The sequence below is a fragment of the Salvelinus fontinalis genome, chromosome 5, assembly GCF_029448725.1.
Source record: "Salvelinus fontinalis isolate EN_2023a chromosome 5, ASM2944872v1, whole genome shotgun sequence".
NCBI lineage: Eukaryota > Metazoa > Chordata > Actinopteri > Salmoniformes > Salmonidae > Salvelinus > Salvelinus fontinalis.
The window spans coordinates 62,276,999-62,349,087 of NC_074669.1; the positions used below are offsets into that span (position 1 = coordinate 62,276,999).

Consider the following 72,089-nt stretch of genomic DNA (forward strand, 5'->3'; position numbering starts at 1 on the left):
GAAGGGAACAAGTGCACACTTTAGGAGAAAGGAGAGATAATTGGGACAATGGTTCTCTTTAGTCTTCAGTCCTGCGTCTGTGACACCAGATTATCACCTAGTGGCCATAAGAGGAACTGTCCTGTCAGTGTGTTTTTACTGCTGGCTCAAAACAACACATGACCTGCATACATGATATGATTCATGTGTGAGTACTAAAAGCATATGAATATAGTATATTATAGTATATTTATTATATTTGTGGGTCTGATAAGTAAACACTCTTAATGTTTGCTGTTTTATCACTCAGAAGAACATTGGACACTATGTAACCAAACACATGTGAAACCTCATGATAAACCTGTCTTCCCATCACATCATGAAAGGTCATGTTGATGTTCATTTAACCTCTGTTTCTCTCTTCCTCTGACTCCTCCCTTTCTCCTCTGTCTCTCTCTTCCTCTGACTCCTCCCTTTCTCCTCTGTTTCTCTCTTCCTCTGACTCCTCCCTTTCTCCTCTGTCTCTCCGTTCCTCTGACTCTCTCTTCCTCTGACTCCTCCCTTTCTCCTCTGTCTCTCTCTTCCTCTGACTCCTCCCTTTCTCCTCTGTCTCTCTCTTCCTCTGACTCCTCCCTTTCTCCTCTGTCTCTCTCTTCCTCTGACTCCTCCCTTTCTCCTCTGTCTCTCTCTTCCTCTGACTCCTCCCTTTCTCCTCTGTCTCTCTCTTCCTCTGACTCCTCCCTTTCTCCTCTGTCTCTCTCTTCCTCTGACTCCTCCCTTTCTCCTCTGTCTCTCTCTTCCTCTGACTCCTCCCTTTCTCCTCTGTCTCTCTCTTCCTCTGACTCCTCCTTTTCTCCTCTGTCTCTCTCTTCCTCTGACTCCTCCCTTTCTCCTCTGTCTCTCTCTTCCTCTGACTCCTCCCTTTCTCCTCTGTCTCTCTCTTCCTCTGACTCCTCCCTTTCTCCTCTGTCTCTCTCTTCCTCTGACTCCTCCCTTTCTCCTCGGTCTCTCTCTTCCTCTGACTCCTCCCTTTCTCCTCTGACTCCTCCCTTTCTCCTCTGTCTCTCTCTTCCTCTGACTCCTCCCTTTCTCTCTAACTCTCTGTCTCTTTCTCTCTCTTTCTCCTCTGTCTCTCTCTTTCTCCTCAGATCTCCAGGCTCAAAGCGTCAGTCCACCAGGTAGGTAGAGTATAAATCTACAGTGATTATAGCAGTTCAATATTAGTCAACTTTATTATCCCACATGAAGAAAGTCATGTGTCCATACAAACCATTCTAAACCCCAATAACAAGTAGTGTTTTATGGAACTACTAATACTTGTCAACCACAAAGCATTACTGCTGTTAGAATAACAGAATCACTGTCATCATCTGTCCTCACCACTGTGTTTTCCTCTCTGCTGTTTACAGCTGAATACTCAGTCAGACTGGTGAATGGAACCACTTCCTGTTCTGGGACATTAGAAGTCTTCTACAGAGGAGAGTGGTCAGGTCTATGTACTGATTGGTGGAGTATGAAAGAGATTAAGGTTGTGTGTAGAGAGCTGGACTGTGGGAATGTTGTAGCTGAATCTAGAGGACATCTGTTTGAAGATGGAAGAAGAGGATTCACACTAAGTTGTGATGGAGATGAGTCTTCTGTTAGACAGTGTGGCAAAATCATCAGTGAAGGAAATCCTGATGTCTGTGATGATGGATATTATCATCATGTGACCTGTTCAGGTAAGAGACTAGTCATATTGAGAGATTTATTTATACATTATACAATATTACCATGTATCATGTTTTATGTGTTTTTATTTCATTTAAATAGAGGGAGAGATGTCAGATGTATTTAAACATTATATTTGTGTTTGTCATATTGGTTTATGGGAGATGTTCATGGGCAGATCATTGTAGTTCAGATGGTACTGAAGTGAAGCTGCCTGATGGATGTCCAGCTGTTTATTTTCTATAAAGTGAAGTGAACTTATTCCTGTCTCCTGCCTGCATTATTCCCAACCCGATCCTGAGTGACTAAGAACCCATTTCTACCTCTTACAGTATCAAACATAGCAAACTACAATCTTTTATCCAACATATTTGTGTTTAGTCCTTGACAGTGTCATCAACAAAACTGATTGAATGTTCAACCAACTCTTTTTCTCCAGAGTCTGTGCGGCTTGTGGATGGAGCTGGTCTCTGCTCTGGGAGAGTGGAGGTGAAGTCCAATCAGTCCTGGGCCTCAGTGTGTGAAGCTGACTTTGACCGGCAGGATGCAGAGGTAGTCTGTGGGGAGCTTGGCTGTGGGGCTCCTGCAGCTCTACAGGGGGGGCTCTATGGAGGAGGTGAGGGTCAGACCTGGGATAAAGAGTTCCAGTATAAAGGCAATGAGTCCCTTCTCCTGGACTGTGACACCTCAGACAGAAAACACAACACCTGCCTACCTGGTAATGCTGTTGGACTCACCTGCTCAGGTAAGAAACAGTTTGTCACTCAATCAACATTGTTTCTCACCTGGAGTGAAGAATATGAGAGACAATATAGGTGTGTTTTAGTGAGAAAATAGTAAGATTACTGTCTCTCTCTTTTCTTTTCTCAGAGCCTGATGATGTGAGGCTGGTGGGAGGAGGCAGTCGCTGTGCTGGTGGAGTGGAGTGGTACGACCAGGGAGAGTGGAGGACTGTGGGAACTGACTGGAACCAGGAGGATGTAGCTGCAGTAGTGTGTAGACAGCTGGGTTGTGGCTCCACTGTTTCAGTACTTCCTGGAAACACCACTAGAGAGTTTTTAGTTCACTGTTCTGGGTCTGAGCGCGCACTGAGGGAGTGTAGAAGAATCTATTTTCTCCGTCCTGGACTCACAGTGATCTGCTCAGGTAATAACAAGATACACTATATGGCCAAAAGTATGTGGACATTAGTGGATTTGACTGTTTCAGCCACACCCATTGCTGACAGGTGTATAAAATTGAGCACACGCTGGTACAATCTTCATAGATTGGCAGTGGAATGAAGAGCTCAGTGACTTTTACCTTTTTTTGTCTTAGGGCAACAACGACTCAGCCGCAAATTGGCACAGACTCACAGAACGGATCCTCGAGCATAAAAATAGTCCTTTCAAAACTCACTGCTGAGTTCCACATACTTTTGTCCATGTATTATATCTCCTTCCTGGACTCACAGTGATCTGCTCAGGAAATATCAACATATTATAATTATATTCAACTGATTTCCTTCATTCATACAACTTCCTCTGCACCTCTCATGATGACTGTTTAACTTGTCAGTCTGCTTTACAAAATATATCACTCAGTCAAGTAGGAATCAAATACAACTTAAATATCCCAGAATGCATTTGTATTTGAGTGTTATCTCAGTGAACGTCTCTACTCACTACCACTGTCACATGTCATGTTATTGTCATATCTAAATGAGGAAAGTAGTTGAGGAGCTACGTTTTCTTTTTCTCTCCTCTTGTTCCAGATGTCCTGCTTAAGCCTGATATCAACATATGTTGTCTCAGTGACTGTAGGCCCACTACTCATGTTGCCCTGTGAGGGAGGGTGGCTAGCACTGTTACATGCTGATGTTATTGTCATATCTATAGGAAACTAGTTGAAGAGGTTTTTCTTCTTCTCTTTTATTGTTACAGATCTCCTGGTCCAGCCTGATATCTCCCTGACTGACTCAATGGGAGGGGTCTTCAGGGGCCACCAGGGGCCCGAGATGTTCAGGGGCTACAGCTTCACCATCACCTGCTCCACTCAGCCACAGTACCCAGGAGGCTCCTTCCTCCTCACGTTCACCGGCTCCAACAGAACCCAGACCCAGCCAGCTGTCAATCACTCTGCTGCCTTCCTCTTCCCTGCTGCAGATGACTCCCACCAAGGGAACTACAGCTGTGTTTATGACAATTATGTTTTCTCTCATAACTTCTCCTCTGAGAGTGAGCTCCTCTCCCTCACCATCACAGGTAACTGAACATGAACCAGACTCATAACTTTGTCATTGACAGATTTCCCACAGATCTATGTGATGATGATCAGTCCCCTCGTCAAAGGTGTTTCTGTTTGCAGCCTCTCCTCTGCCAGCCTTCATCATCAGACACGTTGTAGTGCTGCTGCTCCTACTGACAACCATCACCACCTCCTACCTGTACTACAAGGTAAAGACATTTACTCAGACGTTACAAGTCATTTAAACTAGAGGGAGAGGGTGAGGAGGAGAGGGAGGGAGAGAGAATGGAGATACTGGAGAGTAAATGTCTGACTGTTGGTGCTGTGTCTCCCTAGCCCACCAGGAGGCAGAAGAGAGTGAACAGGGTGAGCAGCATGGATCTTGATGTCAATGCCATGGAGATGGTCTCTCTGAGCTCCAGAGCTGAAGCTGGACCGGGAGAGGAGAGAGCAGCCCAGGGGACGGAGTAGGAGTAGAATGAAGCTGACCCTACATGCTGATCTTAGGTCAGTTTTGTGTTTTAAATCGATGGTCAGCAGTGGACTGGTGTTTAAAATGTGGTGACAAACCTGAAGTGGTTCTAATTTTAATAACAAGTTCAGAATTAGTTTATCTGTCTAGAACCTTGGAAGAAATCTAAAAGGAGTGACTGCAACCACCATTATTCCTTTTAGTTTGGTTTTTACCACCAGGGTAACATGGGGTTTTGGGTAACATGGGGTTCTGGTAACATGGGGTTCTGGTAACATGGGGTTTTGGGTAACATGGGGTTCTGGGTAACATGGGGTTTGGGTAACATGGGGTTTGGGGTAACATGGGGTTTTGGGTAACATGGGGTTTTGGGTAACATGGGGTTTTGGGTAACATGGGGTTCTGGGTAGCGTGGGGTTCTGGGTAAGTGTCTCTTAGATTCTTTATCTTATTTAGTGTCTCTTAGATTCTTTATCTTATTTAGTGTCTCTTAGATTCTTTATCTTTTTTAGTGTCTCTTAGATTCTTTATCTTATTTAGTGTCTCTTAGATTCTTTATCTTATTTAGTGTCTCTTAGATTCTTTATCTTATTTAGTGTCTCTTAGATTCTTTATCTTTTTTAGTGTCTCTTAGATTCTTTATCTTATTTAGTGTCTCTTAGATTCTTTATCTTATTTAGTGTCTCTTAGATTCTTTATCTTATTTAGTGTCTCTTAGATTCATTATCTTATTTAGTGTCTCTTAGATTCTTTATCTTATTTAGTGTCTCTTAGATTCTTTATCTTATTTAGTGTCTCTTAGATTCTTTATCTTATTTAGTGTCTCTTAGATTCTTTATCTTATTTAGTGTCTCTTAGATTCATTATCTTATTTAGTGTCTCTTAGATTCTTTATCTTATTTAGTGTCTCTTAGATTCTTTATCTTATTTAGTGTCTCTTAGATTCTTTATCTTATTTAGTGTCTCTTAGATTCTTTATCTTATTTAGTGTCTCTTAGATTCTTTATCTTATTTAGTGTCTCTTAGATTCATTATCTTATTTAGTGTCTCTTAGATTCTTTATCTTATTTAGTGTCTCTTAGATTCTTTATCTTATTTAGTGTCTCTTAGATTCATTATCTTATTTAGTGTCTCTTAGATTCTTTATCTTATTTAGTGTCTCTTAGATTCTTTATCTTATTTAGTGTCTCTTAGATTCTTTATCTTATTTAGTGTCTCTTAGATTCATTATCTTATTTAGTGTCTCTTAGATTCTTTATCTTGTAGTGTTTCCATTATTAGTCCAGGTATTATTATAATCATGTTCATTTTTTGTGTTTTGAAAAAGTAAATAAGAGGTAATTTTGGTTTGTTGTTGTTGTTTACCTCTCATGATGTTATTGATTATAAATGTTATGATATTGATTACGATGTAGATTATTGTTATGATGTTGTTAGTAGTATAGAGATAATTATGTTATTGATTATAATTGTTATGAGATTTATTATTATGTAGATTTTTGTTAAGTTGCTCTCTAAACTGCCATGTAATCAACTTTATGCTTTTAATAAAATCACTGTCTGTCAGTCTTGTGTGATTCCCCTCTTTGGACAGACTACAACATACAGTATGAATTAACTGAGATCAGTCTGTGTGATTCCCCTCTTGGACAGACTACAACATACAGTATGAATTAACTGAGATCAGTCTGTGTGATTCCCCTCTTGGACAGACTACAACATACAGTAAGAATTAACTGGTCATACATTTGGCAGGACGTTAGGAAGTGCATCTCCGTTTCCACCTCATTTTGTGGGCTGTGTGCACATAGCCTGTCTTCTCTTGATAGCCTGGTATCACCTGTATATAGTCCTGCTATTGTTATTTTACTGCTGCTCTTTAATTACTTGTTACTTTCATTTCTTATTCTTATCCATATCTTTTTAAACTGCATTGTTGGTTAGGGGCTCATAACTAATACAATTTGATTTGATTTGAGGTCTGCCTACGGCGGTCATTCTCAATAGCAAGACTATGCTCACTGAGTCTGTGTCAAAGCTTTCCTTAAGTTTGGGTCAGTCACAGTGGTCAGGTATTCTGCCACTGTGTACTCTCTGTTTAGGGCCAAATAACATTCTAGTTTGCTCTTTTTTTTGTTAATTCTTTCCAATGTGTCAAGTAATTATCTTTTTGTTTTCTCATGATTTGGTTGGGTCTAATATGTTTGCTGTCCTGGGGCTTTGTGGGGTCTGTTTGTTTTTGTGAACAGAGCCCTAGGTCCAGCTTGCTTAGGGGACTCTTCTGTCTGTCTGTCTGTCTCTCTCTCTCTCTCTCTCTCTCTCTCTCTATGTGTCTCTCTCTCTCTTTCTGTTTGTCTCTCTCTCTCTCTCTCACACACAGATGAGGGGCTAATAATAACACATGCTAATTCAAACAGTGAGAAAATACAAACAAACAGAAAGGGAGAAGATAAGACATCAATGTAGTTATTTATCCTCCACATAGACTATGATGTATTGTTGTCATGGTGTGTAGTTATTTATCCTCCACATAGACTATGATGTATTGTTGTCCTGGTGTGTAGTTATTTATCCTCCACATAGACAATGATGTATTGTTGTCCCGGTGTGTAGTTATTTATCCTCCACATAGACTATGATGTATTGTTGTCATGGTGTGTAGTTATTTATCCTCCACATAGACTATGATGTATTGTTGTCCTGGTGTGTAGTTATTTATCCTCCACATAGACAATGATGTATTGTTGTCCCGGTGTGTAGTTATTTATCCTCCACATAGACTATGATGTATTGTTGTCCTGGTGTGTAGTTATTTATCCTCCACATAGACTATGATGTATTGTTGTCCTGGTGTGTAGTTATTTATCCTCCACATAGACTATGATGTATTGTTGTCCTGGTGTGTAGTTATTTATCCTCCATAGACTATGATGTATTGTTGTCCTGGTGTGTAGTTATTTATCCTCCACAAAGACTATGATGTATTGTTGTCCTGGTGTGTAGTTATTTATCCTCCATAGACTATGATGTATTGTTGTCCTGGTGTGTAGTTATTTATCCTCCATAGACTATGATGTATTGTTGTCCTGGTGTGTAGTTATTTATCCTCCATAGACTATGATGTATTGTTGTCCTGGTGTGTAGTTATTTATCCTCCACATAGACTATGATGTATTGTTGTCCTGGTGTGTAGTTATTTATCCTCCATAGACTATGATGTATTGTTGTCCTGGTGTGTAGTTATTTATCCTCCACATAGACTATGATGTATTGTTGTCCTGGTGTGTAGTTATTTATCCTCCACATAGACTATGATGTATTGTTGTCCTGGTGTGTAGTTATTTATCCTCCACATAGACTATGATGTATTGTTGTCCTGGTGTGTAGTTATTTATCCTCCACATAGACTATGATGTATTGTTGTCCTGGTGTGTAGTTATTTATCCTCCATAGACTATGATGTATTGTTGTCCTGGTGTGTAGTTATTTATCCTCCACATAGACTATGATGTATTGTTGTCCTGGTGTGTAGTTATTTATCCTCCATAGACTATGATGTATTGTTGTCCTGGTGTTTAGTTATTTATCCTCTATAGACTATGATGTATTGTTGCCCTGGTGTGTGTAGTTATTTATCCTCCATAGACTATGATGTATTGTTGTCCTGGTGTGTAGTTATTTATCCTCCATAGACTATGATGTATTGTTGTCCTGGTGTGTAGTTATTTATCCTCTACATAGACTATGATGTATTGTTGTCCTGGTGTGTAGTTATTTATCCTCCATAGACTATGATGTATTGTTGTCCTGGTGTGTAGTTATTTATCCTCCATAGACTATGATGTATTGTTGTCCTGGTGTGTATTTATTTATCCTCCACATAGACTATGATGTATTGTTGTCCTGGTGTGTAGTTATTTATCCTCCATAGACTATGATGTATTGTTGTCCTGGTGTGTAGTTATTTATCCTCCACATAGACTATGATGTATTGTTGTCCTGGTGTGTAGTTATTTATCCTCCCTAGACTATGATGTATTGTTGTCCTGGTGTGTAGTTATTTATCCTCTATAGACTATGGTGTATTGTTGTCCTGGTGTGTAGTTATTTATCCTCCATAGACTATGATGTATTGTTGTCCTGGTGTGTAGTTATTTATCCTCCATAGACTATGATGTATTGTTGTCGTGTGTGTGTGTGTGTGTGTGTGTGTGTGTGTGTGTGTGTGTGTGTGTGTGTGTGTGTGTGTGTGTGTGTGTGTGTGTGTGTGTGTGTGTGTGTGTGTGTGTGTGTGTGTGTGTGTGTGTGTGTATGGTGATTGATGGTGATAGGTGGGTGTGCTGTGTGTGTAAATGCAAAGCCAACTACTCCATGTCTGATCAGGGTCCAGCAGTCACCCACCAACCCTGGAGAGATACAGTCACCCACCAACCCTGGAGAGATACAGTCACCCACCAACCCTGGAGAGATACAGTCACCCACCAACCCTGGAGAGATAGTCACCCACCAACCCTGGAGAGATACAGTCACCCACCAACCCTGGAGAGATACAGTCACCTACCAACCCTGGAGAGATACAGTCACCCACCAACCCTGGAGAGATACAGTCACCTACCAACCCTGGAGAGATACAGTCACCCACCAACCCTGGAGAGATACAGTCACCCACCAACCCTGGAGAGATACAGTCACCCACCAACCCTGGAGAGATACAGTCACCCACCAACCCTGGAGAGATACAGTCACCCACCAACCCTGGAGAGATAGTCACCCACCAACCCTGGAGAGATACAGTCACCCACCAACACTGGAGAGGTACAGTCACCCACCAACCCTGTAGAGATACAGTCACCCACCAACCCTGGAGAGATACAGTCACCCACCAACCCTGGAGAGATACAGTCACCCACCAACACTGGAGAGATAGTCACCCACCAACCCTGGAGAGATACAGTCACCCACCAACCCTGGAGAGATACAGTCACCCACCAACCCTGGAGAGATACAGTCACCCACCAACCCTGGAGAGATACAGTCACCCACCAACCCTGAAGAGATACAGTCACCCACCAACCCTGGAGAGATACAGTCACCCACCAACCCTGAAGAGATACAGGCTTTGCAGGATTTTGTTCCAGACCACCAGTGAAACGCCTGAAGTAAAATTGTCTAATCATTAAATGTTTGATGATATATTGACTGATTGGTATTTGTTGAAGTGGTGCTGGGCTGGGGAAACGTCTGCATACCTGGGCTGGGGAAACGTCTGCATACCTGGGCTGGGGAAACGTCTGCATACCTGGGCTGGGGAAACGTCTGCATACCTGGGCTGGGGAAACGTCTGCATACCTGGGCTGGGGAAACGTCTGCATACCTGGGCTGAATAATGGCCTGCTTAATATTGCATTATTTATACCAGCATTTCTTTTGAAAGTTTCCAAACGAAATACTGGTATGTTGAAAGCTGTTGTGTAGGTCAGTGGTGTAGTGGTGCCTGGAGAAGTGGGAACACAGTACTCTAATTTAGTAAAACATTTTCCAAACGGCCCAGAGAAGGAAAGGCACCCTGTGTGAAAAGCATGAGAAACAGTGATATACACTCTGAATGACCTAAAATGATGAATCCCATATTGGTCTTTCACAGTCAGGCCAACCCAAGCTGTACTGTTCAGTAGGATAATAGTAGACCAATCCAAGCTGTACTGTTCAGTAGGATAATAATAGACCAACCCAAGCTGTACTGGTCAGTAGGAAAATAGTTGACCAACCCAAGCTGTACTGTTCAGTAGGATAATAGTAGACCAACCCAAGCTGTACTGTTCAGTAGGATAATAGTTGACCAACCCAAGCTGTACTGTTCAGTAGGATAATAGTTGACCAACCCAAGCTGTACTGTTCAGTAGGATAATAGTAGACCAACCCAAGCTGTACTGTTCAGTAGGATACAAGTAGAACTATTATTGAAATAGAGAAACTGAGTAAGAAATTTACAGGTTTCAGAATTTCTCTCATTTTTTTCAGGTTTTCGTTCTCAAATACTATTTTATTAAACCTAAAAACAGTACAATTGTATGTTCTAAGTCCATAACAATGTTTAAACCACATCAGGAGACCACGTTTGAGGTTTGGGAAAAATCTAAGAAATTTAGATTTTTGAGAGTAGTTCCCCTTTAATTCAAGTGTGCAGGCATCTAGCACTATTGTTGGATTAGCAGTGTTTCTGTAGTACAGGCACCTAGCACTATTGTTGGATTAGCAGTGTTTCTGTAGTACAGGCACCTAGCACTATTGTTGGATTAGCAGTGTTTCTGTAGTACAGGCACCTAGCACTATTGTTGGATTAGCAGTGTTTCTATAGTACAGGCACCTAGCACTATTGTTGGATTAGCAGTGTTTCTGTAGTACAGACACCTAGCACTATTGTTGGATTAGCAGTGTTTCTGTAGTACAGGCACCAAGCACTATTGTTGGATTAGCAGTGTTTCTGTAGTACAGGCACCTAGCACTATTGTTGGATTAGCAGTGTTTCTGTAGTACAGGCACCTAGCACTATTGTTGGATTAGCAGTGTTTCTATAGTACAGACACCTAGCACTATTGTTGGATTAGCAGTGTTTATATAGTACAGGCACCTAGCACTATTGTTGAACTGGCAGTGTTTCTGTAGTACAGAAATCTTATGTTGATTTGACTCTGATGATAAAGAAATAGAAAATATTCCTGTAAAGGACTGTGTTAAATATTTAGGAATACATCTGTCAAAAAACCACAGTCAGACAACATATGAATTTCTCTCCTAAAATTAAGAAAACCAAAAATATATTTAATAATTGTCTACAAAGAGATCTTTCTATACTTGGGAGAGTACTTCTGTCCATGGCAGAGGGACTGTCTGGTTTTGTGTACCCCTCATCTCTGTTTGTAAATCCTGCTACTTGTAAAGAGATCAACAAGACCTTTCTTGACTTCATCTGGAAAAATAAGTCTCACAAACTGAAGAAGTCAGTCCTCTGTAATAAAAGAGCTGAAGAAGGTCTGGAAGTGTTGGACTTTGTGACATAAAAACACTTAAGATCAACTGGTTGACAAGATGTTTGATCAACACTGATTCAATATGGTATTTCATTCCAAATAATGTGTTTCATAAGGTGGGAGGTCTTCAATTTTTACTGAAATGTCATTATATTCCTGAAAGATTACCCGCTAAATTGGCTAGGTTTCACCAACAAGCTTTAAGGCCTGGAAAATATGTTTCCTACACAATTTTTCCCCACATAAAGCTCTTTTGTGGAATAATTCAGACATAACTGTAAGGAATAAGTCATTGTTCTACCCCAACTGGCATGAGAGGAATATTGACTTTGTTCTTGATGTTTTTGACAACAGAAGTAATATTCTCACATATGAACAATTTATAACATTGAAAGAGTTTCCAATTCCTTTCAGTGTTTATTTCTGTGATCAAAGCCGTTCCCAGTGGTCTAACTACACTCATGAAAACTCATCTTTGCTTTGGTAATGATCACAAAGTTTATCCAGAACTCAGATTGGAAGACGTGGGCTTACTTGAGAAATCTTGTTGTAATACATATATAAGACAAATTCTTCATTCACAAAACCAACTTCCACCGAGAGGAAAATGTTTCTGGAACATGCTTATTATTCCATTGTCTGGAAAAATGCCTGGTTAAGGCCTTACAAATATTGTATACCAAACAAAGTTAAGGAAGTGCAGTTTAAAATGTTACATAAGATACTGTATATCCATGTAATTCTATGATATCCAAATTTGTGGCTGTTGATGATATCTGCGTTTTCTGTGAAAAAAAGGTGAGAATCTGTCCCACTTGTTCTTTAATGTAAACTTGTGTCAGAATTTTGGGAAAACCTTGAAAAATACTTATTTACCATTATGAACACGACCAATGTTTTTGACATGAAAGATATAATATGTTACTATTGCAATGATAACAAGACCATTGAAATGATTGTTCATTTTTTTTTTTATTCTTGTTGCCAAATACTTTATACACAAACAAAAATTCCAAAATTCTATACCAAAATTACACATTTTTCTGATTGAATGTAACTATTTTATTAAAACATTAATCCTAGTGAATAACAACAACAATAACATCTTCCTGAATCATTATAGATTTTTTCAGAGTGATTACAACTACACTAGAATAGTTAATTATTTATATGTTTTGTCTGTTTTAGTATTTTCTTGTTAATACCTGTGTTCTGTTCTGTATGATGTAACAATGTAAATTGTAGATCTGCATTTTGAATAAAAAAATATATAAATCAAATCAAATCTAAAAAGAGGCACTTCTGCTGCGTCTCTTTCTGCTGACTGGAGTGGGCAACGCAGTTGAGGAACCAAAAGTTTATTTTCATTTATTTCATAAAAGTGTAATATTATATTAAGTCGTTCAAAGAGAAGCATGTGTTGATTGATTCGTGTTTAATGAGTGATAATTTAAAACAAACTTTAGACCCACTACATATTTACATTGAACCATAGTTCTGACATGGATCATTTTGACCCCAGAGCCATATCTTTTATCAGAGCCAAAATGTAGTTATTCCATTTTTCATGACTTTGTCAATCAACTTGTTCTTAATACATCTAAATCATGGTTTAGTGTTTCTGTATCAATATGGACTTTTAACAAATTCAAATCCTTTGTATTCCTACTACAATGTTAAAATATTCTACATTGTGACATTTCATTGATATCATGAAACAACTACTTCATGTATGTATTTTCTGATGTTTGATCAGAGATCTTTTATCAGAGTATCTCTTGTGACATTGATCACAGCTATGAGATTTCTCTCCTGTGTGTGTTCTCTGGTGTATAGTCAGATAGCTAGATGTAGTAAAACTCTTCCCACATTGACCACAGCTATAAGATTTCTCTCCTGTGTGTGTTCTCTGGTGTACAATCAGATGGCTAGATGTAACAAATCTCTTCCCACATTGATCACAGCTATAAGGTTTCACTCCTGTGTGTGCTCTCAGATGTACTATCAGCCAGCTTGAGTGATTAAACCTCTTCCCACATTGAGTACAATTAAAAGGTTTCTCTACTATGTGTATTTTCTTTTGTGATTTTAAATCTGTTGAACTAACAAAACTCTTTCCACAGTCTGAGCAGTGGTAAGGTTTCTCTCAGGTGTGTACTCTCAGATGTACTATCAGGCAGCTTGAGTGAGTAAAATTTTTCCCACATTGATCACAGCTATAAGGTTTCTCTCCAGTGTGTGCTCTCAGATGTACTATCAGGCAGCTTGAGTGAGTAAAATTTTTCCCACATTGATCACAGCTATAAGGTTTCTCTCCAGTGTGTGCTCTCAGATGTACTATCAGGCAGCTTGAGTGAGTAAAAATTTTCCCACATTGATCACAGCTATAAGGTTTCTCTCCAGTGTGAATTCTCATGTGTACTTTTAGTGATTCTGATCTTAAGTAACTCTTCCCACAATCAAAACAGTGGTGAGATTTCTCTCCTGTGGGTACTCGCTGGTGTATTTTAAGTTCTGATGAAGATTTGCAACCTTTCCCACAGTCAGAGCAGTGAGATTTCTTCCCTGTGGGTCTCCTCTGGTGTTTCTTGAGGTGATATGGTCGGGAGAGAGTCTTCTCTGCCTCGTTAGCATCATGATGTTGTTGAGGCTCCCCAGAGGATACACGATAGTCACGTCTCTCTCCTGTGTGAACAACAGGTCAGACAGATGGTTAAAGGCCCACAACAGCAGAAATCCACTGTAAAAGGTGATGCCAACAGCATAGCCATGATGTTGTACAACAATTGACGTCTGTAATGAATGTTAAAATTACTTGACAATTGTCTTAAGACAGTCAAGTGAGCAACAATAGTCATATTTAGTCTTGTTTTCACATTAGTAGTAACATCGATGATTTTAGGCTAGAAAAAAGTAAAAGTTGTTGAAATCCTAAGCAGTGTGCCAGATGACTTTTGGTCTCCAATATAGGCCCCTTTCTGTGTTTTCTAAAATTGCGACAAGGGCGATGCACATGCAATTTGGTTGCAGAAACACCTCCCTGATAATGCAGAAACCACTAGTTATGGATGTTGTATATCTGCCTGGAGCAAAAAAGGTGAGCAAAGATTTTAGTTTTTCCACAATGTATTCTGAATATGACAACACACTATCAGTGCAAGATCAGGAGTGCTTCTCAAGGAAACTCACATTAAGCTCTGTGTCTATTCACTAATTCACCACCGTGGGGGAAAACTCAGGGGAGTTCTCATAGGCTGACAGCAAATATAGCCTCCATTTCCAGGTTGCTTATGAGTGCATTTCACACTACTTTGGATTATAATTGTAAGGTTCATTTGAATGTCCTGATTAATATAATGTTTATGTTTTTGTCGAAAATGTACTACTTTGTATTTAAAAACCACTTCAACCAGTAAAATGTTCTTTGGCTATTATTCTAAAATGGATGACTTTTTTTTTTAAATGATCTATCTTCAGACAATACCCCATAATGACATCACAATACCCCATAATGACATCACACCAAAATAGTACCCCATAACAGTGAATAAAGTTTAGAAATGCTTGCTTACCAGGGAACTTTTGGCTAAACCAACTATATCATACTACGACCAATAAGCATACTACAAACTCAATGTACGTCACAAATAGTACAGTTAGTATGAGTATTCCAACACAGCTCAGGTCTCTGGGCTGCCATTTTGTTTCTGTTTAAAACCTAGGTTGCCCCTTTAAAAAAGCCACACAACAAACAACCAATCTGCAGTTGAAACAATAACAAAGCTGTCATTATTTTTTTACTCCAATGTTTAGAAACAAATGTCAGATTTCCCCTTTAACACCCCACACATCACTCCCACAACTGCCTCTGTTTTTAACACAGTAACGGTACCTAAAGTTGAAGTCGAAAGTTTACATACTCCTTAGCCAAATACATTTAATCTCATCACAATTCCTGACATTTAATCCTAGTAAAAATTCCCTGTTTTAGGTCAGTTAGGATCACCACTTTATTTTAAGAATGTGAAATGTCAAAATAATGGTAGAGAGAATGATTTATTTCAGCTTTTATGTCATCAAATTCCCAGTGGGTCAGAAGTTTACATACACTCAATTAGTATTTGGTAGCATTGCCTTTAAATTGTTTAACTTGGGGCAAACGTTTCGGGTAGCCTTCCACAAGCTTCCCACAATAAGTTGGGTGCATTTTGGCCCATTCCTCCTGACAGAGCTGGTGTAACTGTGTCAGGTTTGTAGGCCTCCTTGCTCGCACACGCTTTTTCAGTTCTGCCCACACATTTTCTATACGATTGAGGTCAGGGCTTTGTGATGGCCACTCCAATACCTTGACTTTGTTGTCCTTAAGCCATTTTGCCACAACTTTGGAAGTATGCTTGGGGTCATTGTCCATTTGGAAGACCCATTTGGACCAAGCTTTAACTTCCTGACTGATGTCTTGAGATTTTGCTTCAATATATCCACATAATTTCCCCTCCTCATGATGCCATCTAATTTGTGAAGTGCACTAGTCTCTCCTGCAGCAAAACACCCCCACAAACATGATGCTGCCACCGCCATGCTTCACGGTTGGGATGGTGAGCTTTGGCTTGCAAGCCTCCCCTTTTTCTTCCAAACATAACGATGGTCATTATGGCCAAACAGTTCTATATTTGTTTCATCAGACCAGAGGACTTTTCTCCAAAAAGTACAATTCACTGATGTGGCCATCAACCTCCTCCTTCACATCTGACTCCTGATGATCAACCTCCTCCTTCACATCTGACTCCTGATGATCAACCTCCTCCTCCTTCACATCTGACTCCTGATGATCAACCTCCTCCTTCACATCTGACTCCTGATGATCAACCTCCTCCTTCACATCTGACTCCTGATGATCAACCTCCTCCTTCACATCTGACTCCTGATGATCAACCTCCTCCTTCACATCTGACTCCTGATGATCAATCTCCTCCTTCACATCTGACTCCTGATGATCAACCTCCTCCTTCACATCTGACTCCTGATGATCAACCTCCTCCTTCACATCTGACTCCTGATGATCAACCTCCTCCTTCACATCTGACTCCTGATGATCAACCTCCTCCTTCACATCTGACTCCTGATGATCAACCTCCTCCTTCACATCTGACTCCTGATGATCAACCACCTCCTTCACATCTGACTCCTGGTGATCAACCTCCTCCTTCACGTCTGACTCCTGATGATCAACCTCCTCCTTCACATCTGACTCCTAATGATCAACCTCCTCCTTCACATCTGACTCCTGGTGATCAACCTCCTCCTTCACATCTGACTCCTGATGATCAACCTCCTCCTTCACATCTGACTCCTGATGATCAACCTCCTCCTTCACATCTGACTCCAGTGATCAATCCAGAGAGTCTTCTTTTTGGGGGGGAATCCCGATGGACGTCATCGAATAGGCCGTCATCACGACCACCACCCACAAGTTAATTGTCATTCGGGTTATCAATAGGAAGAGCATCAGCAATATGTCCTGTCTGGTAACTTGTCTCGTTCAATGGATTTACATTAGCAGGTGCACAGGGAGAAACACCATTAAAAAAACTCAGTCGATCTCAAACTGTGGAAAAACTTTTGGAAGTCTTTATCAAAGTCTGTGGCCTGTGATGTTGGGACAAATGATAGTCCCTTATTATACAAGCGACAAAGTTCACAAATTCTACAGCACAACGGCAGAGTCATGGAGACTTTTGACTGGTACTATTATTTTCTCATGCAATTACAGTAGGTTGTACCCAATTGGTTTTCTCTCTAGGTCGTGTCAGTAGGTTACAGTAGGTTGTACCCAATTGGTTGTTTCTCTAGGTCATGTCAGTAGGTTACAGTAGGTTGTACCCAATTGGTTTTCTCTCTAGGTCATGTCAGTAGGTTACAGTAGGTTGTACCCAATTGGTTTTCTCTCTAGGTCATGTCAGTAGGTTACAGTAGGTTGTACCCAATTGGTTTTCTCTCTAGGTCGTGTCAGTAGGTTACAGTAGGTTGTACCCAATTGGTTTTCTCTCTAGGTCATGCCAGTTGGTTACAGTAGGTTGCACCCAATTGGTTCTCTTTCTAGTGGAAACAATTATCAACCCAATGTGGAAAGTGTTGAATTTGGTCAACAACAAAATGAATGGCTTATTTGCTACGTGAGGTTTACTTGATCTAACAGAAGTGTCGTAATTCTTAAATTGTTGTGGACACGTGACATACCGACAACTTTGATAAAAAACACTATAGAAGTTGTCTCCAGATCGCTATGCATATTCATGCTAGTAGCTTAGTAACTCTCTCCATTGAATACAGGCGGTTGACGACAACAACCCTCATAGAATATAAACAATAGATTACAATAATAATAAGATCCACCAATCCAAAGAAAGGATAGGCGGGAGCTAGACAACCCACAGTGCTGCTTTGTGGACAACGACTCCGCTTGTTAGGGCAGAGACTTATTGTCAGTATATCCATTATCGTTGGTGTAGCCAACCAAACTCTCGCAAGGCACTATTGGGGGGCACTGTGTGTAGTAAATCATAACTACATTAAAATCACTACATGCCGTGGCCCCCAGATAGACCTTTCTCAAATATATATGTGAAGTCACTTTTTGGAAACGGAACGGAGAAAACAAGGGGAAGCTTGCTCTCTACGTCGTCTGATTCTAGACATATCAGTCATCATCCCAGGACCCTCCCTTGATGAGGTATTGACGAGCCAACTCCGAATATCCAAAGTGGAAAACCCAATTTAAGGCGGTACTTACTGATGTAAATCAGATCTCCTACCTCCACCTCTTCATCTTTCAATGTGACAGAAATCTCCCCTTCCTTCTTCACGTCAAAACCGGCATCCTCTTTCTCATCCTCCTCTTTCACTGTAACGTCTTCCTCTTTCACTGTAACAGCCTCGCCCTCAATTTATTTTAACTGTGACATCCTCCTCTTCCTTCTCCTCTTTCACTACAATGTTCAGCCCCAGAGCTTCTTTCTCCGTCCAGCAGATCTCTTCTTTAGCAGGAGGGGAGAAGCTTAGTGAGCTCATGTTCGGGGATGTTAGCTAGCTATCATTAGCGACTAAGCTAGTGCTAATTTATCCAGCCAGCTACTATATCTGACTAATAAAAAATAACGTCATATTAAATTAAATAGATTAACAAGTAGATACGATAGAAGTGTGTCTAAAGCACAGCAGCTAATATACACCGAAAGCGTAAAAACAGCTAGAATCTTTCGGCTACGTTGGCTAGCAAGCTACCGAGGTGGTTGACTTGTTGTTTTTGAAGAACCGTCCACTACATTATACGTCACGATAGCGGCATCGCCTGAACGACACAAATCGCCGTCTGCTGACTGGAGTGGGAAACGCAGTTGAGGAAAATATTATTTTAAATGGATTTCATTAAATAATACTATTATATTGAGACATACAAAGACAGGAATGTGTTGATTGATTAGTGCGAATACATTTTATTTTACTACAGCACATTTAAGGCAGTTTCATTAAGTCAAACTAAATCTAAATAAGTAGCCAGCTACTGTCAGTCTATACTGCTGTTAGACATTGAGTTTGATTCAGACCCTGTCAGTGTGCCAGGTGGACATTGGGTTTGATTCAGACCCTGTCAGTGTGCCAGGTGGACATTGGGTTTGATTCAGACCCTGTCAGTGTGCCAGGTGGTCATTGGGTTTGATTCAGACCCTGTCAGTGTGCCAGGTGGACATTGGGTTTGATTCAGACCCTGTCAGTGTGCCAGGTAGACATTGGGTTTGATTCAGACCCTGTCAGTGTGCCAGGTGGACATTGGGTTTGATTCAGACCCTGCCAGTGTGCCAGGTGGACATTGTGTTTGATTCAGACCCTGTCAGTGTGCCAGGTAGACATTGGGTTTGATTCAGACCCTGCCAGCATGGCCAGAAATGTATTCCAAGGTCAGTAACTTATAACCACTGAATCACCGCAGACCTTTCATGACTAAAAACACCTAAGTATTAGATTTACTGCATCAGCAAATCTAATTTTGTCACTGCACAAGACACCATTCACAATGATGGCTGAGGTACGTGTAAAACATGAAAAATTATTTCCTCATTTTAAAAAATGTCCCGCTCCTTTAAAACGTATTTGTAATGCCAAGGCTTTAGCTCAGTGGGCTGTTCCATTGTTGAGGAAAGCAGGGGGAGTGTTGTGAGTAACAGAACTGCCTGAGATGTAGGGGAAGGGAAGCTGTTCCATCGTTGAGGAAAGCAGGGGGAGTGTTGTGAGTAACAGAACTGCCTGAGATGTAGGGGAAGGGAAGCTGTTCCATTGTTGAGGAAAGCAGGGGGGTGTTGTGAGTAACAGAACTGCCTGAGATGTAGGGGAAGGGAAGCTGTTCCATTGTTGAGGAAAGCAGGGGGAGTGTTCTGGAAGCTGCTCACTGATTGGCTGTAGGTACAAGGGTCCCTCCAAAAATCTATCACTAATAGGCCAAGCCTCCACAGACCCTGTCTTGTACTGACAAACAAATCATTTGACGTTCAAATACGTCATTTTAAATCCAGCTGGGCCTTTTAACACAGACAGTTGTTCCTGCTGTAGATGTTATGCCTTTGTACAGATCTAGGATCAGTTCATTTTATATGTTCTCTAACACAGACAGTTGTTCCTGCTGAAAATGTTATGCCTTTGCACAGATCTAGGACCAGTTCACCTCCACAATGCATATACAGTACCGGTCAATTGTTTGGACACACCTACAAATTCAATGTTTTTTCTTTATTTTAACTATTGTCTACATTGTACAGATCTAGGATCAGTTTTAACTATTGTCTACATTGTAGAATAATAGTGGAGACATTGAAACTATGAAATAACACATATGGAATCATGTAGTAACCAAACAAGTGGCAGTAGAATGGCTTTACTGAAGATCTCAGTAACTTTCAACGTGGCACCGTCAGAGGATGGCACCTTTCCAACAAGTCAGTTTGTCAAGTTTCTGACCTGCTAGAGCTTCCCCGGTCAACTGTAAGGGCTGTTACTGAGAAGTGGAAACATCTAGGACCAAAAACGAGTCAGCCAAGAAGTAGTGGGCCACACAAGTTCACAGAACGGGACCGTCGAGTGCTGAAGCGTGTAACGTGTAAAAATCATCTGTACTTGGTTGCAACACTCACTAACAAGTTCCAAACTGCTTCTGGAAGCAACATCAGCACAAGAAACTGTTTGTCAGGAGCTTCATGAAATGGGTTTCCAGGGCCGAGCAGCTGCATACAAGCCTAAGATCACCATGTGCAATGCCAAGTGTAGGCTTAAGTGGTGTAAAGCTAGCTGCCATTGGACTCTGGAGCAGTGGAAACGTATTCTCTGGAGTGATGAATCATGCTTCACCTTCTAGCAATCCGACGGACTAATCTGGGTTTGGCGGATGCCAGGAGAACGCTACTTGCCCCAATGCATTGTGCCAACTGTAAAGTTTGGTGGAGGAGGAATAATGGTCTGGGGTTGTTTTTCATGGTTCGGGCCCCTTTGTTTCAGTTAAGGGAAATCTTAACCCTACAGCATTCAATGACATTCTAGAAGATTCTGTGCTTCCAACTTTGTGGCAAAAGTTTGGGGAAGGTCCTTTCCTGTTTCAGCATGACAATGCCCCGTGCGATAAAGCGAGTTCTATACATCAATGGTTAGTCGAGATTGGTGTGGAAGAACTTCACAAAGCCCTGACCTCAACAACGTCGAACGCCTTTGGGATGAAGTGGAACGCCGACTGTGAACCAGGCCTGATCGCCCAACATCAGTGCCCGACCTCACTAATGCTCTTGTGGCTGAATGGAAGCAAGTCACTGCAGCAATGTTCCAACATCTAGTGGAAAGCCTTCCCAGAAGAGTGGAGGCTGTTATAGCAGCAATGTTCCAACATCTAGTGGAAAGCCTTCCCAGAAGAGTGGAGGCTGTTATAGCAGCAATGTTCCAACATCTAGTGGAAAGCCTTCCCAGAAGAGTGGAGGCTGTTTAGCAGCAATGTTCCAACATCTAGTGGAAAGCCTTCCCAGAAGAGTGGAGGCTGTTATAGCAGCAATGTTCCAACATCTAGTGGAAAACATTCCCAGAAGAGTGGAGGCTGTTATAGCAGCAATGTTTCAACATCTAGTGGAAAACCTTCCCAGAAGAGTGGAGGCTGTTATAGCAGCAACGGGGGACCAACTCCATGCAAATGCCCATGATTTTGGAATGAGATGTTTGACGAGCAGGTGTCCACATACTTTTGTTGATTTAGTGTATATACTGCAGACAGACAGACAGACAGACAGACAGACAGACAGACAGACAGACAGACAGACAGACAGACAGACAGACAGACAGACAGAACTACTAGACACCCCTCCACTCTCTCCCTGAGTCCAGGCCCCAGACAGACAGACAGAACTACTAGTCACCCCTCCACTCTCTCCCTGAGTCCAGGCCCCAGACAGACAGACAGACAGAACTACTAGTCACCCCTCCACTCTCTCCCTGAGTCCAGGCCCCAGACAGACAGAACAGCAACACCGTCAGAACTATAGCAGTCTTCATTCTGAAATGACTCTGGTCTTCTTCAGAAGTAGTGCAGTAGTCTACAGGGTTCAGAACTCACCTTTTTAAACACTTCTTATCACTCATATCATGAGGTTTCACATGTGTTTGGTTACATAGTGTCCAATGTTCGTCTGAGTGATAAAACAGCAAACATTAAGAGTGTTTACTTATCAGACCCACATATATAATAAATATACTATAATATACTATATTCACATGCTTTTAGTACTCACACATGAATCATATCCTGTATGCAGGTCATGTGTTGTTTTGAGCCAGCAGTAAAAACACACTGAGAGGACAGTTCCTCTTATGGCCACTAGGTGATAATCTGGTGTCAGACGCAGGACTGTAGACTAGAAAGAAGCATTGCCCCAATTATCTCTCCTTCCTCCTAAAGTGTGCACTTGTTCACTTCCCTTCACTGAAATGACTGGTACACTAAATATGGTGGAAACGCCCACTTGATAACAGAAGGTAGAGTCCTCTGAGTGGAACGGTGGGAGACAAACAGTACCTCCTCTCCCATTCTCCCCTCTACTCTTCTCTCTCTCCTCCTCTCCCCTCTCCTCTACTCTCCCGCTCTCCCTCCCCTCCTCTCCTCTGATCTTCTCCCACCTCTCCTCTTCTCTTCTCTCCCTCTCCTATTCTCCCTTCTCTCTTCTTCTCCCCCTGTCCTCTTCTCCCGCTCTCTTCCCCCCTCCCCTCTCCTATTCTCCCCTCTTCTCTTCACCCCCTCGCCTCTCCTATTCTACTCCTTCTACTCTCCTCCTCTCCCCCTCTCCTTTTCTCTTCTCCCCCCTCTCTTCCCCTCTCCCCTTCTCCTCTTCTCTTCTCCCCCCTCTCCTCTCCTCTTCTCTACCCCTATGCTCTCCTCTTCACTCCCCTCCACTCTTCTCTTCTCCTCTTCTTCCATCTCTCCTCTTCTCCCCCCTCTCCTCTCCTCTTCTCTCCCCTCTCCTCTCCTCTTCTCTCCCCTCTCCTCTTCTCCCCCCTCTCCTCTCCTCTTCTCTCCCCTCTCCTCTCCTCTTCTCTCCCCTCTCCTCTTCTCCTCCCTCTCCTCTTCTCCCACTTTCCCCTTCTTCTACCTCCCCTTACTTTATATAATATAAATTAAAGGATGGGAGGGAGAGAGAGGTGGGAGGGGAAGGGAAATAGGGTAGAGAGGGAGGAGGGTAGAGAGAGAATATATTTTTATCACTGACTTCTCACCGGTGATGTCTTCATAACCAGTAACCTGTTCCTCTCTTGTCCCAGCCCAGCCTGACCCTGACATATAGCATCAGGCCTGTTGAGCTGACTTGGGTAACAGACCTCTAGCTTCTACACCACATCCCCCCTTCTCCTGCTCTAACATGAGACCTCATCAGTACTCATTTTGGGTGCTGGTACTGTTTATATTGAGGTGCTGGAACATTAAGCCAATATTCTATAAGAGGTGAACTCACGCAGTAGAAAGTTAGAGGTGATATTACAGGACACACTATGTGAAACGTTGCTGCTCTGTCAGCAGTTTCCTGCTGAGTTTTTCTAATGTCAGTGTTTCCTGTAGGTAGGTGTGTTTAACTGATCTTATCTAATCTTATCTGCTTAAAGGTTTGTCACGTCATAGAAGTCAGGAAGTAATGAGAAGTCATCTAGCCGAGCAGTATTTCTCAGGAGGGGGAGGGAGAGGTGAGAGAGAGAGAGAGAAAGATAGAGAGTGATAGATAGAGAGAGAGGGAGAGAGGGAGAGAGAAAGAGAGGACTTACTGACAGACTGGGTTGTGAGAAGGAGACAAAGGAGGAGGATGAGAGATGGGAGAGAGAAACTCAGCAAAAAAATAAATGCCCCTTTTTCACGACCCTGTCTTTCAAAGATAATTCGTAAAAACCGAAATAACTACACAGATCTTCATTGTAAATGGTTTAAACACTGTTTCCATGCTTGTTCAATGAACCATAAACAATTAATGAACATGCACCTATGTAACGGTCTTTAAGACACTAACAGCTTACAGATGGTAGGCAATTAAGGTCACAGTTATGAAAACTTAGGACACTAAAGAGGCCTTTCAACTGACTGTGAAAAACACCAAAAGAAAGATGCCCAGGGTCCCTGCTCATCTTCCTGAACGTCCCTTAGGCATTCTGCAAGGAGGCATGAGGACTGCAGATGTGGCCATGGCAATAAATTGCAATGTCCGTACTGTGAGACGCCTAAGACAGCGCTGCAGGGAGACAGGACGGACAGCTGATCGTCCTCGCAGTGGCAGACCACGTGTAACAACACCTGCACAGGATCGGTACATCCCAACATCACACCTGCGGGACAAGTACAGGATGGCAACAACAACTGCCCGAGTTACACCAGGAACGCACAATCCCTCCATCAGTGCTCAGACTGTCCGCAATAGGCTGAGAGAGGCTGGACTGAGGGCTTGTAGGCCTGTTGTAACGCAGGTCCTCACCAGACATCATTGGCAACAACGTCGCCTTTGGGCACAAACCCACCGTCGCTGGACCAGACAGGACTGGCAACAACGTCGCCTACAGACACAAACCCACCGTCGCTGAACCAGACAGGACCGGCAACAATGTCGCCTATAGGCACAAACCCACCGTTGCTGAACCAGACAGGACTGGCAACAACGTCGCCTATAGGCACAAACCCACCGTCGCTGAACCAGACAGGACTGGCAACAACGTCGCCTATAGGCACAAACCCACCGTCGCTGGACCAGACAGGACTGGCAACAACGTCGCCTACAGACACAAACCCACCGTCGCTGGACCAGACAGGACTGGCAACAACGTCGCCTATAGGCACAAACTCACCGTCGCTGTACCAGACAGGACTGGCAACATCGTCGCCTATAGGCACAAACCCACCGTCGCTGAACCAGACAGGACCGGCAACAACGTCGCCTATAGGCACAAACCCACCGTCGCTGAACCAGACAGGACTGGCAACAACGTCGCCTACAGGCACAAACCCACCGTCGCTGGACCAGACAGGACTGGCAACAACGTCGCCTACAGGCACAAACCCACCGTCGCTGGACCAGACAGGACCGGCAACAACGTCGCCTATAGGCACAAACCCACCGTCGCTGGACCAGACAGGACCGGCAACAACGTCGCCTATAGGCACAAACCCACCGTTGCTGAACCAGACAGGACTGGCAACAACGTCGCCTATAGGCACAAACCCACCGTCGCTGGACCAGACAGGACTGGCAACAACGTCGCCTACAGACACAAACCCACCGTCGCTGGACCAGACAGGACTGGCAACAACGTCGCCTATAGGCACAAACCCACCGTCGCTGGACCAGACATCACCGGCAACAACGTCGCCTACAGACACAAACCCACCGTCGCTGGACCAGACAGGACTGGCAACAAGGTCGCCTATAGGCACAAACCCACCGTCGCTGGACCAGACAGGACTGGCAACAACGTCGCCTATAGGCACAAACCCACCGTCGCTGGACCAGACAGGACCGGCAACAACGTCGCCTATAGGCACAAACCCACCGTTGCTGAACCAGACAGGACTGGCAACAACGTCGCCTACAGACACAAACCCACCGTCGCTGGACCAGACAGGACTGGCAACAACGTCGCCTATAGGCACAAACCCACCGTCGCTGGACCAGACAGGACCGGCAACAACGTCGCCTATAGGCACAAACCCACCGTCGCTGGACCAGACAGGACCGGCAACAACGTCGCCTATAGGCACAAACCCACCGTCGCTGGACCAGACAGGACTGGCAACAACGTCGCCTACAGACACAAACCCACCGTCGCTGGACCAGACAGGACTGGCAACAACGTCGCCTATAGGCACAAACCCACCGTCGCTGGACCAGACATCACCGGCAACAACGTCGCCTACAGACACAAACCCACCGTCGCTGGAGCAGACAGGACTGGCAACAACGTCGCCTATAGGCACAAACCCACCGTCGCTGGACCAGACATCACCGGCAACAACGTCGCCTACAGACACAAACCCACCGTCGCTGGACCAGACAGGACTGGCAACAAGGTCGCCTATAGGCACAAACCCACCGTCGCTGGACCAGACAGGACTGGCAACAACGTCGCCTATAGGCACAAACCCACCGTTGCTGAACCAGACAGGACTGGCAACAACGTCGCCTATAGGCACAAACCCACCGTCGCTGAACCAGACAGGACCGGCAACAACGTCGCCTACAGACACAAACCCACCGTCGCTGGACCAGACAGGACTGGCAACAACGTCGCCTACAGGCACAAACCCACCGTTGCTGAACCAGACAGGAATTGGCAACAACGTCGCCTATAGGCACAAACCCACCGTCGCTGGACCAGACAGGACTGGCAACAACGTCGCCTACAGGCACAAACCCACCGTCGCTGGACCAGACAGGACTGGCAACAACGTCGCCTATAGGCACAAACCCACCGTCGCTGTACCAGACAGGACTGGCAACAACGTCGCCTACAGGCACAAACCCACCGTCGCTGAACCAGACAGGACCGGCAACAACGTCGCCTATAGGCACAAACCCACCGTCGCTGTACCAGACAGGACTGGCAACAACGTCGCCTACAGGCACAAACCCACCGTCGCTGAACCAGACAGGACCGGCAACAACGTCGCCTATAGGCACAAACCCACCGTCGCTGAACCAGACATCACCGGCAACAACGTCGCCTACAGGCACAAACCCACCGTCGCTGAACCAGACAGGACCGGCAACAACGACGCCTATAGGTACAAACCCACCGTCGCTGAACCAGACATCACCGGCAACAACGTCGCCTATAGGCACAAACCCACCGTCGCTGGACCAGACAGGACCGGCAACAACGTCGCCTACAGGCACAAACCCACCGTCGCTGAACCAGACAGGACCGGCAACAACGTCGCCTATAGGCACAAACCCACCGTCGCTGAACCAGACAGGACTGGCAACAACGTCGCCTACAGACACAAACCCACCGTCGCTGGAGCAGACAGGACTGGCAACAACGTCGCCTATAGGCACAAACCCACCGTCGCTGAACCAGACATCACCGGCAACAACGTCGCCTATAGGCACAAACCCACCGTCGCTGGACCAGACAGGACTGGCAACAACGTCGCCTATAGGCACAAACCCACCGTCGCTGAACCAGACATCACCGGCAACAACGTCGCCTATAGGCACAAACCCACCGTCGCTGAACCAGACAGGACCGGCAACAACGTCGCCTACAGGCACAAACCCACCGTCGCTGAACCAGACAGGACTGGCAACAACGTCGCCTATAGGCACAAACCCACCGTCTCTGAACCAGACAGGACCGGCAACAACGTCGCCTATAGGCACAAACCCACCGTCGCTGAACCAGACAGGACTGGCAACAACATCGCCTATAGGCACAAACCCACCGTCGCTGAACCAGACAGGACTGGCAACAACATCGCCTATAGGCACAAACCCACCGTCGCTGGAGCAGACAGGACTGGCAACAACGTCGCCTATAGGCACAAACCCACCGTCGCTGAACCAGACAGGACTGGCAACAACATCGCCTATAGGCACAAACCCACCGTCGCTGGAGCAGACAGGACTGGCAACAACGTTGCCTATAGGCACAAACCCACCGTCGCTGAACCAGACAGGACTGGCAACAACGTCGCCTACAGACACAAACCCACCGTCGCTGAACCAGACATCACCGGCAACAACGTCGCCTATAGGCACAAACCCACCGTCGCTGAACCAGACAGGACTGGCAACAACGTCGCCTACAGGCACAAACCCACCGTCGCTGAACCAGACATCACCGGCAACAACGTCGCCTACAGGCACAAACCCACCGTCGCTGAACCAGACATCACCGGCAACAACGTCGCCTATAGGCACAAACCCACCATCGCTGAACCAGACATCACCGGCAACAACGTCGCCTACAGACACAAACCCACCGTCGCTGGACCAGACAGGACTGGCAACAACGTCGCCTATAGGCACAAACCCACCGTCGCTGGACCAGACAGGACTGGCAACAACGTCGCCTATAGGCACAAACCCACCGTCGCTGAACCAGACAGGACTGGCAACAACGTCGCCTACAGGCACAAACCCACCGTCGCTGAACCAGACATCACCGGCAACAACGTCGCCTACAGGCACAAACCCACCGTCGCTGGACCAGACAGGACTGGCAACAACGTCGCCTATAGGCACAAACCCACCGTCGCTGGACCAGACAGGACTGGCAACAACGTCGCCTACAGACACAAACCCACCGTCGCTGGACCAGACAGGACTGGCAACAACGTCGCCTACAGACACAAACCCACCGTCGCTGGACCAGACAGGACTGGCAACAACGTCGCCTATAGGCACAAACCCACCGTCGCTGAACCAGACAGGACTGGCAACAACATCGCCTATAGGCACAAACCCACCGTCGCTGAACCAGACAGGACTGGCAACAACATCGCCTATAGGCACAAACCCACCGTCGCTGAACCAGACAGGACTGGCAACAACGTCGCCTACAGACACAAACCCACCGTCGCTGAACCAGACAGGACTGGCAACAACGTCGCCTATAGGCATAAACCCACCGTCGCTGGACCAGACAGGACTGGCAACAACGTCGCCTACAGGCACAAACCCACCGTCGCTGAACCAGACAGGACTGGCAACAACGTCGCCTATAGGCACAAACCCACCGTTGCTGAACCAGACAGGACTGGCAACAACGTCGCCTATAGGCACAAACCCACCGTCGCTGAACCAGACAGGACCGGCAACAACGTCGCCTATAGGCACAAACCCACCGTCGCTGGACCAGACAGGACTGGCAACAACGTCGCCTACAGACACAAACCCACCGTCGCTGGACCAGACAGGACTGGCAAAAGTCCTCGTTTTGTCTCACATTTCTTTTTTTGCTGAGTTTAGTTCTTACTGAGAGACTTGGTCGGTAGAAGGAGACGGGAGGAGGGAGAGAGAGATGAGAAAGAGAGATAGGACTTATTGACAGACTGGGTTGGTAGAAGGAGACAGGGGGGGAGGGAGAGAGAGATGAGAGAGAGAGATAGGACTTATTGACAGACTGGGTTGGTAGAAGGAGACAGCGGAGGAGGGAGAGAGATGAGAGAGAGAGAGATATGACTCACTGACAGACTGGGTTGGTAGAAGGAGACGGGGGAGGAGGGAGAGAGAGACTGACATTAAAATCAGCTGAATATATTTTTATCACTGACTTCTCACCAGTGATGTCATCATAACCAGTAACCTGTTCCTCTCTTGTCCCAGCCCAGCCTGACCCTGACGTATAGTATCAGGCCTGTTGACTTGACTTGGGTAACAGACCTCTAGCTTCTACACCACATCCCCCCTTCTCCTGCTCTAACATGAGACCTCATCAGTACTCATTTTGGGTGCTGGTACTGTTTATATTGAGGTGCTGGAACATTAAGCCAATATTGTATAAGGGGTGAACTCAAGCAGTAGAAAGTTAGAGCTGATATTATAGGACACACTATGTGAACTTTGCTGCTCTGTCATCAGTTTCCTGCTGAGTTTTTCTAATGTCAGTGTTTCCTGTAGGTAGGTGGGTTTAACTGATCTTATCTGCTTAAAAGTTTGTCACATCATAGAAGTCAGGAAGTAATGAGAGAGAAGTCATATAGCCTAGCAGTATGTTCCACTCTTCAGTCCTCTCTTCATGACAGTAGACTTGTTTCGCTCAGTGGAACCCCAGTTAGAGACAGATATGATACCTGCAGTGGTACTGACCATCCTGTTGTGGAGCACAGGTAGGAGGCTGTTATGTTGATAGACACTTGTGACAGTTACTGAGATATGTTTTGATATTGTAAGATATATTACCATTTGCAGGGCTAGTAAAATAACATGCAACTGGAAGCAGACAGTAAAAATGTGTCTCAAAGCAGGACAATGATGTGATCACCTGTAAATGTACTTTACTGTAGCCTAACTGTCCATCTGGGGACAGGCACTAATGTCAGTTAAGTTGTGATGGTGTCATGCATCTGACTGTTGTATATTCAGTGTGTCAATGATTGATTGTATCTGTCTCTATGTAAATGAATGAGAGTATATATTATATTGGTGTTATGTTAGAGTAGGAGAAGGGAGGGGTGTAGATGATAGAGGTCTATGAGCTGAGTCAAGATCAACAGGTCAAACACTATATGTCACGAAGAGAAAGAGAAGATGTGTGAGAAAGAGAGAGAGAGAGATGAGCAAAGTGAGAGGGAGGAGAGAGGAGGGGTGGGGAGAGCAGAGGAGAGAGTAGTGGAGGGAAGGGGACAGAGGAGGGGAGGGGACAGAGGAGGGTAGGGGAAAGAGGGGGGTAGGGGAGAGAAAAGGGGAGTGGAGAGAGGAGGGGAGGGTGGAGTGGTGGAGGGGAGAGAGAGATTTGTAGAGGAGAGAGAAAGAGAGGTGGAGGGGAGAGAGGAGGGGAGGGGATTATTGTGGAGGAGAGAAAGTGTCAAGGAAGGACTCCACTAGGGCCGTCAGCCAGCTGGTTCCACTAGGGCCCTCTCAGCCAGCTGGCTCCACTAGGGCCCTCTCAGTCAGCTGGTGTTTGTAGGAGAGTGTGAATGTGTGTACAAAAAGTAGAACTACAAATGTCAAGGGAAATGAACTAAAGTGATAAATCTAGTCCTAGGTTTTATTTACTGTGGTGTTTGTTCTCCACTGGTTACCCTGTTCTCATCACAACAGGTCACACATTCTGCTGACATGATTGCACACTGTGGGATTTCACCTAACAGAAGGAGCTTGTCAATATTATATTTGTTTTCAAATCATTTTGGGGTCCTTGTAATCTGAGGGAAATATGTGTCTCTTATATCGTTGTACATTTGGCAGGAGGTTAGGAAGTAGAGCTCAGTTTCCACCTCATTTCGTGGGCACTGGGAACATAGCCTGTCTTCTCTCTGCCTGTGGCGACCTCTCTCAATAGCAAGGCTATGCTCACTGAGTCTGTACATTGTCCATATTAAAAAATTGGTTGGTTAGTGTACACCACAGTTTACATCCATATAGGGCAACTTGTTCAATTGCAAATTTTAATATTTTGTGTGAGGTTCTAATTGGTATGTCAATTTTTTGATTATTTTTTGATAGCTCAAACGGTGCTCACTGTGGCAGACAGTCTGATTGGACTAAATAGTTGTTGGTATCTTTTAGTTGTCACCGTATTAGACTAAACAGAGGTGATTTGATGATGTTGAAGTTGAAATGGTGCTGGAATAGTGGAGGCAGCTCCTGTTGTCTTTGTGACTTGCTGTAACTCTGTGGTTCTAAATCAATAGTTGGTTACTAGTCAGAAAATGTCAGAAACATGACCTTGCTTGACCATGCTGTAGGTCATGTAACTGTTTGTTACATGTAATATGTTTTGTGGACTTCACCGGACAGATGTTGCTCTCTGGTTTTGTGATGAAACAAAAATAGGGTTGAATTTATCCTGCCACTGTGTCTTCTTACAATCTCAGTTTTAGACATATATCACAGTGTCAAGGCATATAAACTAACAGAGCAAACAACACAATTATCACAACACATAGGTTGTAATATGGCTTTTATCTGGATTGGCTTCCCCAGTGATTTTACCCAGAACCCACTGCTGCTTGCAGGGCCGCCTGGACGCCAGATCTCCACCAGTCTAGTACATAACTCAACTCTCTCCCTGACCCCCACCAGTCTAGTACATAACTCAACTCTCTCCCCGACCCCCACCAGTCAAGTACATAACTCGACTCTCTCCCTGACCCCCACCAGTCTAGTATATAACTCAACTCTCTCCCCGACCCCCACCAGTCTAGTACATAACTCAACTATCTCACCGACCCCCACCAGTCTAGTACATAACTCAACTCTCTCCCCGACCCCCACCAGTCTAGTACATAACTCAACTCTCTCCCCGACCCCCACCAGTCTAGTACATAACTCAACTCTCTCCCTGACCCCCACCAGTCTAGTACATAACTCAACTCTCTCCCCGACCCCCACCAGTCTAGTACATAACTCAACTCTCTCCCTGACCCCCACCAGTCTAGTATATAACTCAACTCAACTCTCTCCCCGACCCCCACCAGTCTAGTATATAACTCAACTCAACTCTCTCCCCGACCCCCACCAGTCTAGTACATAACTCAACTCTCTCCCCGACCCCCACCAGTCTAGTACATAACTCAACTCTCTCCCCGACCCCCACCAGTGTAGTATATAACTCAACTCTCTCCCCGACCCCCACCAGTCTAGTACATAACTTGTTAGCTGATGAAACAATATACAACATAGTCTTGTTACCATGTGATGCACATTCAGATGTCATAAATCAGCACTGCAGAGCTCTCCCTGTCCTATGCCATGCCTTGATTGTATTACTGTTGATGATGTCTGGAAATGTGCATGTACACCCTGTCCCATCTACTGTTGCTAGCCCCAATTCTGACTTGTGCTCTGATATCTGCTTCACTGATTTCTGCTCTCGTAAAACCCTGTTTTTCTGCATGTTAACACTCAAAGCTTATTACCTGAAATGGATCAATTGAAAATGTGGTTTCACAGCTCCAATCCAGATGTGTTGGTCATTAATTAGACATGGTTAAGGAAGAGTATTTTGAATACTGATGTTAACCTTTCTGGTTATAACATTTTTTCGGTAAGACAAATCTTCCAAAGTTGGTGGAGTGGCAATCTTTATCAAGGATCACCTTCAGTGCTCGGTTGTCTCTACCAAGTCTGTCCCCAAACAAATTGATTTGCTGGTTTTAAACATGACACTTTCAAATAGCTCTTTGTTGACTGTTGCTGGGTGCTATCGTAGTCCATCAGCACCGGCCTGTACCCTACCATACATAAAGGGAACATTTGGACATTTGCCGTATGGTTAGAGAGAAACACCATAGTGCAAATGTACGGTCCTTTGCTAGACGTCCGCGAACGTTTGTAAAATTTGCGGATGGCGGCGGGCTGTGCACGGGGGCCAGATCTTTCAGGAAGGCATCGAACGAAGTCTCTCGGACATTCGGTTTCCGTTTAATAAAATGTTCAAATGTTGGTCATTTTTCCGCTGTCTCGGTAATACCCACTAGAGGGCGAATGGAATCATATTGCAAATGTACAAAATATCACCAATCACGACGTGGCCTTTTCTCGTAAACGGAAAAGATTTCGAAGACGAAACTTGGTGAGCATAGGTTTGGCATAATGGGCAGTTGGCCCCGAACAAGATGGTATCAAGGCCTCAACGCTTTTTGAGTTATGGCCATTTTTCTGGGATTAAAGGTCAAAAAACGAAAATAGATCGCTAATTTGACCACGTCACGTCAAAGTACATAAGCCTACGCTGTCAGGAAAAAAAGAACCAGCAATTTATCTATCGTAAATTAAGAGAAATTGTACATTGTACAATTCATGTTGTTCACAAAAAGGAGTTTTTTCCCCAAAAAAGTTACAGATCCAGTTGCAGCGTGTTCAGACGAACATTTTTTAAGTGGGTTTTGAAGTTCTGCGAGAATTCTGTGATTGTCTGTGATTTTCTGAAATAACACACACTCATTTAACCCTCTGTAAATAAGTCAGTTTTCACAACTTCATATGTGTGATTAGGCAACTCTCCTGAACTGTAAATCAGTCATTTCTCCAAACAGATGTCAAAGAAAAGCTCTCTCTCACACACACACACACACACACACACACACACACACACACACACACACACACACACACACACACACACACACACACACACACACACACACACACACACACACACACACACACACACACAGCAAGGATGGAGTGACAAAGTGCGGTGCTTAAAGACACACAGAGCCTGCAATGGCATTACCATTATCTCTAGGCCGTGCCGAGTTCAACGAGACGCCCCGCTTGACCGTAGCTCGCTCGGTCTGAGCGCAGCGACAGTGACAAGAGAAGGCCCAAAATGAAGCCTGGACCTAAATTTCAAGTCTTTTGCTTTTGGGAGACAAAGAGAGAGAGAGCACTGTTAAGGTTAGAATCACAATTTGACCTCAGGAATGTTCCTGAGGTCCTCCCGATCTGTGCAAGCCTAACCTTGACCGTGTGGCATTAACCCTTAACAGTGAAACCCGTTTTTTTTATCTCACAGTTTACAATGACATCTCTCCCCATAGGAATACATTGCCTGCTCCTCTAAATTCAACCTGAAGCAAATGTGGGTTTTGAATGCTTTATGAACCTGTCTTCAATGACAATCCATCAGGCCACTATGAGGTCTACCTGTGTTGATTCTAAGCTTCCTGGAGCAACCGGAAGTGGTTAAAATCACCCTAAAGTGATTTGCCATACCCAACCTGCAGTTTGTGATATATAGTGCATTCAACCCTGTGTAAATCAGTCAGTTCTTAACGTAAATAATTAAAACTCAGGATTCTGTAAAAGCCTACGATAATGAGGATATATTTTTACTTTTAGCTTCCTGTGCCAACCGGAAGTGCCATAATTGGGGTCAAAGGGGCTGTTTCGAAGGGTTAAAAAAGTCAGATCTTTCCAAAACTTCATATGTGTTTAGGCAACGCTCATGAACTGTAAATCAGTCATTAATCCCATCAGATTTCCAAGAAAAACTCACACACCCACACAGCAAGGATGGAGTGACACACTGTGGGGCTTAGAGACAGACAGTGCCTGCAATAGTTACTTTTGTTCAAACTATTAAAGAACCATTAGACCTAGAGCTCTGAAACTTTAGAAACCTGTTATAGAGCTCAGGTCGATAGTGCACGGTGACTTATGTGGCTCTAGGAGGTTCTCAGACCGATAAACAGCCTCGTACATTTGCAATAACTTCAATTCATTTGGACCATTACGAAAATGATGACATTTAGCAAAGTCCCAGAGTCGCAAGACTAGGTGCATTGAAACGGACCCCAACGTTTCTGTCCAATAGCTCATTCAAGAACCCCATAGCAAGGCATGGAAAAAAAGAAAAAAAGATGTTCAAATGTTCATAGATGACCAGCAGGGTCAAATAATAATAACCACAGTGGTTGTCGAGGGTGCAACAGGTCAACACCTCAGGAGTAAATGTCAGTTGGCTTTTCATAGCCGATCATTCAGATTATCTCTACCGCTCCTGCTGTCTCTAGAGAGTTGAAAACAGCAGGTCTGGGACAGGAAGCACGTCCGGTGAACAGGTCAGGGTTCCATAGCCGCAGGCAGAACAGTTGAAATTGGAGCAGCAGCACGGCCAAAAGGGGACAACATTTGAAGGGGTGTCCACATACTTTTGTATATATAGTGTATGTACACGTGTGTTGTTGCACCATACCAACGATAAGCCTGTCTTCCCATCACATCATGAAAGGTCATGTTGATGTTCATTTAACCTCTGTCTCTCTCTTCCCCTGACTCCTCCCTTTCTCATTTGTTTCTCTCTGTCTCTCTGTCTCTTTCTCTCTCTTTATCCTCTCTCTCTTTCTCCTCAGATCTCCAGGCTCAAAGCGTCAGTCCACCAGGTAGGTAGAGTATAAATCTACAGTGATTATAGCAGTTCAATATTAGTCAACTTTATTATCCCACATGGAGAAATTCATGTGTCCATACAAACCATTCTAAAACCCAATAACAAGTAGTGTTTTATGGAACTACTAATATTTGTCAACCACAAAGCATTACTGCTGTTAGAATAACAGAATCACTGTCATCATCTGTCCTCACCACTGTGTTTTCCTCTCTGCTGTTTACAGCTGCAGGATCAGTCAGACTGGTGGATGGGACCACTTCCTGTTCTGGGACAGTGGAAGTCTTCTACAGAGGAGAGTGGTTGGGTCTATGTCCTATGTGGTGGAGCATGATGAGAGAGGCTAAGGTTGTGTGTAGAGAGCTGGACTGTGGGAATCCTGTAGCTGCATCTAGAGGACCTCTGATTGAAGATGGAAGAAGAGGAGTCAGACTATATAGGAGTTGCTATGGAAATGAGTCTTCTATTAGACAGTGTGACATCAGAGGAGGACGTGGTGTCTGTAATGGTGAATATTATCATCATGTGACCTGTTCAGGTAAGAAACTGGTCATATTGAGAGATTTATTTGTACATTATACAATATTACCATGTATCATGTTTTATGTGTTTTTATTTCATTCAAATAGAGGGAGAGATGTCAGATGTATTTAAACATTATATTTGTGTTTGTCATATTGGTTTATGGGAGATGTTCATGGGCAGATCATTGTAGTTCAGATGGTACTGAAGTGAAGCTGCCTGATGGATGTCCAGCTGTTTATTTTCTATAAAGTGAAGTGAACTTATTCCTGTCTCCTGCCTGCATTATTCCCAACCCGATCCTGAGTGACTAAGAACCCATTTCTACCTCTTACAGTATCAAACATAGCAAACTACAATCTTTTATCCAACATATTTGTGTTTAGTCCTTGACAGTGTCATCAACAAAACGGATTGAATGTTCAACCAACTCTTTTTCTCCAGAGTCTGTGCGGCTTGTGGATGGAGCTGGTCTCTGCTCTGGGAGAGTGGAGGTGAAGTCCAATCAGTCCTGGGCCTCAGTGTGTGAAGCTGACTTTGACCGGCAGGATGCAGAGGTAGTCTGTGGGGAGCTTGGCTGTGGGGCTCCTGCAGCTCTACAGGGGGGGCTCTATGGAGGAGGTGAGGGTCAGACCTGGGATAAAGAGTTCCAGTGTAAAGGCAAAGAGTCCCTTCTCCTGGACTGTGACACCTCAGACAGAAAACACAACACCTGCCTACCTGGTAATGCTGTTGGACTCACCTGCTCAGGTAAGAAACAGTTTGTCACTCAATCAACATTGTTTGTCACCTGGAGTGAAGAAGATGAGAGACAATATAGGTGTGTTTTAGTGAGAAAATAGTAAGATTACTGTCTCTCTCTTTTCTTTTCTCAGAGCCTGATGATGTGAGGCTGGTGGGAGGAGGCAGTCGCTGTGCTGGTGGAGTGGAGTGGTACGACCAGGGAGAGTGGAGGACTGTGGGAGCTGAGGACATGGACCAGAAGGATGTAGCTGCAGTAGTGTGTAGACAGCTGGGTTGTGGCTCCATTGTTTCAATAATACCTGGAAACACCACTAGAGGGTTTGGAGCTTCCTGTTCTGGGTCTGAGCATGTACTGAGGGAGTGTGTGAGAATGTATGTTCTCCTTCCTGGATTCACAGTGATCTGCTCAGGTAATAACAAGATTTGCGGGCAGGTGTATAAAATTGAGAACATAGCCATGCAATCTCCATAGACAAACCTTGGCAATAAAATGGTCCTTACTGAAGAGCCCAGTGACTTTTAACGTGGCACATTTAGGAGCAACAACGCCTCAGCCACGAAGTGGTAGACAACACAAACTCACAGAACGGACCTCCGAGTGCAGCAGCGCATAAAACGTAAAAATAGTCCTTGATTTCAAAACTCACTGCTGAGTTCCACATACTTTTGTCCATGTATTATATCTCCTTCCTGGACTCACAGTGATCTGCTCAGGAAATATCAACATATTATAATTATATTCAACTGATTTCCTTCATTCATACAACTTCCTCTGCACCTCTCATGATGACTGTTTAACTTGTCAGTCTGCTTTGCAAAATAGATCACTCAGTCAAGTAGGAATAAAATACAAGTTAAATATCCCAGAATGCTTTTATATTTGAGAGTTATCTCAGTGAACGTCTCTACTCACTACCACTGTCACATGTCATGTTATTGTCATATCTAAATGAGGAAAGTAGTTGAGGAGCTACGTTTTCTTTTTCTCTCCTCTTGTTCCAGATGTCCTGCTTAAGCCTGATATCAACATATGTTGTCTCAGTGACTGTAGGCCCACTACTCATGTTGCCCTGTGAGGGAGGGTGGCTAGCACTGTTACATGCTGATGTTATTGTCATATCTATAGGAAACTAGTTGAAGAGGTTTTTCTTCTTCTCTTTTATTGTTACAGATCTCCTGGTCCAGCCTGATATCTCCCTGACTGACTCAATGGGAGGGGTCTCCAGGGGCCACCAGGGGCCCGAGATGTTCAGGGGCTACAGCTTCACCATCACCTGCTCCATTCAGCCACAGTACCCAGGAGGCTCCTTCCTCCTCACGTCCACCGGCTCCAACAGAACCCAGACCCAGCCAGCTGTCAATCACTCTGCTGCCTTCCTCTTCCCTGCTGCAGATGACTCCCACCAAGGGAACTACAACTGTGTTTATGACAATTATGTTTTCTCTCATAACTTCTCCTCTGAGAGTGATCTCCTCTCCCTCACCGTCACAGGCAACTGAACATGAACCAGGCTTATAACTTTGTCATTGACAGATTTCCCACAGATCTATGTGATGATGATCAGTCCCCTCATCAAAGGTGTTTCTGTTTGCAGCCTCTCCTCTGCCAGCCTTCATCATCAGACAAGTTGTAGTGCTGCTGATCCTACTGACATTCATCACCTTCTACCTGTACTACAAGGTAAAGACATTTACTCAGACGTTACAAGTCATTTAAACTAGAGGGAGAGGGTGAGGAGGAGAGGGAGGGAGAGAGAAGGGAGATACTAGAGAGTAAATGTCTGACTGTTGGTGCTGTGTCTCCCCAGACCACCAGGAGGCAGAAGAGAGTGAACAGGGTGAGCAGCATGGATCTTTATGTCAATGCCATGGAGATGGTCTCTCTGAGCTCCAGGTCTGAAGCTGGACCAGGAGAGGAGAGAGCAGCCCAGGGGACGGAGTAGGAGTAGAATGAAGCTGACCCTACATGCTGATCTTAGGTCAGTTTGGTGTTTTAAATCGATGGTCAGCAGTGGACTGGTGTTTATTTATTTTATTTTATTTATTTACCGTTATTTTACCAGGTAAGTTGACTGAGAACACGTTCTCATTTGCAGCAACGACCTGGGGAATAGTTACAGGGGAGAGGAGGGGGATGAATGAGCCAATTGTAAACTGGGGATTATTAGGTGACCATGATGGTTTGAGGGCCAGATTGGGAATTTAGCCAGGACACCGGGGTTAACACCCCTACTCTTACGATAAGTGCCATGGGATCTTTAATGACCTCAGAGAGTCAGGACACCCGTTTAACGTCCCATCCGAAAGACGGCACCCTACACAGGGCAGTGTCCCCAATCACTGCCCTGGGGCATTGGGATATTTTTTTAGACCAGAGGAAAGAGTGCCTCCTACTAGCCCTCCAACACCACTTACAGCAGCATCTGGTCTCCCATCCAGGGCCTGACCAGGACCAACCCTGCTTAGCTTCAGAAGCAAGCCAGTAGTGGTATGCAGGGTGGTATGCTGCTGGTTTAAAATGTGGTGACAAACCTTAAGTGTTTCTAATTTTAATAAAAGGTTCAGAATTAGTTTATCTTTCTAGAACCTTGGAAGAAATCTAAAAGGAGTGACTGCAACCACAATGATTAATTTTAGATGGGGATTGGGGTAACAAGGGGTTTGGGTAACAAGGGGTTTTGATAACATGGGGGTTGGGTAACATGGGTTTTTGGTAAACTTGGGGTTTTAATTATTTCAAGAGAGTAGCTCAATTATGTCTGTTTTGTGTTCCAGAATGTATTACTTTTTGTCTTCATGTCTTTATCTTATTTAGTGTCTCTTAGATTCTTTATCTTATTTAGTGTCTCTTAGATTCTTTATCTTATTTAGTGTCTCTTAGATTCTTTATCTTATTTAGTGTCTCTTAGATTCTTTATCTTATTTAGTGTCTCTTAGATTCTTTATCTTATTTAGTGTCTCTTAGATTCTTTATCTTATTTAGTGTCTCTTAGATTCTTTATCTTATTTAGTGTCTATTAGATTCTTTATCTTATTTAGTGTCTCTTAGGATTCTTTATCTTATTTAGTGTCTCTTAGGATTCTTTATCTTATTTAGTGTCTCTTAGATTCTTTATCTTATTTAGTGTCTCTTAGATTCTTTATCTTGAAGTGTCTCCATTATTAATTCATGTATTATTATAATCATCTGCTCATTCTTTGTATTTTGATTTTTTTTTTAATAAAGGGGTTTGTTGTTGTTGTTTACCTCATGATGTTATTGATTATAAATGTTATGATATTGATTATGATGTAGATTATTGTTATGATGTTGTTAGTAGTATATAGATAGTGATGTTATTGATTATAAATGTTATGATATTGATTAGGATGTAGATTATTGTTATGATGTTGTTAGTAGTATATAGATAATGATGTTATTGATTATAAATGTTATGATATTGATTATGATGTAGATTATTGTTATGATGTTGTTAGTAGTATATAGATAGTGATGTTATTGATTATAAATGTTATGATATTGATTAGGATGTAGATTATTGTTATGATGTTGTTAGTAGTATATAGATAATGATGTTATTGATTATAAATGTTAAGATATAGATTATTGATTATGAAGTAGATTATTGTTATGATGTTGCTCTCTAAACTGCCATGTAATCAACTGAATGCTTTTAATAAAATTACAGGCTGTCAGTCTTGTGTGATTCCCCTCTTGGACAGACTACAACATACAGTATGAATTAACTGGTCATACATTTGGCAGGAGGTAAGGAAGTGCATCTCAGTTTCCACCTCATTTTGTGGGCTGTGTGCACATAGCCTGTTTTCTCTGGAGAGCCAGGTACCCACCTGTATATAGTCCTGCTATTTTTATTTTACTGCTGCTCTTTAATTACTTTTTACTCTTTAATTACTTGTTACAGGCCAACCCAAGCTGTATTGTTCAGTAGGATAATAGTAGACCAACCCAAGCTGTATTGTTCAGTAGGATAATAGTAGACCAACCCAAGCTGTACTGTTCAGTAGGATAATAGTAGACCAACCCAAGCTGTACTGTTCAGTAGGATAATAGTAGACCAACCCAAGCTGTATTGTTCAGTAGGATAATAGTAGACCAACCCAAGCTGTATTGTTCAGTAGGATAATAGTAGACCAACCCAAGCTGTACTGTTCAGTAGGATAATAGTAGACCAACCCAAGCTGTACTGTTCAGCAGGATAATAGTAGACCAACCCAAGCTGTACTGTTCAGCAGGATAATAGTAGACTAACCCAAGCTGTACTGTTCAGTAGGATAACAGTAGACCAACCAAACTGTACTGTTCAGTAGGATAATAGTAGACCAACCCAAGCTGTACTGTTCAGTAGGATATTAGTAGACCAACCCAAGCTGTACTGTTCAGTAGGATAATAGTAGACCAACCCAAGCTGTATTGTTCAGCAGGATAATAGTAGACTAACCCAAGCTGTACTGTTCAGTAGGATAATAGTAGACCAACCCAAGCTGTACTGTTCAGCAGGATAATAGTAGACTAACCCAAGCTGTACTGTTCAGTAGGATAATAGTAGACCAACCCAAGCTGTACTGTTCAGCAGGATAATAGTAGACTAACCCAAGCTGTACTGTTCAGTAGGATAACAGTAGACCAACCAAACTGTACTGTTCAGTAGGATAATAGTAGACCAACCCAAGCTGTACTGTTCAGTAGGATATTAGTAGACCAACCCAAGCTGTACTGTTCAGTAGGATAATAGTAGACCAACCCAAGCTGTACTGTTCAGTAGGATAATAGTAGACCAACCCAAGCTGTACTGTTCAGTAGGATAATAGTAGACCAACCCAAGCTGTACTGTTCAGTAGGATAATAGTAGACCAACCCAAGATGTACTGTTCAGTAGGATAATAGTATTACTATTATTGAAACAGAGAAACTGAGTCAGAAATTCTCAGGTTTCAAAATTTCTCTAATTTTTTCCCAGGTTTTTGTTCTCAAAGTCTGACTTTTTTAAACAGAAAACCAATACAATTGTATGTTCTAAGTCCATAACAATGCTTAAACCACATCAGGAGACCACAATTGAGGGTTGGGAATTTTTTTTGAGAGTAGTTCCCCTTTAATTCAAGTGTGCAGGCACCTAGCAGTGTTTCTGTAGTACAGGCACCTAGCACTATTGTTGGATTAGCAGTGTTTATATAGTACAGGCACCTAGCACTATTGGTTGGATTAGCAGTGTTTCTGTAGTACAGTTACCTAGCACTATTGTTGGATTAGCAGTGTTTATATAGTACAGGCACCTAGCACTATTGGTTGGATTAGCAGTGTTTCTGTAGTACAGGCACCTAGCACTATAGTTGGATTAGCAGTGTTTCTGTAGTACAGGCACCTAGCACTATAGTTGGATTAGCAGTGTTTCTGTAGTACAGGCACCTAGCACTATTGGTTGGATTAGCATTGTTTCTGTAGTGCAGGCACCTAGCACTATTGGTTGGATTAGCAGTGTTTCTGTAGTACAGGCACCTAGCACTATTGTTGGATTAGCAGTGTTTCTGTAGTACAGGCACCTAGCACTATTGTTGGATTAGCAGTGTTTCTGTAGTACAGGCACCTAGCACTATTGTTGGATTAGCAGTGTTTATATAGTACAGACACCTAGCACTATTGTTGGATTAGCAGTGTTTCTGTAGTACAGGCACCTAGCACTATTGTTGGATTAGCAGTGTTTATGTAGTACAGGCACCTAGCATTATTGTTGGATTAGCAGTGTTTCTGTAGTACAGGCACCTAGCACTATAGTTGGATTAGCAGTGTTTCTGTAGTACAGGCACCTAGCACTATTGTTGGATTAGCAGTGTTTCTGTAGTACAGGCACCTAGCACTATTGTTGGATTAGCAGTGTTTCTGTAGTACAGGCACCTAGCACTATTGTTGGATTAGCAGTGTTTCTGTAGTACAGGCACCTAGCACTATTGTTGGATTAGCAGTGTTTCTGTAGTACAGGCACCTAGCACTATAGTTGGATTAGCAGTGTTTCTGTAGTACAGGCACCTAGCACTATTGTTGGATTAGCAGTGTTTCTGTAGTACAGGCACCTAGCACTATTGTTGGATTAGCAGTGTTTCTGTAGTACAGGCACCTAGCACTATTGTTGGATTAGCAGTGTTTCTGTAGTACAGGCACCTAGCACTATTGTTGGATTAGCAGTGTTTCTGTAGTACAGGCACCTAGCACTATTGTTGGATTAGCAGTGTTTCTGTAGTACAGGCACCTAGCACTATTGTTGGATTAGCAGTGTTTATGTAGTGCAGGCACCTAGCACTATTGTTGGATTAGCAGTGTTTCTGTAGTACAGGCACCTAGCACTATAGTTGGATTAGCAGTGTTTCTGTAGTACAGGCACCTAGCACTATTGTTGGATTAGCAGTGTTTCTGTAGTACAGGCACCTAGCACTATTGTTGGATTAGCAGTGTTTCTGTAGTACAGGCACCTAGCACTATTGTTGGATTAGCAGTGTTTCTGTAGTACAGGCACCTAGCACTATTGTTGGATTAGCAGTGTTTCTGTAGTACAGGCACCTAGCACTATTGTTGGATTAGCAGTGTTTCTGTAGTACAGGCACCTAGCACTATTGTTGGATTAGCAGTGTTTCTGTAGTACAGGCACCTAGCACTATTGTTGGATTAGCAGTGTTTCTGTAGTACAGGCACCTAGCACTATTGTTGGATTAGCAGTGTTTCTGTAGTACAGGCACCTAGCACTATTGTTGGATTAGCAGTGTTTCTGTAGTACAGGCACCTGGTGTAACCAACTTCACATAGCCCCCAGAAGAAAGACACACGGACACCCACACTTCAGGTTGACTCAGTTTTTATCTGCAGTAAAATATATCAAACAGTGATGACAGGCATTGACAGGACAGTCACATGTTCACTGCTCTCAGACTGAATCCACAAAGTGATTGTATAGTATACATGCGATGTGTTCAGAAAATAACAAAAAATACAGAAAAGTATACCTGCAGTAAAATAAATCAAACAGTGATGACAGGCACTGACAGGACAGTCACAGCCACACGTTCACCGGTTAGGTAGGACACAAGATATCTGTTAGATAGGAGCAACAGTAGTGATACATGGTTAGGTAGGACACAAGATATCTGTTAGATAGGAGCAACAGTAGTGATACATGGTTAGGTAGGACACAAGATATCTGTTAGATAGGAGCAACAGTAGTGACACATGGTTAGGTAGGACACAAGATATCTGTTAGATAGGAGCAACAGTAGTGACACATGGTTAGGTAGGAGACAAGATATATGTTAGATAGGAGCAGCAGTAGTGATACATGGTTAGGTAGGACACAAGATATCTGTTAGATAGGAGCAACAGTAGTGATACATGGTTAGGTAGGACACAAGATATCCGTTAGACAGGAACAACAGTAACGTTATTGATACATACCCTCAATGTGAAGTGATATTAATCCATAAATACAGAGCACAAGTACAACCCTTTTATATAAACCTTTAAAGGTAGTTAGAAAATAAACATTCACTTAATATTTCAATAAGTCACCTGCTAGTAAATCACCTGCTGGCAATAGCTGGCGTGACATTGTAGTGCAGAGACCAACGGTGCTAGTTAGCTCGTCATTAACACGGCTAGCTAAGACAGCAAAAACTTGGTTAACTGGCTGAAATAGGTCTTCAATTCATGAACGGCAAAATAAATATATACATAGCCACATTCGCTATTGACTTTAGGATATATGAACCAGTTTTCCAAAACCACTATTGTGTTACACAGTTTTAAACAGTTTTTATGTACAGAGGAAGAGGACTCGAACCTGCTCTCAGAAAATCTCTCAGACTGAGGAGCGGGCAGACCAACTTCCCAAATAGGGGAGAAGCACTCAAAACACACTAGTTGTACTTTCAAAGAAAATAATACAAAAATGGTAAGTCCGAAGACCTCTCGTATTACCAACCTTACTACAATGGCAGTAAATATTTTTATGAATTCAGTAACACATAATGAAAGGAAACTTTATTTACATCACCCCTTTTCCTGAGGTGAATGGTTTCACCCACTGCTCTCTCCCGGAACTGAGGCTTTGAGATTTACATTTTCACTTTGTTACATCTTTGGTGAGCAAAATGTAATATTCATGTCTAAACATACTGAATTGTAATTGGATGCATTTTACCACCGTATCATACTGTGCTATTATTGGTTAAGAGAACCCAGATGGTTAGGTCGTGGTCAGCTGATCATGGTTGGAGATACGTGAACATGCCAGTTGTAGCTAGCTAATAAAGAGCTACGTTAAGAAATATCCTGTAGTACTGCATTTTATTATTTTGTACAAAGCGTGCAAAACATGACAGGTGACTTCATATACATTATAGCAGGGGGTTGGCAACGTTTTTCAATTTACAAATGAGCCTCCAATTTCTAAAGATCTGCGTGCCTGTATAACGCCCCACCCAGCAGACTGTCGACCAATCACGTTCAGGTTGTCATGCCGCGTCACGCGGTTGCTAAACCAATCGTAACGTAATCCATTCTCAGTCAGTGTACTTTATGTCGAGAAACTGCCTATTTTCATCAAAAATACGTACTGTCACGATCCCAAAGCTATACGATACTACAGAGAGCAAGTTAATTATCTCACATCTCCGAAAATATCAGTAATGTTGTACTTCTTTTTGACAAAACTCATGATAATGTTGGGTTTTTGATTTAGAGCCCAATAGACTCCCGTTCAATCCTTGAAAGAGCCTCTCCTTGTCCCAGGATCACCCAGAATGCACCGCACCGCATTATGACATAGCAAGGGCATCGTTTCCCATCTCCTCAAAATTATTTCTGAAGTTGTGAATGTTAGATTCCACTCTGTGAGACACATCGATCTGCAGGTTGAATATGGTGAGATTGTAAACTCCTAAATTGATAGTGCAGTTTGTTTAGGTGATTTAACAGCTAGTTATCTACTTCGCATGCTGATATTGTCTTTGGTATTATTGTGTGTAGATACGTTTAGCTACCTGCCAGCCCATACAGAGAGCATTGCATTGTGGATTTTGTAGTCAACTTGAGCTGCAACAGATTTCCACAACGACGTTCCATCTTGTTACCAACCTTATTATTAGGGATGCACCGATATTACATTTTTGGCCGATACAGATATCCAATATTTTCCTTGCCAAAAAGAAACCATACCGATAACCGATATAAAACATATTGTGACCTTTTAAGCATTCTAGTACAGTTAAATAGTTAATGTCTGGGGGCATTTCTGTTAGTTTTAGCTGTTCTCCAACTAATACTTTCGAGTTTATAGTACAGTAAATTAGCTTCAACTGGTGGAGGGATTCTACACACCCCATTTAGCCATACCCTAGGTTTAGCTGTATATCTACACACCCCATTTAGCCATGCCCTTGGTTTAGCTGTATTTCTACACATCCCATTTAGCCATGCCCTAGGTTTAGCTGTATTTCTACACACCCCATTTAGCCATACCCTAGGTTTAGCTGTATTTCTACACATCCCATTTAGCCATGCCCTAGGTTTAGCTGTATTTCTACACACCCCATTTAGCCATACCCTAGGTTTAGCTGTATTTCTACACACCCCATTTAGTCATACGCTAGGTTTAGCTGTATTTCTACACACCCCATTTAGCCATACGCTAGGTTTAGCTGTGTTTCTACACACCCCATTTAGCCATAACCTGCGTGCAAAACAAAACACATAACAGCTAATAATGTAGCTAAATACTGACATTATCCCCAATCGAGATATCTGCTCGTCGTTTCAGCTCCAACTGAACTTAAAGGTGCATTTCAGACACACATCTTCGTGGCCATTCAGGATGTAGTGTACTCGGACTGTCTAGCTCTAGCTAATAACGCAGCATAGTAGGCTATTGGTTGACAGACAGCCGCTAATCAGATCACATCACCGCCAGATAATTAACTAAAGATGCTGAAAATGGAGGGACTCGGGCCGAAGATGGACCCGGTAAAGATGAAGAGGAAGATGTGGTATCTTCGGTCAGGAACTTTCTCCTCCATGTCGCCCTACTCCGAGTCAGTAAGTATTGGACCAGAAGCTAGTCGGGTGTCCCTATGATGTCAACTGTGTAGCCTGGCAGGTCCAAGATCTGTTTGTGTTTTTGCCCAGAGTCATGTATTCATATCTAAATACATGCCTCTGCTTTGGTCTATTCCATTGATATTGTCAAACTGAACATTACATTGAACATGTGAGTCATTTAGCAGAAGCTCTTATCCAGAGAGACTTACAGTAGTGAGTGGATACATTTTCATACGTTGCATTGGCAGGACAATTCCATTAGTAGTTGGGAGGAGAGCAGAAACAGCCTAACACCTACACTGATACTGTGTAACCTGTCTGCAGTCAACCAGCCATCCAGACTGAAGTGAAGGCCTTATTACAGAATGAAAACACCTTCTCTTTCGTCGGCATGGCAACCTGTAAACATGTCAGTGGTGTCACAATGTTGCACAACAGCAGCAGAACATTGGATGGAGGGTCATTGTATCATTACACAGTGTCCCTGTCAATTCTACTGTATTGGTACATGTGGTATTACAATACATTAGATCTGTAGACGGCAGCATTGAAACAATTTCCAACACATAGTCAACTAGCAACCTACTCTGTTTCAGTGCTGGTTAAATATCCCACTTATTTTATTCTGCTGTTAGAGGCCATCAGTAGAGACAGTCAGGAAAATAGTCTTTATAGCTAGTTTGTTTCTGTCAAACCATGGGAAGTGTGTCTATGTAGGTAAGTACATATACAATTAGGATTTTACTTTAAGGTCAAATGTACTGTAACTGTCTAGTTGTGAAGAGAACCTAACTGTTGTTTATTGACCTCCTCCCCTCTCCATTCTAGCACCATACGTTCTGTTGTTTACTGATCTCCTCTCCATTCTAGCACCATACGTTCTGTTGTTTACTGATCTCCTCTCCATTCTAGCACCATACGGTCTTCAGAAGCTGGACAGCATATGAATAGAATCCATCTTCTCCCACCCTCTCCCCTCAAGTTCTACATCACACAAGATGCTTCAGAACAACAACAACAACAACAGGCTGGTGAAGTTGCTACCCAACAGGAACAACCATGACAACAACAAGCTGGTGAAGTTGCTACCCAACAGGAACAACCATGACAACAACAACAAGCTGGTGAAGTTGCTACCCAACAGGAACAACCATGACAACAATGACAACAACAAGCTGGTGAAGTTGCTACCCAACAGGAACAACCCTGACAACAACAACAAGCTGGTGAAGTTGCTACCCAACAGGAACAACCATGACAACAACAACAAGCTGGTGAAGTTGCTACCCAACAGGAACAACCCTGACAACAACAACAAGCTGGTGAAGTTGCTACCCAACAGGAACAACCATGACAACAACAACAAGCTGGTGAAGTTGCTACCCAACAGGAACAACCATGACAACAACAACAAGCTGGTGAAGTTGCTACCCAACAGGAACAACCATGACAACAACAACAACAAGCTGATGAAGTTGCTTCCCAACAGGAACAACCATGACAACAATGACAACAACAAGCTGGTGAAGTTGCTACCCAACAGGAACAACCATGACGACAACAACAAGCTGGTGAAGTTGCTACCCAACAGGAACAGCCATGACAACAACAACAACAAGCTGATGAAGTTGCTACCCAACAGGAACAACCATGACAACAACAACAACAAGCTGATGAAGTTGCTACCCAACAGGAACAACCATGACAACAACAACAAGCTGGTGAAGTTGCTACCCAACAGGAACAACCATGACAGCAACAACAAGCTGGTGAAGTTGCTACACAACAGGAACAACCATGACAACAACAACAAGCTGGTGAAGTTGCTACCCAACAGGAACAACCATGACGACAACAACAACAAGCTGATGAAGTTGCTACCCAACAGGAGCAACCATGACAATAACAACAACAAGCTGGTGAAGTTGCTACCCAACAGGAACAACCATGACAACAACAACAACAAGCTGATGAAGTTGCTACCCAACAGGAGCAACCATGACAATAACAACAACAAGCTGGTGAAGTTGCTACCCAACAGGAACAACCATGACAACAACAACAAGCTGGTGAAGTTGCTACCCAACAGGAACAACCATGACAACAACAACAAGCTGGTGTAGATGCTACCCAACAGGAACAACCATGACGACAACAACAACAACAAGCTGATGAAGTTGCTACCCAACAGGAACAACCATGACGACAACAACAACAACAAGCTGGTGAAGTTGCTACCCAACAGGAACAACCATGACAACAACAACAAGCTGGTGAAGTTGCTACCCAACAGGAACAACCATGACGACAACAACAAGCTGGTGTAGATGCTACCCAACAGGAACAACCATGACGACAACAACAACAACAAGCTGATGAAGTTGCTACCCAACAGGAACAACCATGACGACAACAACAACAACAAGCTGGTGAAGTTGCTACCCAACAGGAACAACCATGACGACAACAACAACAACAAGCTGGTGTAGATGTTACCCAACAGGAACAACCATGACGACAACAACAACAACAAGCTGGTGAAGTTGCTACCCAACAGGAACAACCATGACAACAACAACAAGCTGGTGAAGTTGCTACCCAACAGGAACAACCATGACGACAACAACAACAACAAGCTGGTGAAGTTGCTACCCAACAGGAACAACCATGACAACAACAACAAGCTGGTGAAGTTGCTACCCAACAGGAACAACCATGACAACAACAACAAGCTGGTGAAGTTGCTACCCAACAGGAACAACCAATATGTTTAAGTTGTATATTCTCCCAAGTGTTAATGTCACCACCATGGATGTTTAAGTTATATAGCCTACCAAGTGTTAATGTCACCACCATGATTGTTTAAGTTATATAGTCTACCAAGTGTTAATGTCACCACCATGGATGTTTAAGTTATATAGTCTACCAAGTGTTAATGTCACTGTAGGGGGTGGGTTCCAGAGACCCTCCCCATTGTTAATTAAGGGACTTTAAGATTCATATGTTTTGCTGCAGGCCTTATATATACTGTTATGATACTGTTGCTATGTGTCTAAACTCTGCCACTATACGTTGTAAAAGCCATCTATATTAGTCTTTGTGGTTAAGCCCTGGCTGTTGTGAGTGTGTGCTTGCAGGCTGGGTCTGAGTCAGACTGAAACTAGATAAAGAGAAGTAACCACTGTCTGGTTTTGACATGTTGATCTTGTGTGACAGTGGACAATGCTAATGAATTCAGAGAAGCTACTGTACTAGGTTGTCTTATAAGGTAACCTCAGCTTATTGATACACACATACATTGACGTAGGTGATTATACCACTAAAGAGTGATCACATGTATATAATCAGCTGTGTCCTGAGGTGGGGTGCAGAACTTACTCTGAAACATACATGCTGTGTTCCCGTTGTCAACTTCTGTCTGCAACTGCATTAATAAATGAATGATTTATTTACTTAAAGATAATGTCTGACTACTGATTTCACCAGTAAGCAAATGATTGACAAGGAACAAGGAACCTGCCCCGACATCACCACCATGGATGTTTAAATTATATATTCTACCAAGTGTTAATGTCACCACCATGGATGTTTAACTTCTACTTCCTCCCAATCCCGGGTCCGGGAGCACCCCCACCAGTAAAAAAGCTGACTAGCATAGCCTAGCATAGCGTCACAAGTAAATAGTAGCATCTAAATATCATTAAATCACAAGTCCAAGACACCAGATGAAAGATACACATCTTGTGAATCCAGCCATCATTTCTGATTTTTAAAATGTTTTACAGGGAAGACACAATATGTAAATCTATTAGCTAACCACTATAGCAAAAGACACAACTTTTTTTTGTCCACCATTTTTTTCCTGCATAGGTAGCTATCACAAATTCGACCAAATAAAGATATAAATAGCCACTAACCAAGAAACAACTTCCTCTGACAGTCTGATAACATATTTATTGTATAGCATATGTTTTGTTAGAAAAATGTGCATATTTCAGGTATAAATCATAGTTTACCATTGCAGCCACCATCACAACTCTCACCAAAGCACCTAGAATAACTACAGAGACCATCGTGTATTACCTAATTACTCAACATAAAACATTTCTTAAAAATACACAGCGTACAGCAAATGAAAGACACAGATCTTGTGAATCCAGCCAATATTTCAGATTTTCTAAGTGTTTTACAGCGAAAACACAATATAGCGTTATATTAGCTTACCACAATAGCAAACATCACAACAGCATTGATTCAAGACAAAAATAGCGATAACGTATAAACCACCAAAATATATACATTTTTTCACTAACCTTCTCAGAATTCTTCAGATGACAGTCCTATAACATCATATTACACAATGCATATAGAGTTTGTTCGAAAATGTGCATATTTAGCGGCACAAATCGTGGTTATACAATGAGAAAAGTAGCAAAGCTGCAAAGAAAATGTCAGGAGAAATCTTTGGAGAGGCACCTATTCTAATCAGTAACTAATCCAAAACTTGACTAAAAAATACAGGTTGGACAGCAAATGAAAGACAAATTAGTTCTTAATGCAATCGCTGTGTTACATTTTTAAAATTAACGTTACTTCAACATACAGCGTGCTAAAGCGAGACCGCACCGAATTTCATGGCGGAATTATTATTTGACATTTGTCAACATAAATACGAATTAACAACATAAAGATTGCTTACTATTTGCTGAGCTTCCATCAGAATCTTGGGCAAGGTGTCCTTTCTCCAGAACAATCGTCTTTTGGTTGAAAGATGTCCTCTTCTCCTGTAGAAATAGCAGCTAACGATAGCCACCCACTGGAGAGGTGGCCAACTCGTGAAAGCGCGTGACAAAGAAATCCCATAAAATCGCAATAAACTGATATAAACTGCTATAAGTCGGTTTAAATTAACTACCTTATGATGTCTTTAACACCTATAACGAATAAAAACATGACCCTAGATATAGAACTGCTAAAACGAAAGCTTTTGCAGGACGCCATTGTGATGTCCCTCTTGCGCCAAACGCCCCGTTGAAAAGAACGGTACTTCCGTTCCATGAGCCTTTATAGTGTCCCAGATTGCGCAATCCAGTCCATTCAAATTCTCACCGCTTACTGACACCTATGGGAAGGCGTATGCAGTGCATGTAGCCCCATAGCTTACATGGGGACTTATAAACTGACCTTAGAACAGGGACCTCGATTTCAGAAATCTCACTTCCTGACAGGAAATGTGCTGCAGAATGAGTTCTGTTTCACTCAGAGAAATAATTCAAACGGTTTTAGAAACTAGAGAGTGTTTTCTATCCAATAGTAATAATAATATGCATATTGTACGAGCAAGAATTGAGTACGAGGCAGTTTAATTTGGGAACGGAATTATTACAAAGTCCCAACAGCACCCCCTATTGAGAAAAGGTTTTAAGTTACATATTCTACCAAGTGTTAATGTCACCACCATGGATGTTTAAGTTACAGTGGGGCAAAAAAGTATTTAGTCAGCCACCGATTGTGCAAGTTCTCCCACTTAAAAAGATGAGAGAGGCCTGTAATTTTCATCATAGGTACACTTCAACTATGACAGAAAAAATGAGATTTTTTTCCCCAGAAAATCACATTGTAGGATTTTTAATGAATTTATTTGCAAATTATGGTGGAAAATAAGTATTTGGTCAATAACAAAAGTTTATCTCAATACTTTGTTATATACCCTTTGTTGGCAATGACAGAGGTCAAACGTTTTCTGTAAGTCTTCACAAGGTTTTCACACACTGTTGCTGGTATTTTGGCCCATTCCTCCATGCAGATCTCCTCTAGAACAGTGATGTTTTGGGGCTGTTGCTGGGCAACACGGACTTTCAACTCCCTCCAAAGATTTTCTATGGGGTTGAGATCTGGAGACAGGCTAGGCCACTCCAGGACCTTGAAATGCTTCTTCTGGATCATCCAAATGCTCTCTAGCAAACTTCAGACGGGCCTGGACATGTACTGTCTTAAGCAGGGGGACACGTCTGGCACTGCAGGATTTGAGTCCCTGGCGGCGTAGTGTGTTACTGATGGTAGGCTTTGTTACTTTGGTCCCAGCTCTCTGCAGGTCATTCACTAGGTCCCCCCGTGTGGTTCTGGGATTTTTGCTCACCGTTCTTGTGATCATTTTGATCCCACGGGGTGAGATCTTGCGTGGAGCACCAGATCGAGGGAGATTATCAGTGGTCTTGTATGTCTTCCATTTCCTAATAATTGCTCCCACAGTTGATTTCTTCAAACCAAGCTGCTTACCTATTGCAGATTCAGTCTTCCCAGCCTGGTGCAGGTCTACAATTTTGTTTCTGGTGTCCTTTGATAGCTCTTTGGTCTTGGCCATAGTGGAGTTTGGAGTGTGACTGTTTGAGGTTGTGGACAGGTGTCTTTTGTACTGATAACAAGTTCAAACAGGTGCCATTAATACAGGTAACGAGTGGAGGACAGAGGAGCCTCTTAAAGAAGAAGTTACAGGTCTTTGAGAGCCAGAAATCTTGCTTGTTTGTAGGTGACCAAATACTTATTTTCCACCATAATTTTCAAATAAATTCATAAAAAATCCTACAATGTGATTTTCTGGATTTTTTTTCTTCTCATTTTGTCTGTCATAGTTGAAGTGTACCTATGATGAAAATTACAGGCCTCTCTCATCTTTTTAAGTGGGAGAACTTGCACAATTGGTGGCTGACTAAATACTTTTTTGCCCCACTGTATATAGTCTACCAAGTGTTAATGTCACCACCATGGATGTTTAAGTTATTTAGTCTACCAAGTGTTAATGTCACCACCATGGATGTTTAAGTTATATATTCTACCAAGTGTTCATTTCTATCCTACTGTGATACTTGTGAGTTGATGTGATGTTCTGATGATTTCTAACAGATACACCTTGATGTTGTTTTGTCCTTTTCTGATTCTACTTGAATAAACTCAAGACTTGAATGTAGTTTGTAGTCATTTACTTCCATATAGGGTCGTTGTTTACAGACACAGCTGTAGGCTGACCTGACCCCAACCCTGACCCCAACAATGAACCTGACATGCAGCATCATATCTGTCAAAGAGGGGGGAGGCGGGAGGAAGAGAGCAACTGGAGGAGGAGCGAGAGCAAGATAGTTCTTACTCACAGACAGACTGGGTTGGTAGAAGGAGACAGGGGAGGAGGGAGAGCAAGATAGTTCTTACTCACAGGCAGACTGGGTTGGTAGAAGGAGACAGGGGAGGAGGGAGAGAGAGACAAACATTTAAACCAACTGAATATATTTGTATCACTGACTTCTCACCAGTGATGTCATCATAACCAGTAACCTGTTCCTCTCTTGGCCCAGCCCAGCCTGACCCTGACATATAGCATCAGGCCTGTTGAGTTGACTTGGGTAACATACCTCTTGCTTCTACACCACATCCCCCCTTCTCCTGCTCTAACATGAGACCTCATCAGTACTCATTTTGGGTGCTGGTACTGTTTATATTGATGTGCTGGAACATTAAGCCAATATTCTATAAGAGGTGAACTCAAGCAGTAGAAAGTTAGAGCTGATATTATAGCACACACTACAGTTGAAGTCTGAAGTTTACATACACCTTAGCCAAATACATTTAAACTCAGTTTTTCACAATTCCTGACATATAACCACTTTATTTTAAGAATGTGAAATGTCAGAATAATAGGAGAGTGATTTATTTCATATTTTATTTATTTCATCACATTCCCAGTGGGTCAGAAGTTTACATACATTCAATTAGTATTTGGTAGCATTGCCTTTAAATTGTTTAAAACCTGTGTAGGACAGGGGTTCCGCTAGCGGGAGCCTAGTGGTTAGAGCGTTGGACTAGTAATCGAAAGGTTGCAAGTTCAAATCCCTGAGCTGACAAGGTACACATCTGTTGTTCTGCTCCTGAACAAGGCAGTTAACCCACTGTTCCTAGGCCGTCACTGAAAATAAGAATTTGTTCTTAACTGACTTACCTAGTTGAATAAATAAAAAATATATCCACATAATTTTCCCCCCTCATGATGCCATCTATTTTGTGAAATGCAACAGTCCCTCCTGCAGCAAAGCACCCCCACAATATGATGCTGCCAACCCCGTGTTTCACGGTTGGGATGGTGTTCTTCGGCTTGCAAGCCTCCCCCTTTTCCTCCAAACATCACGATGGTCATTATGGCCAAACAGTTCTAGTTTTGTTTCATCAGACCAGAGGACATTTCTCCAAAAAGTACGATCTTTGTCCCCCATGTGCAGTTGCAAACCATAGTCTGTCTTTTTTTATGGTGGTATTGGAGCAGTGGCTCCTTCCTTGCTGAACGGCCTTTCAGGTTATGTCGATACAGGACTCATTTTACTGTGGTATAGATACTTTTGTACCTGTTTCCTCCAGCATCTTCACAAGGTCATTTGCTGCTGTTCTGGGATTGATTTTCACTTTTCGCACCAAAGTACGTTCATCTCTAGGAGACAGAATGCGTCTCCTTCCTGAGCGGTATGACGGCTGCGTGGTCCCACGGTGTTTATACTTGCGTACTATTGTTTGTACAGATGAACGTGGTACCTTCAGGCGTTTGGAAATTGCTCCCAAGGATGAACCAGACTTGTGGAGGTCTACATTTTATTTTCTGAGGACTTGGCTGATTTCTTTTGATTTTCCCGTGATGTCAAGCAAAGAAGCACTGCGTTTGAAGGTAGGCCTTGAAATACATCCACAGGTACACCTCCAATTGACTCAAATGATGTCAATTAGCCTATCAGAAGCTTCTAAAGCCATAACATCATTTTCTGGAATTTCCCAAGCTGTTTAAATGCACAGTCAACTTAGTGTATGTAATCTTCTGACCCACTGGAACTGTGATACAATGAATTATAAGTGAAATAATCTGTCTGTAAACAATTGTTGGAAACATTACCAGTGTCATGCACAAAGTAGATGTCCTTACCGACTTGCCAAAACTGTAGTTTGTTAACAAGAAATTTGTGGAGTGGTTGAAAAATGTGTTTTAATGACTTCAACCTAAGTGTATGTAAATTTCCAACTTCAACTGTATGTGTAACTTTGCTGCTCTGTCAGCAGTTTCCTGTGGGGTTTTTCAGACAGATCAGTTTCCTCTATTTAGCTTCCTCTATTTAGCTATTTAGCTTTAGCTTTAGAGTTCAACCACTGATCTGAGAAAAGGTTTTCACACCATTGAAATAAGGAAGTAATGAGAGACAAGTCATATAGCCTCGCAGTATTTTCCATTCTTCAGTCCTCTCTACATGACAGTAGACTGTATATGTCAGTGGAGCCCCAGTTAGAGACAGATATGATACCTGCAGTGGTACTGATGACCCTGTTGTGGAGCACAGGTAGGAGACTGTTATATTGATATACACTTGTGACAGTTACTGAGATATGTTTTGATATTGTAAGATATATTACCAGTTGCAGGGCTAGTAAAATAACATGCAACTGGAAGCAGACAGTAAAAATGTGTCTCAAAGCAGGACAATGATGTGATCACCTGTAAATGTACTTTACTGTAGCCTAACTGTCCATCTGGGGACAGGCACTAATGTCAGTTAAGTTGTGATGGTGTCATGCATCTGACTGTTGTATATTCAGTGTGTCAATGATTGATTGTATCTGTCTCTATGTAAATGAATGAGAGTATATTTTATGTATCTGTTTAATATTGGTCTTATGTTAGAGCAGGAGAAGGGGGGAGTGTTGACGCCAGAGGTCTGTGACCTGAGTCAAGCTCAACAGGCCTGATGCTACATGTCAGGAAGAGAGAGAGAACGAGAGAGAGGAAAGAGGGGGTGGGGAAGGCAGAGGAGAGAGAGAGGAGGGGACTAGGTTGCTAGATCGAATCCCTGAGCTGACAAGGTAAAAATCTGTTGTTCTGCCCATGAATAAGGTAGTTAACCCACTGTTCCTAGTCTGTCAATGTAAATATGAATTTGTTCTTAACTGACTTGCCTAGTTAAATAAAACAATAGGACTACATCATCATCCTCTGTCTGCATCCTAATCCCTACCTGTAGTCTACCTACCTCTGGTATAATGCATTTCCACCTCTCACTCCATCAGTGTTGCTCTGTCTGCATCCTAATCCCTACCTGTAGTCTACCTACCTCTGGTATAATGCATTTCCACCTCTCACTCCATCAGTGTTGCTCTGTCTGCATCCTAATCCCTACCTGTAGTCTACCTACCTCTGGTATAATGCATTTCCACCTCTCACTCAATCAGTGTTGCTTGTCCATCTTCCTGAATTAAAAGATGAACAGATCACCAGTGATGTCATCACAACCAGTAACCTTTTCCACTCTTCCACTCTTGGTCCGACTCAGCTTGACCCTGACCTTTGATATAAATTATTTTTAAAAACAGACGAAAGCAAATGTATTAAATTAGATCCACCACATGTTTCAATCAGACCACAATAGGCCCTGTTCCTAAGAACAATAACGTAACCTGCCTAAATTAATACCGACCCGTAGCACTCACGTCTGTAGCCATGAAGTGCTTTGAAAGGCTGGTCATGGCTCACATCAACACCATTATCCCAGAAACCCTAGACCCACTCCAATTTCCATACCGTCCCAACAGATCCACAGATGATGTAATCTCTATTGAACTCCACACTGTCCTTTCCCACCTGGACAAAAGGAACACCTATGTGAGAATGCTATTCATTGACTACAGCTCAGCGTTCAACACCATAGTGCCCTCAAAGCTCATCACTAAGCTAAGGACCCTGGGCCTAAACACCTCCATCTGCAACTGGATCCTGGACTTCCTCACGGGCCGCCACCAGGTGGTAAGGTTAGGTAACAACACATCCGCCACGCTGATCCTCAACACTGTGTGCTCAGTCCCCTCCTGTACTCCCTGTTCACTCATGACTGCACCCCGAGGCATGACTCCAACACCATTAAGTTTGCCGATGACACAACAGTGGTAGGCCTGATCACTGACAACAGTGCGACAGCCTATAGGGAGGAGGTCAGAGACCTGGCCGTGTGGTGCTGTAGTAGTAACATAAGACAGCTGAACATTAAAGTAACGAACCACATGTTCACATAGATCATGAGACCGTGGTAATGGAAATCTACTGGGGGACGTTCTGACCCTCTGACCCTTGTAGATTCCCCATTGTGTTGACAGATTGCCCAGACAGGTTGGTGCCAGGGTGCTTTGACACACTAGATTTATAGTCTATTCATTCCACTAAAGAAAAACATACATACCAGAGAAATATGCCTATAAGCAATTGGATACCCTAGGGATAGCGGGGACAGAACAAAGAGTGCATTGATTTAGTGGTGAGGGGAAGGACACAGAGTATGTTGACACTAAGATAGAGGGTCTGACCACTATTATAATTTAACTGAAAGCAGATGATGAGCGTTAGTATGTGTGAACAAGCAGGAAGCCTGAACTAAAAAGATAATGATGGCAGGAAGGATAGGGGAAGTATGCTTATTTGCATATGGGGTGGACTCATATGCTATTTGTGTATAAAGAGCGAACTAGTGCTCTGGGATTGGGGGGTTCGGTGGGACATCCGAGATGGTTATACTATTGTAAATAAAAGCATGTTTTGATTTCATAAGTTCTGATAAAGCGTTATATTTCTGAGATGATTTTCCACGACATATTTGGCGAGCTGAGCCAGGAGGGACAGGGACTGAGGAATGGTGTCCAGGGCTGGAGATAGTTTCTTTGGACAATCTTGCAAACACTATGGCCACAACTATAAAAAGGTAAGCTTGTTCTTACATAGTTGAAATGTTTGTATGGATTGTTTCAGAGATCCTGTCTCAGCGAGAGGGGCGCCATGTAAGTCTCTCTTTCAAATTTCCTAAAAAGAAACCAGTAAAAACGAAAGAACTTTTGAATTCAAATAAATGTGCATGTATGTGTAATTTGGGGAATTGTATTAAATATAAATGCATGTGCATGTATAGAGAATGAGTGAATAGGCGATGTGAACTTTGCTTGTGTTAGGTGTTTAGTGGAGCATGCGCTCGTTCTGATTAGACCGTTCGAATGTGTAGCTTAAATGATGTGCTTGTTTGTGCCATCTGGCTGAGATGGCTGGCTATAATGTGGGACAGCCCATACGGTAAAAACAGATAATGTAGGTAGAAAATCCTGTGATACCTCTTCAATAAAATTAGTAGAAGGAATGCTTGGACAGGTTACTTATGAATAATGGCTCTAAAGATAACAGAGAACTGCATGAATAAGTAGTTAGAAAGCCACCGCTCTTTAAAAAAGGAACATTTTTAAAGAGGTCTGATTGGGTGGATATTTAGTAAATAAATACTTCATGGATACCGCCCCAGAACGGGGGACTGAACGGATGAATATTTAGAAGGCAGGAAAAACGTTAGCCCGATTGTGCGGCGTTCAACTGCAAAAGTAGCTTATAAATATTAGGTTGTAGGAAAACGTTAGCCCGATTGTGCGGCGTTCAACTGCAAAAGTAGCTTATAAATATTAGGTTGTAGGAAAACGTTAGCCCGATTGTGCGGCGTTCAACTGCAAAAGTAGCTTATAAATATTAGGTTGTAGAAAAAACGTTTGCCCGATTGTGCGGCGTTCAACTGCAAAAGTAGTTAATACGGTCAAAACATAAATCAGTAGTTAAATAAATATTTCATGGTTAACGCTCTGAAAGGAGGACTGTACGGATGAATATTTAGGACGTTTGCCCGATTGTGCGGCGTTCAAATGCAAAAGAAATCCTGCGAATAAAAAACCGCTCTGTCTAGCTAACAGGGTTTTGTAATTCAGTAGGTCACGCCACAATACTACTCTAATAAAAGAAGAAAAGATCAGTATTGGGGGGTGGGTAGGATAGGAAGACAAGCTGATCCGATTAGACAGTAGTCTCGCGTCATATCGTAGAAATCCTATTAGCCTAGGCTTATGTTGAACAAAGGGATTAAGTCAATAAAGAAAGAACTGAGTTGTTTTGAGGTAAAAACAAAGGGATTGAATGAACGGATGAAACATAAAAGGATGAATGATAATGTTGTAAGAAATGAGTAGATCTGTGTAGAGATAGAACATTAGGAAGAAAGAAAGGACAGGTTGGGGTGTGTGTGTGTCTGTGACCAACTGCTGGTAGGAAGAGGCATGCGCAAGCCTCTCTGATAGTTAACTGAGTGTAATTTGAGAAGGAGAGTGCAGTTAACTGCTATTAGGCAGATGGAATGAAATTAAGGAACATCGAAGTAAAATAAGTTATAATCAAGGATAAAAACACTGATGTGATAAAGTAATAAGCGACCATAGTAGAATACTAAAAAAGGTGTTAAAATAAATAACCATAAAGATAATAAAAGAGGATTAAACCAAATAGTGTGTAACAAGACAGAAAGTAGAATCGTCGATAAATTGAAATTGTACTATAAAGTTAAAAACGAATCTAGGTTAGTTAAGATAAATAGTGATAAATAGTGAAATTCAGGACAGATTAAGGATTCACGAACGGTGTAACAAAGGAAGAGGAAAAAACAGGCCGTCGATCACTCTGTACCCACAGAGACTGCGGTCTAAAAATAGCCTGAAGGACAGAGACCAAAATATGAGAGGTTTGTTTCACTAAAACCGTGAATCGGGAATTAAACAGTAAAATGGGATAAAAGACAATGAAATATTAGGAATATAGAGAAGAGGTAAGATAGTATAGACAAAATAAATGTAATAAAGGTAAAAGTAAGACGTTAGATAGAGATCTTAACGGAGCGGGCAGTGGACTGGTGTGACTCAGTTGGTAGAGCATGGTGCTTGCAACGCCAGGGTTGAGGGTTAAATTCCCATGGGGGACCAGGATGAATATGTATGAACTTTCCAATTTGTAAGTCGCTCTGGATAAGAGCATTTGCTAAATGACTTAAATGTAATGTAAATGTAATCATAAAATTGATTAGAATTATAAAATTAATAAATAATGATATCTGTAAAGGAAAAAACACAGTGATATTTGAAGTATTGTATTAGAATAAGACATTAAGTCATCTGTAGTATTCAGAAATAATGTCTGTACTATATAGAGCTTGGTTTGAGAAGAGAAATTAAGTGATGTGACAAATGCATTTTTAATTGGAAAGGGGATTCGCTCTACCTTGGAAAAATAGTAAATAAAAGGTGTATAATACATGGGAGTATTTAGAAAAAATAAATAAATAATTAGTGGCATGACAACAAAATGACTGTTTCCATAGAATAGGGAGAGAAGGACACTATTACCTGATAAACAGGATAAATAGGACAAGGGAATTAAACAGTCACATGGGACCAAAATGTGAAGCTCGATTTGCAGGCGTTCTGATGTCAACATTCTATCATCAGAAAATACATTGCGATGGGGTTGTGTGTGTGGTTCCTCTAGTCCTCGCAGACGTGCGGGTGATTGGCAGAACTATTGACAAGATCTAAGAACCAATAAGAAAATAGCTCTCTGTTCTGGATATAGGTATATCGGGTATGGGAAAATTTGTGTAATGTGACATTAGAACTTAGTGCGGTAGCAGGAAATGCCGCTATACAAGAGTTTATATCCTTGTCAAAATAACAGACAACTAATTGGTTTGAGGTTAGTGAGAATGGAATTTTTTACTTGTCGGTGTATAGTCTCTGAGCGAACAATGAGTGTTTCATAGAGATTACAGTTTATATGTGGTCAAGAAGAAGTATTAGATCACGTTTGACTTGACATCTAGTAGAGTAACGACGGAATTTTAATTGTTAGACATTCTATACCACAATTCTCTGGAACTGTTAAAGACGCTTTAGAATAAAATCTATGGATAAGTAAAATTATTGGTTTGCTGACTAAAAAGTAACATTGTGAATATTAACGATATGTACACTTTCTTTTCCAGAAAGAATAAGGGAAAAAAAAGGGTTTTTTAATCTTCTCTGGTCAACAATGTCATTGGAGACTGCATTACTGTGGAAAGCAGTTAAAGTCAGCCGCTTTAAAAATAAAAATATCTGGATAAGGCTAAAACATGGAGTTCTGGATGAGTGAGTCCAGTTCGTTTGATATTATTAGCTTATGGTTCACTAGTGAGTACACCATGTACTGGGAATGAATATGCATTAGTAGATATATTGGAAGGGTTTTTTCCAATTCAGTTTCAAATTGGGTATGCAAAAGGATGAACATGTTTTTGAAAAATGTATTTAAGTTGCTCCTAAAGAAAGGGGGAGTGGAAACATATTAATGGTGTCAAAATGCCCTGAATCCTAGGAATTTCCTGTGAAAGACTGATCACCTTTTACTAGAAATTGTTGGAACAGGTGGGATTTACTTATAAAATGTTTAAGACACCAGACTCTATTCAAACTGTATAATTACTTTGAAAATCTATTATGTCTCTGGGAAAATTATGAAGAGTTGTACCCTTAAATTGAATAAGTTATTCGAATAGGTTTATTTTAATTTTTATTTTTGATATAACATGGGTTCATAGGTAAAACTATCAGTTCCTTGGGGTTATGGTCTTTGGGTAAATACACAAATGTGTTTTGTTCATTATGCATATAAAAAGTGTTGAAAGTTATTCCAACGGGTTTATTGGAGTGTGGGTTTGTGAGGGTTTTTGTTGATAAATACATCATCTGTAATTCATCTGAGAGAACACTGGTGGAATAAGGGAGTTATCATAAGAAGGTGACGTCAGAATGCTTTAAGGCATGGGAGAGAATATCACCACAAGTGGGTGTGGAGATCAAACCCACCCTAACCGACTGAACAGTGAGGGACAACTGTGTCTGATGACCTGTGAACTGTATCTAAAAAAGACATGCTGAAATGACATTATATTTGTTGGGAGAATAATGACTTAAAGTTATTGGAGTACTGATTTTTTATTATCAGGCCATTCATGAGAGAAACTGAGACAAAAGGGCTATTGGAAAATAGATAATACTGGTATTTAAAGTGTTTAGTATAAATGTTCATTATTAAAGGGATGTTGTGTATTGAATAGATAAGGTCAAATTTGAGTTAAAGTAAACACTAAGGACTGTTATCCTGAATATTGGGTTGGAAAATGTATAAAATAAAAAATATAACTGTTTAGTTATTTGGATATAGAACTGTTTAACGTTAATAGGCTTAGGGAAGCTCTGGAAACTAATCCTGAGACAAGGAGGTTGACAGAACTTACAGAATTTTAGATCAAAGGTTTTTTGTTTCTTTCGTTTTATAATGTCATTGGAATTGGGATGATAAAATGTAATGTTCAATTGAATAAATAGGTAGTCTGTTGTGCGAAGATACCCATGAATGAAGAAGAAAGAGACCAACAATAACATTGGCATAGAATGAAACGGATGGACGTTTTCCATTATATTACAAATAGTGGTAATATTGCAAATGTGCAATTATTATTATTATTATTATTATTTATTTTTTATTATTTTTATTTTTATTTATTTTTCTTCTCGTTTGGTCAATTTATTTTTGTTTTGAGGAACATAAGGTTGTGTATATGTTCCTGAGGAGGGACTGATATAAATGATATATAAATTGACTTAAGGATGTTTTAAGTATGTATCAAACAATGGCAGTTATGGGTTAGGGGACTCATAAAAGAAGGTAATGATAGTGAAGGGGTGTTATTTCTAGAAAATATGTATAAAAATAGAGATAATTCATAGAAAAGGAAAGACAGCTGGCTGTGTAAAATATAGGGACAATTCTAAAGTAAATAGAACAATTCACATACTTAAATTATGGTAAAAATAATAAGAGGTGGCACTTTGAACACTAGAGCAAAAGTTTAAGAAACTTATGACTTAGTTTTGTGAGGATTGGATATTCTTCCAACTGGAAGACACTTGACTGAGTACATGTTATTTTACAGCAGTTGCCGTAGGGACCATCATTTAACTATCATTATGAATATTTCTGTGGCAGGAGGCCAGGTATTTGAGGCAGAATGGTTACATAGGGCTGTTATTAAAAATTAAGATTTAGTGATTTTGCTAATGTTGTCAGGAAATAACCCATGTGTTAGTGTGTATGTCCTCAGGAAAAAAACAGCCAGAAATGGAAGGGCTTGGGCTGCATTCTGGAGACTGAGTGTACATCAAGATACACCAGGCTGGTGGTATACTTCTTACAACACTGCAGTGGTAAAGTTCTTCTTGTCTCTCTTTGGTGGGTGCATAAGTCTCACGAGAAGTAAGGTCCAGCTGAATAATGGGTGAGCTTGAAAACACCATGACAGAGGATGTGGAATCAGAGAGAGAAAGAGAGAGAGATTAGATTCCACTATAGACATACTGGGTTGAGTTTGGAGGCTACTTGTTTTATTTTTAATACATCATGTGAAAGAGAATGGATGATAGGATATTATACTCTAAACAAACATGTTAAAGGGATTGATATGAAAGCATATACAGTGTTGAATTAATTCAAGAAGAGAGAATGTTAATTGTAGGTTATGCACATGATTATCAGTTGAAATGGAGTAGATGGGAAACTAAGTAAACATGACATGATTTGGGAACACCTCTCAGAACCTGGGGCCGAAAGGGGAAGACTGGGTGGAAGCATGAGGAAGCTTTTTAGGGCTTTTATTTTTGTGGAGTCCAGCAGAAAAGTATCCTGGAGGCATAGAGTCAGGTAAAGAGAGAGTGGGAATTGTCATGGTCTCAGATTTCAGTTTGCATGAATATATTTATGCATAACACATAACATTGTCAATGCTGTTATGTTTTGTCTGTTGTTTTCCAAGTCTTATGTTTAGGAAACCAGAAGGAGAGGGGTTCGCCAGCTTCAGCTGGAATGTCTGTTTGTTGTGTGATGAGTGATGGAAGTAAGAGGATGTATGGTGCAATCATAGAACAGAGGCCATAAGTCTCTAAGTATGAATGCTTCACAGAAAGTAGGCAGAAACCTGAACCAGGATGAGAGGTTCTGCGTCTGATGATCCAAGGGGACCAGAAGGACCTCTCCCAGTGATACCAGGAGATCTAGTCCACGTTGGAGGGATCCGGAGGAAGTGGGATCAACCGAGGAGAGATGGACCCTATGAGGTGGCCAAAGCAACAAGAACGGCCGTCCAAGTGAAAAGAAGCCAGACGTGGTACCATCTGAACCGCTGCAGCTGAGTCCTAACAGAGAGAAGGATACAACCACATAGAGATGAGGACACAGAGGATGCTGATTCACCAGGAGGAAGCCTGGAGGGAGGAGCAGCGGAAACGATTGAGACGCCAGGGAGGAGCCAAGAAAACAGCAAATCAAGTGAAAGCCAAAATATGACACGTGCACCGACTAATGCACCCAGAAGAGGAGGAGAGGCCTCACAAGGAACAGAATAAGAACGTTTCTTCCCTAAAATTGAAACTCTTCCAGATGGAAGCTAAGTCCGGCGTGAGGAGGGAGCCTCAGGTGAAGAAAGAGGAGGAAAAGTCCCGCAAGCTGAAGAAAATGGGGATTACCCTACAATTGACTTTTAAACTTTTGAATGGCCTCCTTTACAGACAATTGATGTTAGAACAACAAAAGAATAATGACATTGACATAACAGAAGTAACAGTGAATGCTAGTATAGAAACAACAGACTAATGCACAATCAAGATGTATGGTGGGAGCAGGAAGAGAAGAATGAAATCAGCCAAACAATCCAAAAAGACTGACAAGGTGAGAATCTATGTTCCACCTCAATTTATAACAGAAGCAGGAGAACTGAAGTCTATCTCAATAATAAGGATCAAACCCTTATCGGAGATTGCACTCTGTGGATGGACATATCACCAAACAAAGGGACAAGTCGTTTGGGATCCGAAAGGATGTGACCTGACATTAATCAAAGAAAAAGACGAGAGGGTGCTCATCATGAATCAGATTGAACCAGTTGAAGGTGAAGAATTAATAGTTGAAATAACAAGAACAACAGTGACCGAAGGGAGTAGCACCACTGTCATTAAGATTGATCCTACCCCTGCACATGAACAGGAAGAACCTGTGACAACAACAAGGGTGGCGGCTGCTGTGACGACCACAGTAGCTACCACTAGATGACATCGACTGTCCTTACCAAGCAGACCACCGTGCCAACAAAGCAACCTGAGACATCAGTCAGAGTTTTTACTGATATTTGAAACTTTCTGATAAACTCTAATGATCTACCTCAAGATAAGAACATTGAAAAAGCAACAGAATTAGATATATCAGAATCAGAACCACTCAAGGACACCACATGAGAAGAAGTAGTGAAGAAGGAGTGATACGAATGGGCTAAGTATATGGCAAACAGACACAGAATGGACAATTGTATTTTGTGAAGAAAATCACCTTTGTCTGATCTTTTAATAGTCTCTGAACCAGCATCATGTAAAAACTGTGTAAGTTGGAAAAATGACTATTGTACCAATAGAAAGTATTCTATTCCCTTGTGTGACATAAAATGTAGGATTGCTCTGGGTAAGGACTAGGGGAAAAACTATGTTGAATGAGACCATGATGGGAGACAATGATTGTGTTGCCTATAACATTAGAACTGAATTAAATGTACCTTAATTAGACAGAGGTACCGTGGTTAAAGGAAAATATGAATGTTTTTACAGACACCACACCGAAGGAATTGATGTAGGAAACACCACTGTAGAATGTGATACTATTTGGGTGTTAGAGAATGCGGGAGTTCGTAAAAGTAATGATAAAGGGTTGATTATGAATAGAAAAGGGTTGTGTGGTCACATAACTCAGGTTGCGCCATCTCTTACTATGTTGAAAATTCAAGACAGAAGTATTGCTGATAGTTTCTGGATGTGTGGAAAAAACTAACTGTTGAATGTATTGTCTGATGGATGGATTGGTCTTTGTGTCTTAGTAAGAGCAATTCAACAGGTTACCATTATTAAATCATCTAACAAAGGTTGGTAGGTGTCTGCACGGGGGGATAATGTTGAAATGTTTTGTCTAGTTAGGTTTTCTTTCATGTTTCTAATTAGATCTTTTACTCTTATGAAAATTGGAGATGTTTGGTCTAGTTAGGTTTTCTTTAATGTTTCTGATTAGATCTTTTACTCCTATTTCACATTGGAGATGTTTGGTCTAGTTGGTTTATATGCTTTACTTTGTTTTTATTTTTTGTATTTTCTTGTTTATCAAAGGTATTTTCATTTACTATCCCAAAGTCTTATTTGTATCATTTATGTGGCTTAATAGCCCCAGAGGGGGGATTGTAGTAGTAACATAAGACAGCTGAACATTAAAGTAACGAACCACATGTTCACATAGATCATGAGACCGTGGTAATGGAAATCTACTGGGGGACGTTCTGACCCTCTGACCCTTGTAGATTCCCCATTGTGTTGACAGATTGCCCAGACAGGTTGGTGCCAGGGTGCTTTGACACACTAGATTTATAGTCTATTCATTCCACTAAAGAAAAACATACATACCAGAGAAATATGCCTATAAGCAATTGGATACCCTAGGGATAGCGGGGACAGAACAAAGAGTGCATTGATTTAGTGGTGAGGGGAAGGACACAGAGTATGTTGACACTAAGATAGAGGGTCTGACCACTATTATAATTTAACTGAAAGCAGATGATGAGCGTTAGTATGTGTGAACAAGCAGGAAGCCTGAACTAAAAAGATAATGATGGCAGGAAGGATAGGGGAAGTATGCTTATTTGCATATGGGGTGGACTCATATGCTATTTGTGTATAAAGAGCGAACTAGTGCTCTGGGATTGGGGGGTTCGGTGGGACATCCGAGATGGTTATACTATTGTAAATAAAAGCATGTTTTGATTTCATAAGTTCTGATAAAGCGTTATATTTCTGAGATGATTTTCCACGACAGTGCCAGGACAACAATCTCTCCCTCAACGTGATCAAGACAAAGGAGATGATTGTGGACTACAGGAAAAGGAGGACCGAGCACGCCCCCATTCTCATCAACGGGGCTGTAGTGGAGCAGGTTGAGAGCTTCAACTTCCTTGGTGTCCACATCACCAACATCCTAACATGGTCCAAACACACCAAGACAGTCGTGAAGAAGGCACGACAAAAGGAGACTGAAAAGATTTGGCATGGGTCCTCAGATCCTCAAAAGGTTCTACAGCTGCACCATCGAGAGCATCCTGACGGGTTGCATCACTGCCTGGTATGGCAACTGATCGACCTCTGACTGCATGACGCTATAGAGGGTAGTGCGTACGGCCCTGTACATCACTGGGTCAAGCTTCCTGCCATCCAGGACCTCTATACCAGGCGGTGTCAGAGGAAGGCCATAAAAATGGTCAAAGACTCCAGCCACCCTAGTCATAGACTGTTTTCTCTTCTACCGCACGGCAAGCGGTACCGGAGCACCAAGTCTAGGTCCAAGAGGCTTCTAGACATCTTCTACACCCAAGCCATAAGACTCCTGAACATCTAATCAAATGGCTACCCAGACTATTTGCATTGTCCCCCCCACTTCGCCTACGCTGCTGCTACTCTCTGTTATTATCTATGTATTGTCACTTTAATAACTCTACCTACATGTACATATTACCTCAATAACCTTGACACCGGTGACCCGCACATTGACTCTGCACCGGTACCCCGGTACCACGAGGGCCCTCTCAACCAGCTGGCTACACTAGGGCCCTCTCAACCAGCTGGTTCCACTATGGCCCTCTCAACCAGCTGGTTCCACTAGGGCCATCTCAACAGGATGGCTACACTAGTGCCCTCTCAACCAGCTGGTTACACTAGTGCCCTCTCAGCCACCTGTCTCCACTAGGGCCCTCTCAGCCACCTGTCTCCACTAGGGCCCTCTCAGCCACCTGTCTCCACTGGTGCCCTCTCAGCCACCTGTCTCCACTAGGGCCCTCTCAGCCAGCCGGCTCCACTAGGGCCCTCTCAACCAGCTGTCTCCACTAGGGCCCTCTCAGCCACCTGTCTCCACTAGGGCCCTCTCAACCAGCTGTCTCCACTAGGCCCCTCTCAGTCAGCTGGTGTGTGTAGGAGAGCGTGAGCTGTGTGTACAATAAGTAGAAGTACAAATGTCAATGGAAATGAACTAAAGTGATAAATCTAGTCCTAGGTTGTGTTTACTGTGGTGTTTGTTCTCCACTGGTTACCCTGTTCTCATCACAACAGGTCATACATTCTGCTGACATGATCGCACACTGTGGTATTTCACCTGACAGATACAGGAGCTTGTCAATATTATATTTGTTTTCAAATTATTTTGGGGTCCTTGTAATCTGAGGGAAATATGTGTCTCTTATATCGTTGTACATTTGGCAGGAGGTTAGAAAGTACAGCTCAGTTTCCACCTCATTTTGTGGCAGTGGGCACATAGCCAGTCTTCTACTTATTGTACACACAGCTCACACTCTCCTACACACACCAGCTGACTGAGAGGGCCCTTGGAGGGGCACATAGCCAGTCTTCTCTCTGCCTGTTTCAATCCTTTCTCAATAGCAAGGCTCACTTCATTTGTATATTGTACATTTTTTCCTCAGTTTTCAATCAGACAGTCTGTCACCATGTAATGTCTGTTTAGGGCCAAATAGTTTTGGGATTTTTATATTTTGTGGGAAAAAGATCAGGAAACTCGTATTAATATTTTACATGTATTTAACCCCTTATTGTTTGGAACTAAACTATCTCCATATAAACTTCCATAAATGTGTTAAACTGGTACCAGGAGACCTTCAGACGAGTCTTGTAAAGCTTGTGGGCGTCCTAGATCAAACCAACCTGTATGTGTTCCTGAGAGACTCACCTTTCCATAGTGGGGTCATGTTAGTGTGTCCTAGATCAATACAACCTGTATGTGTTCCTGAGAGACTCACCTTTCCATAGTGGGGTCATGTTAGTGTGTCCTAGATCAAACCAACCTGTCCCTGTTCCTGAGAGACTCACCTTTCCATAGTGGGGTCATGTTAGTGTGTCCTAGATCAATACAACCTGTATGTGTTCCTGAGAGACTCACCTTTCCATAGTGGGGTCATGTTAGTGTGTAGTCCAAACGGTTCTGACACTACAGACAGAAGTTGGCAGATGGACTGTATGACTTCAGACGATGCTTATGGGGTCGTAGAGCAGAACGGAGAACATCATCGTGTTCCTGAGTCTCATCTTTCCACAGTTTGCAGGCCAAACTGATCGGACGTTACAGATTTCCACACGGCCGCAGAAGCGGTAGGCTAAGGGTTAAATTGTAAATGAAAAGAGCATCAAACATGGATTGTGTGTGTGGGGTACAGAGATGTGGTAGTCATATAATAATCATGCTGTGGTCTACATTTAGTTCATCATCAAGCAGACCAGATCATTAGAGATGGTGGGAGAGCCTGTTAGGCTGTTTAAAATGGAACAATATCATTTATATACTGTAGCATGAGACTAATACCTCTACATACATTTTAACAGGATTTGAGGGACGTTTTATAAATTGTTTTATAATAAATATATATAATACATTTTCACTGAGACATCATGTTGTGTCCATCAATTTAAATCCCAACTTGTAATGAAAGTATAAATAATAAAAATCCACAATGTATTGGACAGGTCTATGAGGTCTAAAGGTCTGTCTTTCCAAGACATTCTGTTCATCTGCAAGCAGACCTGATGATTCTAGATGGTGGGAGAGCCTGTTATTTAAAATGGAAGAATATAACTTACTGTAGCCTATATAATGTAACAATGACAATAATCCCTTCATATATACTGTAGTTGAAGGTTATTTTAGTGTCATAAAAAGTGTTGATTAAAACAAATCAGGATGTTTGGTGGATGGATTCAGTGTAGATGTTCTGCTGTGTATCGAGGGGTTTATATGAAAGTGGTAGATTTGTAATTCTTTACAAGAGAAAGTTCTGGATTACTTTTCTTTGGGTGACCTCAGGCTACGGTCTTTGACAATTCAGCTACTTTGTTAACAGTCCTACAACTGTCACCTCATGTAACAACTGATTTACTTAACTAAAGGCACATCTCAATATGTGGTCCAGGTGCCTTAGTGTTCCTATAAAAACCTGTGTCCAAACTCACCATTAAATAGTATCTCATCAGAATAGTGTACAGAGATAAGTTATTGCACCTATTGAAATGTAATGTGTTTTTTTGTGTTTATTCTGTTGCATTAAAAAAGTCACTGTTGCCTATTAGATCAATATCAGTGTGAACAAGTCTGATTGGACTAGATCCATGTTGAGGTGAGACACGTCTGATTGGACTAGATCCATGTTGAGGTGAGACACGTCTGATTGGACTAGATCCATGTTGAGGTGAGACACGTCTGATTGGACTAGATCCATGTTGAGGTGAGACACATCTGATTGGACTAGATCCATGTTGAGGTGAGACACATCTGATTGGACTAGATCCATGTTGAGCTGAGACACGTCTGATTGGACTAGATCCATGTTGAGGTGAGACACGTCTGATTGGACTAGATCCATGTTGAGGTGAGACACGTCTGATTGGACTAGATCAATGTTGAGAGGGGAGGGGGTAAAGACAAGAGGGTGAGAAGAGAAGAGGAGAAGAGGGGGGAGAAGAGGAGAGGGGGAGAAGAGGAGAAGAAAGAGAAGAGAGGGGGAAAGGGGAGAGGGAGGAGAGGAGAGGAGAAGATTGTGAGAAGTGGAGAGGGGGAGAGAAGAGGAGTGGAGGGAGAATGAGAGGGGGAGAAGAGGAGAATATAGTGTCAAAAGAGGAGAAGAGAGGGGCAGAAGTGGGGAAGGGGAGAAGAGGAGAGGGTTGGAGAAGATGAGGGGAGTAGAGGAGAGGGGGGAGAAGAGGAGAGGAGAGGGTTGGAAAAGATAAGGGGGAGAAGAGGAGACGGGGAGAAGAGGGGAAGGGGAGAAGAGAAGAGGGAGAGGAGAGGGGAGAAGAGAGGGGGGAGAAGTGGAGAAGAGAGATGGAGAAGAGGAGAAGAGAGAGGCAAAAGAGAAGAGGGGGGAGGAGAGGAGAGGGTTGGAGAAGATGAGAGGAGAGGTGGAGTAGGGGAGAGGGGGGAGAAGAGGAGAGGAGAGGGTTGGAAAAGATGAGAGGGGGAGAAGAGGAGATGGGAGAAGAGGGGAAGGGGAGAAGAGAAGAGGGGGAGAAGAGAAGAGGGGGAGAAGTGGAGAAGAGAGATGGAGAAGAGGAAAGGGAGAGAAGAGGAGAGGGGTAGAAGAGGAGAAGAGAGAGGCAGAAGAGAAGA

The 72,089-nt window shown here is 42.5% G+C and overlaps 1 protein-coding gene, 1 long non-coding RNA gene and 1 pseudogene across 2 annotated transcripts; 2 read left to right on the top strand and 1 right to left on the bottom strand.

Moving 5' to 3' along the window:
• Positions 1 to 12,371: 12,371 nt before the first annotated feature.
• Positions 12,372 to 18,731, bottom strand: LOC129856006 (uncharacterized). The gene is made up of 2 exons (XR_008759590.1): positions 18,209 to 18,731; positions 12,372 to 14,103 (listed from the first exon to the last, which is right to left on the bottom strand). It is a non-coding gene; the product is annotated as an uncharacterized LOC129856006 (long non-coding RNA).
• Positions 18,732 to 35,774: 17,043 nt separating this feature from the next.
• On the top strand, positions 35,775 to 38,292 carry LOC129856167 (deleted in malignant brain tumors 1 protein-like). The gene is made up of 3 exons (XM_055924268.1): positions 35,775 to 36,064; positions 36,493 to 36,843; positions 37,964 to 38,292. Exons 1-3 carry the CDS (start codon positions 35,845 to 35,847, stop codon positions 38,290 to 38,292), a joined length of 900 nt encoding a protein of 299 aa, XP_055780243.1. The 5' UTR covers positions 35,775 to 35,844.
• Positions 38,293 to 45,621: 7,329 nt separating this feature from the next.
• Positions 45,622 to 47,919, top strand: LOC129856005 (mitochondrial import receptor subunit TOM5 homolog; annotated as a pseudogene).
• The last annotated feature ends 24,170 nt before the right edge of the window (positions 47,920 to 72,089 follow it).

Coding starts and splice junctions, on each gene's coding strand:
- LOC129856167 (XM_055924268.1), top strand. CDS start 35,845: ATGTGGTGGAGCATGATGAGAGAGGCTAAGGTTGTGTGTAGAGAGCTG. Junction 36,065..36,492: donor TCATCATGTGACCTGTTCAG/GTAAGAAACTGG, acceptor CTTTTTCTCCAG/AGTCTGTGCGGCTTGTGGAT. Junction 36,844..37,963: donor AACATTGTTTGTCACCTGGA/GTGAAGAAGATG, acceptor TTATTGTTACAG/ATCTCCTGGTCCAGCCTGAT.